General features: G+C 39.5%; 1 protein-coding gene across 1 annotated transcript; it reads left to right on the top strand.

The window, feature by feature from the left end:
* Positions 1-17,221: 17,221 nt before the first annotated feature.
* ZNF527 (zinc finger protein 527) lies at positions 17,222-42,951 on the top strand. The gene is made up of 5 exons (XM_080828054.1): positions 17,222-17,405; positions 20,450-20,524; positions 26,666-26,792; positions 27,389-27,484; positions 40,774-42,951. The coding sequence occupies exons 2-5, from the start codon at positions 20,492-20,494 to the stop codon at positions 42,342-42,344; spliced, it is 1,827 nt and encodes a 608-aa protein (XP_080684180.1). The 5' UTR covers positions 17,222-17,405; positions 20,450-20,491; the 3' UTR covers positions 42,345-42,951.
* The last annotated feature ends 29,138 nt before the right edge of the window (positions 42,952-72,089 follow it).

Genomic DNA, 72,089 nt, shown 5'->3' with positions numbered 1-72,089 from the left:
CAATTTTATCTATTTGACAGAGAGAGAGTAGGCAGAGAGGCAGGCAGAGAGAGGGGGGGGGAAGCAGGCTCCCCACTGAGCAGAGAGCCCTACTTGGGGCTTGATCCCAGGATCCTGGGATCATGACCTGAGCAGAAGGCAGAAGCTTTAACCCACTGAGCCACCCAGGTGCCCCTGATCTGCTAATATTTTGTTGAGGGTTTTTGCATATATGTTCATCAGAGATACTGACCTATAGTTCTCTTTTTGGGGGGTGTCTTTATCTGGTTTTGGTATCAGGGTAATGCTGGCCTCATAGAATGTATTTGGGTGTTTTTCTTTCTCTTCTTTCATTTTGAATATTTTGAGAATAGACACTAAAACTTCTTTAAATGTTTTGTAGAGTTCTCCTGTGAAGCCGTCTGGTCCTGGAACTTTGTTTGTTGGGAGATTTTTGATTACTGAGTCAATTTCTTGACTGGTAATTGGTTTATTCAAAATTTCAATTTCTTCCTGCTTCAGTTTTGGTAGGTTATATGTTTCTTCTAGTTTGTCCAACTTGTTGCCATATAGTTTTTCATAACATTCTCTTACATTTCTTACTTTCTTACATTCTCTTATATTTCTGTGGTATTGGTTGTTATTTCTCCTCTTTCATTAATGATTTTGTTTATTTGAGTCTGGCTACAGGTTTACCAATTTTGTTGATCTATTTGAATAACCAGTTCCTGGTTCATTGATCTGCTCTTTTTGTTTGTTTGTTTGTTTCTGTATCATTTCTTTTTTTCTTTCTTTTTTTAAGATTTTATTTATTTATTTGACAGAGAGAGACACAGTGAGAGAGGGAACACAGGCAGGGGGAGTGGAAGAGGGAGAAGCAGTCTTCCCGCCGAGTAGGGAGCCCGAAGCAGGAGTTGTTGCGGGGATTGATCCCAGGACCCTGGGATCATGATCTAAGCTGAAGGCAGACACTTAATGACTGAGCCCCCCAGGTGCTCCAGGTTCCCTACCATTATTATATTACTATCATTTATCCCTCATGTTTGTTATTAACTGTTCTATGTATTTGGGTGCTCCCATGTTGGATGCATAAACATTTACAGTTGTTATATCTCATTGTCCCCCTTATTATTGTATGGTGTCCTTCTTTGTTTCTTGTTACAGTCTTTGTGTTAAAGTTTATTTTGTCCAATACAGGTAATGCTACCCTAGCTTTCTTTTGACATCCATTTGCATAATAAATGTTTCTCCATCTCCTCACTTTCAATTTGCTTGTGTCTTTCAGTCTGAAGTGAGTTTTTTGGAGGCAATATATAGATGGGTCTTTTTAAAAAATTTTATTTTTTAAAATTGTATTTAATTTAAATTCAGTTAATGAACATATAGCATATTATTAGTTTCAGAGGTAGAGTTCAGTGATTTATCAGTTGTATATAACACCCAGGGCTCATTATATCATGTGTGCTCCTTAACACCCATCACCCAGTTACCCCATCCTCCTCCCCCTTCTCTCCACAACTCTCAGTTTGTTTCCTATGAATAAGAGTCTCTTATGGTTTGTCTCCCTTTCTGATTTCATCTTATTTTATTTGTCCCTCCCTTCCCCTGTGCTCCTTTGTTTTGTTTCCTAAATTCCACATATGAGTGAAACCGTATGATAATTGTCTTTCTCTGATTGACTTATGTTTCTTAGCAGCATAAAACCCTCTAGTTATATCCACATGATTGAAAATGATAAGATTTCATTTTTTGATTGCTAAGTAATATTTAATTGCATACACACATGCACCACATCTTTGTACATTTTTATTAGGGTTGTGTGATTTTTTAGTTATAGGAATTTATTATATATTCTGGTTACAGGTCCTTGGTAAAAATGTGTATTTTGAATACTTTCTCCCATCTTGTGGTTTGCCTAATCATTTCATTAATGGCATCATTGGAAGTTTTTAATCTAATTAAATCTAATATATCACATTTTTCTTTTATTGTTTCGGCTTTTTCTGTCTTTGCCTAACCCCAAGTCATAAATATATTCTCCTATATTTTCACCTAGATATGTTATATATCTCAAGTTAATTTTTGTGAAAGGTGTGATGTAGGGGTTGACTATTTTCTTCTCTTTGGACTCTCCAGTTTTTCTAGCACAGTCTTTAAAATATTATCCTTTATCCATTGCATGCTTTTGTTGCAGTTAATGGGTGAAATTTTTCCACCCACTTCTCCTTGACTTTCCAACCTTATTGGGATAGGTAGCTAAATAGACAAAAATAGTATAGCATCCCTGGGCACCTGGGTGGCTCAGAGGGGCACATGGGTAGCTCAGATGGTTAAGCGTCTGCCTTTGGCTCAGGTCATGATCTCCATGTCCTGGGATCGAGCCTCAAGTCGGGCTTCCAGCTTAGCAGGGAGTCTGCTTCTTCCTCTCCCTATTCCTCTCCCCCTGCTTGTGCTCTCTCTTTCTCTAATGAATAAATAAAAATTTTAAAAAAATAGTATAGCATCCCAAGTGAGCTCTCTAATACTTTTTGTGTCTTGATTTTACTACAGACTTTATTCATCATGTAACTACATTGGATTACTGCATAAAATTTTATTTCCCTTGCTTTAGATAAAGTGAAATGTACAATATAAATAAGTATCAGGAAGTCATGTTTGTAGAGTGCTTTGGATAGATATTTGTTAATCAGTGCAACTTCAGCCATCATAGAGCTTGGAATATAGTAAGACAATATTAAGCATATAATGTTTTGAGAGAGAATAGCTCCTCCGAATCAAATTTAAGGCCTTCATTGGTATAAATTAGGACTGAAACATTTTTTAGGCAGAATTGAAGAGATTTTATTAAAATAAGCTTTAGATGACATCTTGGAGGACTTAACAGGTCTCAGGTAATACTGGGGAATGAGGCAGCACAGCAGGGAGGGGAAAATGAGATATAAGGAAGGCAAGACAAGAGACTGTATGGATGACTGACATATAATGAAAGACACAAAGAACACCTAGAGAAAAGGATAGAGAGTGAACAAGGGACAGAGAATGGCCAAGGGATTCACAAAGGGAAAAAGAGAAACAGGAATCCAGAGAGAGGTAGAGTAGACAGAGGTATAAATGGGGGAAACACAGAGAGAGGAAGATAGAGATGTGGATCAGGGAGGGTGGGACAGAGGGAAGAAGAAAATGGAAAAAGTAAAGAAGCAGTCATAGGGGCCACTGAGAGAGGAAACAGAGTGAAGGACAGAGGAGTGGGGTGAGAGCAACGAGGGGGCAAAGAGAAGGACAATGGAACAGACACACACACACATATGGGGACTTAGAGACACACAAAGAGATTTTGTGTGTCTATCATATTATCATAAAATTCATCATATTTAAGTATACAATTCAATGCTTTTTACTTTACAAATGATGTAACCATTACCATAAGTCAATTTTAGAACATTTTCATCACCCTAACAAAATCCTTCATGCCTACATACAGTTAGTGCCCATTCCACCCCTATCTCTAGGCAACATGTATGTATAAGACTTTGATCATGTTTTCATTTTCTTGGGAATGGAATTAATGGATTATATGGTAATTTTATGTTTAATTACTTATGTTTAACTGTTTTCCAAGGGGGCTTCATGATTTTACTTTCCCATATACGAGGGTTCCCATTTATCCACATCCCTGCCAACATTTATTATTTTCTCTCATTTTTGATATCAATTTAGTGGGTATAAAACAGTTTTAATTTGCATTTTTATAATGACTAATGATGTTGAATATCTCCTCATGTATTTAAGACCCATTGGTACATATTCTTTGGGAAAATGTCTGTTCATATCCATTGCCCATTTTTTACATTTTACATAAACATGAGATGTTGGTTTCTCACTGAGTTGAAAGAATTCTTAATAAATTCTGGATATAGTCCTTTATCAGATATGTGTTTTGAAAATATTTTCTCCCTGTCAGTTGCTTTTCATTGTTGGGTAGGGTCTTTGGACACATGAGAGTTTCTAATTTTGTTGAAGCCCAATTTTTCATCTGCGGACTGTGCTTTTGGCATAGCATCTAAGAAATATTGCCTAACTCAAGATCTTGATGATAATATCTTATATTTTCTTCTAAAAGAATAAAAATTTTAGGTTTTTCATTTTAGTCTGTGATCCATTTTTAGTTAATGTATGTTTTGTTTTGTGTGTGTGTGAGATATGGGTCTAAATTCATCTTTTTGCTTGTAGATAGACCATTGTCCCAGCACCATTTGTTGAAAAGACAACCTTTCCCCCAATGAATTGTGCTAGCAACTTTGTTGAAAATAAATTAGCTATAAATACAATGATTTATTTCCAGACTCTAAGTTCTATTTCATCAATATATACGTGTGTCTGTCTGAGGACAGCTTTTAGGCTTCACCAGTCCATCTTCCCCTGTTGGCTAACATTTAGGCCTGCTGACAAGAAAGCCTGGATGCTTCTTCCTCTCACACCAGTGAGAAGTACAAACTATGCCCAGGATCCCTAGCTCAACCTCACCTCCAACCATGAAAACCCCAAGCCAGTCTCCTTTCCTTGCTGCCCACAAGCATTTTAGCACTTGCTTGAGATCCATAGTAAGCCTCATTATGTGATTAATAAGCTTTTTTATACCCTGTCAGTGGGTGTCTATTGTCATCAGTCTTTTTTTTTAAAGATTTTATTTATTTATTTGTCAGAGAGAGGGTACACACAAGCAGGCAGAGGCAGCGAGAAAAGCAGGCTCCCTGCCGAGCAAGGAGCCCGATGTGGGACTCGATCTCAGGACCCTGGGATCATGACCTGAGCCGAAGGCAGTGGCCTAACCAACTGAGCCACCCAGGCATCCCTGTCATCAGTCTTGATATCCAAAATAAATATTACGTGGGTGTCCAAATCATCTCTTCAGGATGATCAAATTTCCTAGCTAATGACCACCATCACCAAAGGTCTTCCTTCTGTTGCTTTGGCTTCCTACTTGGCGTTGCTGCCTACGGGCGTTGCTGCCTACTGGGCGAGCACATACTTTGGACTGCTGCTACTGGCTCGTATGCTACTTGATCTGTGCTGCTTTGCACTACATTTGCTAAGTTATACCAAGCCTGTCTTATAGATATAACTGACCTAAGTTTGAAGTTTGGATTACTGGTATTTAGGAACAAGAGTGTGGGATTCAGGGCATCTCTAAAGTGACCCTGGGTAGTGTGTCTCAGCACAGACCTATCTGTGTGCCTCTGTGAATCATGTGTCTGCATTCTAGCATAAGTTGTGACTGATACTGGCCTTTGGGGACTTAGAGACACACAAAGGATAAATGTGGATAAATGGCCTTGGGGAAATGACTCTTAGCCTGTGATTATTCTTTGTGTGTCTCAACCAGGCATTTAAAAAATTTTTTTATTGTGTTATGTGAGTTACTATAAAATATATCATTAGTTTTTGATGCAGTGTTCCATGATTCATTGTTTATGTACAACAGCCAGTGCTCCATGTAATACGTGCCCTCCTTAATACCCAGCACCAGGGTCACCCATCCCTCCACCCCCTCCCCTCTAAAACCCTCCGTTTGTTTCTGAGAGTCCACAGTCTTTCATGGTTCATCTCCCCCTCTGATTCCCCACCTTCACTTTTCCTTTCCTTCTCCTAACGTCCTCCATGTTATTCCTTATGTTTCGCAAGTAAGTGGAACTATGTGATAATTGACTTTCTCTGCTTCAGTTATTTCACTCAGCATAATCTCCTCCAATCCCACCCATGTTGATGCAAAAGTTGGGTTTCATCCTTTCTGATGGATGTGTAATATTCCATTGTATATATGGACCATATCTTCTTTATCCACTTGTCTGTTGAAGGGCATCTTGGCTCTTACCACAGTTTGGCGACTGTGGACATTATTGCTATGAACATTGGGGTACTCGTGGCCCTTCTTTTCACTATATCTGTTATCTGTGGGGTAAATGCCCTGTAGTGTAATGCCAGATCATAGGGTAGCTCTATTTTTAATTTCTTGAGGAATTTCCACACTATTTTCCAAAGTGGCCACACCAACTTGCATTCCCACCAACAGTGTAAAGAGGGTTCCCCTTTCTCCACATCCTCTCCAACATTTATCGTTTCCTGCCTTGTTAATCTTTGCCATTTTAACTGCAACCAGGCATTTGTTTCCATTCTGTAGAGTGCTCCAGGGGAAGACTGATAGCCTACACATTGGGTGGTCACTCATGCAGACAAGAACAATTATTATGCGGCATGCTGAGGTCACACTCATAAAAAAAAAAAATGCTCACAAGAACCCTACAAAATGTCTCTGGTGCTGCCCGTGCCTCTGTTGCCAAATGTATTTTGATCTTCAGGGTTATAGTGAAAAATACCCATCTTATCCCTGTGGCACAGTCAAGGGGTCAATTCAACAATTACTCTGGGGGAGGTCCTGAACCCTGGTGATACTGATTTGAGGTCCTCTAGAAGAAGAAACTTATAAATATGAGCAGGCTAGAAAGGGCCTCCCTGAACATGAGTGAATATATCCACTATTCCAACCCACCCACCCACCCAGTAAAAAAAAAAAAATAATAATAATAATAAAGGAAAGAAAGAAGGAAGGAAGGAAGGAAGGAAGCACAGATAGAAGGAAAGAAGGGAGGGAGGGAGGAAGGAAGACAAACTTGGATACAAGAGAGGAAACAAAAAAACTGAGACGTTTAGAATCTGAACCAATTGGAAATCCAGACTTTAGTAAAACAGCTTATATTTTAGAAAGACAAAAGGTGAAAGCTGGCTTTTGCTCTCCTACCTAAGTGCTGAACTAACTTTAGCATCTGCTGAAATGAATGATTTGACCAGTGTTCATGGAGTTACTCAATACTGGGGCTCGAATTAGAGTTACACCTGGGGATCACACTAAATTTAAAAAAACTTCCTTCTATAAACTTAGAGCTGAGTTACTGAACATAAAATAGAGGACACTTATTTCTCACCTTAATCATTTATTGCCTTGCATAAACTCCCATGGTTATAGCACCCATTGCATTAAAATACACCATCGTGGGCATGCACATTATAACCCAATGAGTAATAAATTAAAATTGAGCCGTTGGTGCTTACAAATTGGCTTGAAAGAATGGGATCCAATTGGCATTACCTTTTAGTTAAAATAATTAATATGACTTAATGTAAACTACAATAGGACATTCAAGGATTGAGACAGGTTATACAATTCTATTTAGAGAATAAGTTATAAGGTTATACAAAATAAGGTTATACAAAACCTATTAGAGAATAATCCCCACTCTTTCTCCATTTAACTATTAAATGAGTTCTCTACTTAACAGCCAAACTTGGCCTGCTCTTAAGCTTAGAAAGAATACAAGTTGCCTCAGAGCAGATTAAAAAACAAATGAAGGGACGCCTGGGTGGCTCAGTTGGTTAAGCAGCTGCCTTCGGCTCAGGTCATGATCCCAGCGTCCTGGGATCGAGTCCCGCATCGGGCTCCTTGCTCGGCAGGGAGCCTGCTTCTCCCTCTGACTCTGCCTGCCACTCTGTCTCCCTGTGCTCTCTCGCTCTTTCTCTCTCTGACAAATAAATAAATAAAATCTTTAAAAAAAAAAATAAAAAATAAAAAACAAATGAAAACACTAACTATGGCGTAAAATGTAAAATGACTTTAAAAATAAAATTTAAAAAAATTTTTTTTTTATTTGACAGAGATCACAAGTAGGCAGAGAGGCAGGCAGAGAGAGAGAGGGAAGCAGGCTACCCGCTGAGCAGAAAGCCTGATGCGGGGCTCGATCCCAGGACCCTGAGATCACGACCTGAGCTGAAGGCAGGGGCTTAACCCACTGAGCCACCCAGGTGCCCCCAAAAATAAAATTTAAAATGACTGTTGTCCCCCTCACTAAAGCCCTCATACACAATAACATGTACAGTTAGGTGGCATTAATTATTTTCACAACATTGTACAACAATCACCACCATGTTTTTCCAAAACTTTTCATCACCTCAAACAGAAACTGTAACCATTAAGCAATAACTCCCACTCCCTGCTCTCCCTAACCCCTAGAAACATCTAATCCACTTTCTTTCTCTATGAATTTGACTAATTTAGATGTTTCAGATAAATGGAATTGTACAGTATTTGTCCTTTTGTGTCTGGCTTACTTCACTTAGCACAGTGTTCTCAAGGTTCATCCATGTTGTATTGTGTATTGGTACTTCATTTTTTTTTATGGCTGAATAAATTCCCTTATATAGATACACCACATATGTATGCATTCACCTGCTGATGGATACTTGGGTTGTTTCCAGCTTTTGGAACCCTCATATACTTCTGTGCATGTATACACACATATCTGTCTATACCTGGGGAAAATAATCTGTTCGTATGGATACTTCCAATTTCAATTCAACATCACAACATTCATTCTAATCTTCCTTCCCACATCTATGATCCCTTTTCTTATAGTGAGAAACCTGGCTCCCATTACCCATATTTGCTTATTTGCTCAGTCTTAGAATGCACACTAAGTAGTTTCAGAATTGCTAATGCATACAACTGTGATAAGCAAACGCACTCACTGGAGTTTATTATTTTTGTAGATCTTTTTGTCTTTGGCCCGAGGACAAATTACTGCATTTGAGAGTTACTTGAGTTAGTTCCATTTTCCCTGCCTTCAGTATGGTTATGTTATTCATTTGAAATAGAATTAATTTGTTTGTATTTAATTTGGGGATTCCCTCCATCTTTGCTGTTGTGAACACATCTTAGGGTATCTCCTATGATTCTCACTCCTAATACCACACTGTTGGGTAATACCCTCCCATCGTGTGTGTGAGCAGCCTCTAACCAACAGAATACGGTAAAGGTTATGTGATATCACATCTTGTTTTTATGTTAAATTGTATGGCGAATGTGAAGGGATTTTGCAAATGTAATGAAGGTTCCTTAATCAGTTGATTTTGAGTTAATGGAAAGGTGAATTATCCTAAGTGGGTCCAACTTAATTCAGTAAATCTTTAAAAGAAGGCCTCAGTCTTCCCTAAAGTCAGAGGCTCTGAGAAGCAAAGATTTTCTCTTTATTGCTGGCTTTGAAGAAACAAACTGCCCTGAATTCTGTAGCCACCAAGAAACCATTTCTGCCCACTATGAAAAAGAGCTTGGAGGTTAACCCTTTCTTTGTCAAGCCTATGAAAAAGAGCTTGGAGGTTAACCCTTTCTTTGTCAAGCCTATGAAAAAGAGCTTGGAGGTTAACCCTTTCTTTGTCAAGCCTACCAATGAGACTGCAGCCCAGCTCACACCTTGATCTCAGCTTTCTAAGAGCCTGACAGAGAACCTAGCTAAACCGTGCCCTGATTCCTGACCCACAGAAATTACAAGATAATAAATGGGTCTGTGGTCATTTGTTACATAGCAATAAAAAACTATATTCATTAATTTTATCCTTTTTAAAAATATGTGAAATGCTAACATTTCTGAGTCTAAACTACACAAAATAGTTTGCTCAAGGAAGTGTAACTCCCTCAACCACTTTTATTCCCTCCCCTCCCCATATGCTCTTCTTCTGGATTTGAACTCAAGGCATCAAAATGATGTCTAGCTGTAATGTAATGTAATGTAATTTGGCTGATATGCCAAAGTCAGGAGTAAATAGGTGCTTCAAGAATTAGGTTCTATCCATCAACATGCAGAAGCAGCAATGAAAATTAGGTAAAGAAAAGCTGGATGTGGGATGCCTGGGTGGCTCAGTGGGTTAAAGCCTCTGCCTTCAGCTCAGGTCATGATCCCAGGATCCTGGGATCGAGTCCTGATTCGGGCTCTCTGCTCGGCAGGGAGCCTGCTTCCTCCTCTCTCTCTCTCTCCCTGCCTCTCTGCTGACTTGTGATCTCTGTCAAACAAATAAACAAAATCTTTAAAAAAAAATCTGGATGAAAAAAAAAGCTGGATGGTGCTTGAGAGAAGCAAGAAAGTCATAAATGAATATGCATTTAAAGATTTTAGGATAAAACTTAAATGTTTTTAGTATGTATCATTTTTCATGATTTCCCACTAAAACCATTTTTCATGATTTCCCACTGTGTAACACTTCCAATTAATCAACCAATTGCATTTGCTAAAAGGTATCAACTATGAAAATAAATAATATAAAATTCTTTCGATATAATTGTTCAGCTGTTAGCCAACTGATCTTCTTGCCAAGTGGAGAAATAAATACCTTTATTGTAAAAGCCACTTCTACCTGGGCATTATGCAACTTCCAGCTAAAAGTACCTTAATTGAAAAATCCCAAATTGTTACTTTACTACCAACCCTTCCACTGAGGTATACATACATCTAAGTGCCTACTTGATATCACCTCTTTAACATTCAACAAGTACCTCCAACTTAACATGACCCCACCCTACCCTAGATACCTGCTACATATCATTGTTTACTATTTTAGTAAAGGAGACTATCATTCATATAAATGATCAGGACAAAAATTTAAGTATTATATTTAGTATTGGTTTTTCCTTCATATTCACATCCAAGTGTCAGCCACTCTTGTTACTTCTACACTCAAATTGTATCATTTTGACCATTTCTTTTTTTTTTAAGATTTTATTTGTTTACTTGACAGAGATCACAAGTGGGCAGAGAGGCAGGCAGAGAGAGAGAGAGAGAGAGAGAGGAGGAAGTAGGCTGTCCACTGAGCAGAGAACCCGATGTGGGACTTGATCCCAGGACCCTGAGATCATGACCTGAGCAGAAGGCAGAGGATTTAACCCACTGAGCCACCCAGGCACCCCATTTTGACCATTTCTTATTGCCTGTAACATTTAGTACCCTAATTCGAAGCCCCCTATCTTAACAAGGTCAGTGGTTTCTAAATAGATTAGATACCAGCAAACCTGCTACTGATATTTAGAGACCTGGGTCAGTAGTACAAATGGAGGTCCCCATCCAGCTCCCTTCCCTTAATCATCTCCACCTTTGTCCACAACAAAAGGGGCCTCATGTCCACACATGGACACCCCAACTTGTATGTCTAAACTGTCTAGTCTCACCATGTAGCTACCACTTGACCATCTTGTGCACATAGGCAGCATGTTTGCCTTTTGGAGGACAGATGAAGAGAGAGCTTAAGACACAGAAGAGGCACAGGCTCTGGAAGCAGGCTTGAGGCTACTTAAGTGGAAAATTCTCAGATACCTAGAGCACGGTCTAAAGGAGGTTGTGGGCTCTAGACATGTAGGTATCTTTGCATATCAATTTCTCACCAGGAAGAAAAGGGGCTTGGCCAAAGGAGGGCCAAAAGTGAACTTTTGTATGTTTGATAATTATTAAAATATGAAATATATTTGTTATTTTGATCATCTGGATACCAAAATTATGACTGAATCTTTTTAAATCTTATTTAAATTCAATTAATTAACTTATAGTATGTTATTAGTTTCAGATGTAGAGTTTAATGATTCATCAGTTACATATAACACCCAGTGCGCATTACACCATGTGCCAGTCTTTTTTTTTTAAATAATTTTTTAAAAAGATTTTATTTGTTTGAGAGAGAGAGAGTGAGTGAGCACAAGAAGGGGGAGATGCACAATTATCCCATCCCACCATCCACCTCCCCTCCAGCAACCCTCAGTTTGTTTCCTGATTAAGAGTCTCTTATGGTTTGTCTCCGTCTCTGATTTTGTCTTATCTTATTTTCCCCTCCCTTCCCTTATGATCCTCTGCTTTGTTTCTTAAATTACACATGTGAGTGAAACCATATGATAATTGCCTCTCTCTGATTGACTTATTTTGCTTAGCATGATACCCTCCAATTCCATCCATGTTGTTGTGAATGGTAAGATTTCATCCTTTTGATGGCTAAGTAATATTCCATTGTGTATATACCTATATATCACATCTTCTTTATATGAATGGACAAACAACTGAATCTTTAAAAAGCTTTTTGACACTTATAGAGTGTTTAGGTCACAGGGAAAAATTAAAATTTCATTTTTGTTGCTGAGAAGTTAAACAAGGTAGCTAGTAAGATTTTTAAGGCTAGGCAATTATTACATTAAGATAAAATTCAGTGATGAAAGTGGAATAGAAACGATTTCAAGAAAAGGACCCAGTGCAAGATTTCTAAATTTTAAAAAAGCTTATGTATGTTTAATGATGCTATAGAAAATATGCTAGAATGGTATTTTGCATCATTTAAACTTATGAAGAATATCTTGTAGATGTCAATTTAAAAATGTAAATGGGGAGGGGCGCCTGGGTGGTTTAGTTGGTTAAGCATCTGACTTGGTCTCAGCTCATGTCTTGATTTTAGGGTCATGAGTTCAAGTCCTGCTTTGGGCTCCATGCTGGGCATGGAGCCTACTTAAGAAAAAAAAAGTAATTTTTTTGAAATTGTTTCAAGAGGAATGTAGCAAAACCTTTGAAACACCATTGCTCTGATAAAGGAAGATCAGGTTTAGTAAATGTTGTATCAAGTATACCATCACAAACATGTGATCCTAAAGAGAAATAAGTAAGTTTGACTTCTATCTCATCTGAATATTTATAAATTGTCACACTTCTGAGTCCCCCAACTGTAAATTGGATAGGAATATTATTTGTAGTATTGTGAAGAACAAATGAAATGACATATACAAAGGAAATTACACAGTTCTGGGATCGTGTAAGTTACCCATTAAATGTAAATTTTCTTCCCCAGAAATTAGCCATTGGTTTTTAATTTATCTGGATTGGACATTCATGAATTACAGTGTGAGGAGGTTCTTTACTAGCACTAATAGTAGGGTACGGACTCTTTCCAAATACCTCAGGAAGCAGTGCTAAGTAAGGCCTGGTAAACTTGTGCTTTATCCTTCCCTAGGCAGTTATAAAAAACATTCTAGTGTAAAGAATATGGGTGACCAATCAAAATAACTAAGACAAGAAATAATTCTTGGTTTTTTCATTCTCAATTTTATTTATTCCTAAATATTTTATTTATTTTAGAGAGAGAGCGAGCGAGCACACAAGTGGGGAGAGAGGCTGAGGGAAAGGGAAAGAATCCTCACGAAGACTCTGCACTGAGCACAGAGCCTGATGTGGGGCTCGATCCCACGACCTTGAGATCATGATCTTAGCCAAAACCAAGAGTCAGACTCAACTGACTGAGCCACCCATGCGTCCCCTCAATTTTATTTTATTCTCAATTCAGAATAACTGCCTTCAAATAAGAAGAAACTTAAAAAAAAAAAATATCAAAGAGGGGCACCTAGCTGGCCCAGTCAGTAGAGCATGTGATGCTTGGGGTCGTGAGTTCAAGCCCCACATTGGGCTTACTTCGAAAAAAATTTTTCTTAAAAATTAAAATGTTAAAAAAAAAAACACATATCAGGGACGCCTGGGTGGCTCAGTGGTTTAAGCCACTGCCTTTGGCTCAGGTCATGATCTCAGGGTCCTGGGATTGAGGCCCGCATTGGGCTCTCTGTTCAGCGGGAAGCCTGCTTCCCCCTCTCTCTCTGCCTGCCTCTCTGCCTACTTGTGATCTCTCTCTCTGTCAAATAAATAAAATCTTTAAACACACACACACACACACACACACACACACATCAAAGATACAGAACAGATTGGTGGTTGCCAGATATGGGGTAGGGGTGTAGGTGAAATGGGTGAGGGGCGTCGGTGAAATGGGTGAGGGGCGTCTAAAGGTACAAGCTTCCAATTATAGAATAAACGAATCATGGGGATGTAATGTACAGCATAGTGACTACAGTTAATAAAACTATATTGTATATTTGAAAGTTGCTAAGAGTTAAAAGTTCCCATCAAAAGAAAAAAACTTTTGTAACTATGTATAGTGATGGATGTTAACTAGACTTATTGTGGTGATCATTTCACAATATATACAAGTACTGAATCATTATGTTGTACAACTGAAAATAACATATTATATTTCAGTTATATCTCAGTTAAAAAAATAGATGATTAATATACCTAATGGTTTATTTTTTAAAAATCACATACTGTGATTCTCACACTTGTTAGGATATTGAGAACTGTTTGTTTATTTATTTGAAAGAGCACAAGCAGGAGTAGGGGCTGAGGGAGAGAGAGAAGCAGTCTCCCCGCTGAGCTAGGACCCCTCCCCTCAATGTGGGACTCAACCCCAGAATCCCAGGATTGTGACCTGAGCCAAAGGCAGAGACTTAACCGACTGAGCCACCCAGGCACCCCAGGATATTGAGAACTGTTAAGTGATGGGTGCAATTAGTGGTTCACCATGAAATATTTATATTAGATAACACAAAGTTAGAAAACATATAAATCTATATTATTAAAATTACAGCAAAATATGTAAAAACATGAGTTCATCCATATAACCACATATTAAACTAGACAATAGCTATTTCAGAATTTATGTTTAACAAAAGAATTGTTTAACAAAGAATTTGCTTTGTTATGAAGATGTTTTGTTACTAAACATGCACCATTTTTTGTCATGTAGTAGGATTCCTTTATAAGGAGTTAGTAACATTGTTAAGAAATGTTTCTGGGAAGAAAAAGAAACTTGGAAAATTGTATGAATTAATTTATCTTCCAGCAAATTAAAAAAGTGTCATATACTAATCATTTCCCTGTCATCATTTCAGCTTCAAACATGCCCTTCTCTATTCTGTGATACTGGAGGTGGAACTCTGACAAAGCCATTTCCCAGTCTCCCTTGCTTACTGCTGTAGTTTGCCAATGGAGGCATTTAAGGGAGATTGAAAAGGGGAAAGGGAGAAGGAACTCACTTCCTATTTTCTGGTTCTTTCAGTATCTCTAGCAGCAGAAGAGGGCTAGCGCTTGCCTGCAAATTCTTTTTGCTTTCCCAGTTAACAGCCAGGCTGACTCTCCTCTTCAGAGCTCTTAGGATCTGGTAAACCCATCCCTTCCCCTTTGCTCCTCAAGCTCTACAGTGTTAGCTGTTTCTTGAGGTTACAAAACTATCCCCTTTTTGGTCTTTCAGTCATTCAACATTGCATAATAAATTTCCTGCAATTAAATATTGTTTGAAATTGTCAGTGTAGGTCTGCTTTTTGGACTACATCTTGATGGACATCATCCTACCACAATTTGTTTTAGCAGTGCAACCACTAATTTGGTTGTCATACTTTGAGTACTACTGTCCTGCTCTACTGGAGATGACTAGACTCAAACTAGTGTTGGACTTGGTGGTATGAGATAAGAAAAATAAATAAAAGACAAAAAGTCTTCCTATGATCAATTACTGACAGGTGAAGAGGTAGTTATACACATTCCAAGTTTCTCTGAAGGTATACTGTGCCAGTCAAGAAAGGAGTGTCTTACATTTCTAGCACTTTAGTATGAAATGTCCAAGATGATCTCTAGTACTAGCTTCAGCAGCACATATGCAAGATGATCTCTAACCTGCACTGATAATCAAATCCAGGAAAGAGCTGTTCCATGTACTGGTCAAGTAGCAAACCAGAATTATCATCCAAAGAACACTAACCTAGTACATTTCCCCATTAAAGTGACCCAACTTTATAAAATATAATATAAAAACATTTATTAAATGTTTTTATAGAGTCTTTAAAAAAAAGTGCTTGCCTTATTTTGTAAGTAACAATGACCAATTTCACAGAATAAACAGCAAATCACTCCAGCCCTATTAGCCAGACTCCTTTTGTTCAAGACTCTCTGGCTTTAGCTATTAGAGGTGTGTGTGTGTGTGTGTGTGTGTGTGTGTGTGTGTGTAGGGGGAGACTGGAGGGATTATTCTCCAGAGATTGGTTGTCATTCAAGAACTTCCTCCTTGTTTCCACATACCCCTACTTACCAAGATCTTGACTTCAGTACACCTTCCACATCTTCCAGGGTCTGGGGATTGGGATGAATGTTGCTTTGTTCAGAATTTTAACCATCAAATACTTTCTCCTTGATCAAATTTTAGTTAGGCTCCTCTGGACCCTCTTCTCAACTATGAGGCTCCAACCTTTGGGTTTCGATGTTTGTCTTTCCATTACCCAGTTTTAGCAAGAATTCTGTCAACTCAGTTTAGCCAGAGCCCTTAATACCTGACTACTTTTAATATCTAATTAAATCCCGCATCCACCCAGGCAATATCTGATTACCCTGGACTGCCCTCAGCAAGAATTCTGTTTGTCAGTCTAGCAAGAATTTCCCCCTACCCTTGATGTCTCCTCTTAATTTTCCATCCAGACTGCCCCAACCCCCATAAACTTGTTCCTTGCACATTTTAAACCCTACTTGTTCTTGCTGTATTGGAATTGAGCCCAGTTCTATGCTGAAGTTTCTTCTCCCCTATTACAATTGTTCTTGAATAAAAGTTTTTTTAAAAACCTCTTTTACTACCATTCAGCTGTGGCTTTCTTTAACTTCACTCAGAGGCTCACATTCTTGTCGTGACTGACAAATTTTCTTGAAGTTGGGCCCTGAATGAAGTTGTCAAGTGAAAACGTGGAAGCAGTACCAAGAGAACCCCCCCCCCCCTCCCGAGATCCGGCTGTCACATCATAAAGGGCTCTGGAGCAAATGGGTGTTTTCCTAACGGAATCTAATTACCCTTCTGTGGTACCACATGAGGTCCAAGTAGAGAAAGGGTATAAAAATGAAGGTAACAGTGACGCGGCCCATGGCCGGAGGTGAGGGACGGCACAGGAGCGGGCGAACAGTTAGATCTGGAGACAGTCATACACAAAGGTACACAAAGAAACCTCCCCCACCGGCTCCACACTAAAGGCAAGCCCAGAAACAAAAAAAGCCCCAACAAAAAAAGCCCCAACACGTAAACTCCTTTGATCTCCGGGGTAAGAACAGAAAGAATGGTCGCCCAAAGTCAGCCACAGTCCCTCTCTCAAATCCACAAACACTCTCACATTCTCGGCGTCACACAACGACCCACAATCACGGGACATGATTTTAAATGCAGAAGCTTACTGCACGGACAGAAAACTTTGTCCCGCGGTGCGCAGGCACAAAAGTGTGCAACGACGGTCACACAAAGATCGCCACACCTGAGCATTCAATAACAGTCACGCACGCGCGGAGCTTCACGGTTTCCTCACACTGCTGTGCCCAGGGGCCCTTGAGTGCCCGAGCTCGACTCCAGCGGTACACACCTCTCCACTTACACACCCTCGGCCGCGGCAGCCTGCGCAGGCGCGGAGTAGAGGCGGGCCTTGGGTTCCTCTGGGAAATGTAGTTCAGCAAAGAAGGCCGCGGCGCAAAGCGTTCTGGGACTCGTGGTTCGCGGGGGTCGTAAGGAAAAGCTGAGCAGCGTCCAGTTCAGCTGGATGTTTCCCCAGCCGAGCTCGGGGTCCCGCGCGCCTCAGTCCCTGCTCACCTTCACCCCGCGGGAGATTCTGGGAGGGGACGTCGCGGGTCCCGAGTCGCTGGGCGGGTTTCCAGAGCCCGTCGCGCTGGGAGGTGAGTTGGGCCTGGCTGCGAGCGGGAGCCGGAGGTCAGGGCCGGGCTTGGGGTAGAACACCAGCTACAGGGATGGGACCAGGGTGGGTGCCTTTGGGGTTACTGTCCAACTAGCTATGTGAGAGGCCGCTGTGTGACAGAATGTGATCTTGTCTGTCACCGCATGTGTGCTTATGTGCGACTCTATGTTTCAGGTATAAAACTGTGTGTGCGTGTCTGTTTCTGCAGGTACAACTATGTGTTACTGAATATGGGTTTGTGAGAGACTGCGGGTGTGACACTGTGTGTCGCCGATGAATTTGTGAGATTATGTTTGACTGCTTGTCAAAGCAGTTGTATCTCTGTGGATATAACAGTGTTTGAATATGTATGACAGCAGGTGTGATTGTGTACCTGTGTCCATCTTCTCTCTGCAGGTATAGATTTGTATGAGTAATGATGACAGGTTGAGTGACCTAGTGTGGTATGCCACTGTGTGTGAGATTGCGTGGGACTGTCTCTTTGTTGGGGTCATTGTGTCATCTGTCTTTGCATTAATGCCACTGCATAGGTGTTTGACATTACAAGTGAGCTTGCGTGACCATGGATAGTGTATGTGTGTGACTGGGTGAGAAATTCTGTATGTTTGTGAGACAGAAAGCTTTATTGTGTGGGACCTAGTGTGTGATAGTGGGCACAGAAATATTAAAATTACTTGCCCAAGTTCAGACAGTTTTTTAGTGACAGAACGGGGTCTTGAACCTAGGCATTTTGGCTCCAGAGTCCTTGCTTTTAATCACTAAACTCTCTTGATCTTTCCCATATTGTGAGAATGAAAAATTTTGGACCCTGGGTTCTAAGAGTTTTGGAGAGGATTGTCCCTGACCTTGGACTAGGAACCTCTAGAATATGGGTTTCTTCCTTCATTCCCCTTGTGAGTCACAAGACCTAGTCTAAAGACATTGTAGTGAGACCATCCCCAAACTGACTGCCTCTGGGGGAGGAAAGCTTAATCTGAAAGCCTAGTTTTTCTCTCCTTAGGTCATGGAGTTTGAGATTTTAGGTTTGTCTTTGTCAAAACTCTTCTGTGTTTGGTGCTCAGGCCAATCCATGGCTCTTTTCCTTATGTACCAAGTGAGCTAAATTTTAGTTCTGACTTTCTCAGTTAATAAGAAAAATGTCCTCATTTCCTTTGCAAATGTGTGTATAGAATGTAGGCAGGAACAAGGGTAGCACTTCTTTATGCCAGGAATTGGCTCATGCTGTCTTGACAGTGAGGAAAGAAACGTTCTGAGAGATGGAGTAATGTGCCCAAGGTCATGTAGCCAGTGAGTGAAGAATTGGAGAGTCAGCATGTGCCTGGGGGTTATATAAAACCCAAGTCTTTAAATTCAGCTTCAGAGACTGATGTTCATCTCAAACTTGGAGAATATTACCCAAGCGGTACACAGCTACTTGCAAACAGAAATTTAAAACACATTGCTTTTTTGCAGCTGCTAGATAGGGCTCCCAGATGCAGAGAATACTTCATTGATTCCTCTCAGATTGCAATAGCGTTTATGGACAATTTGAAGCTGTATTGCGCTAATGAAATAAATTTCTTAAACAGTGAGTTGGCTAGTGCCGACTAGAATTAGGGGGGTTAGTGCCCCCAGAATTAGGGGGTTGTGTATCCTACATTCTAGGTCAAACACAACTATTCTCATTTTCAGAATGAAGAAATGTTGGCTCTGAGGGGACTGTGCACTTTGTTATTGGTTTGTATTAAAAATGAGCAATGCCTGCCTCAGGCTTTATTCCTGTGAAGTAATAAAGGTAATATCTGCCTGCTCTGAAGAGGTTTCTCTAGTAGATGTGTAGCAATGATTCCCTGGGTTATGTTAAATATTTTGTTCAGACGTTGTAGGCTCTTGAAGGAGGACCAGCTTTTGAGTCTCGTTGCAGTTTTACCCTTAGGACTGAGTTAGTTGTCTAAGTTTTTTTTTTTTTTTAAAGATTTATTTATTTATTTATTTGACAGACAGAGATCACAAGTAGGCAGAGAGGCAGGCAGGGGGGTCGGGAAGCAGGTTGCCTGCTGAGCAGAGAGCCCGATGCGGGGCTCGATCCCAGGACCCTGGGATCATGACCTGAGCCGAAGGCATGAGGCTTTAACCCACTGAGCCACCCAGGCGCCCCTGTTGTTTAAGCTTTTGAACCTCAATTTTACTTGTTGGTAAGATGGGGTTAATAATACTTATCTTTGCAGTTTTGTGAAGATTAAGTAACATAACGACATACACATGTGTAACATTGCTATTAATATTACAGGAGGCACAGCAAGATTTATTTACTCATTTAGCAGATATTTTTTGAGTGCCCACGAAGGTATTACAAAAATAATATATAAATATATATATTTTATATATATAATATAAAAATAACAAATATTTTTGAGCACCTGGTATTATTCTAAATAATACACCAGAGATACACCAGTGAACAAAATGAATCATAGTTCTGTTAGATCCTACACCATTGTTTGGGGAGACAACAATAAAGAGAAAAAAATATGTCCAATGGTGTCAGATGCTAAGAAGAAAATGTATCAGGATAAGGGAAAAGAGAAGGGAGGTTCTCTTTAGATAGAATTTTCAGGAAGGTTCCTCTGATATGGTGACAATTGAGCACAAATAGGAATGAAGAGAGGGAGTGAGCCATGTCCAGGAAGAAGGAAAAGCAAAGGCAACAGCCTTGAAGAAGGAGTGTGCACAGCGTTCGAAGAACTGTAAGGAAACCTGTGTGCCTGGAGTGGGATGAGCCAAGGGGGATGAAGGTAGGAAATGGAGTCTAAGGGGCAGCCAGGGGTCAGATCATAAACCGCCATTGTTGGCCATTTAGATTTTGTTGAGTTTAGGCTACATGTTCTTAATATCAGGAATTTAGGGCTTAAATTCAGCTCTGGTCTTTTTCTGAGATCTTGGAAGGAGGCTGTGGAGACCTTAAAGGGACCAGAGTTCTATCTTTGTGAATCCTCAGGGGGGCTGGTCTGCCATTTTTTTCCCCCTTTAATTCTCTCTTCTCAGGACTCTGTTCTCCAAAAGAGAAGACTGAAGAAGGAAAGAAGGATGGCTGTTGGGCTTTGTAAAGCCATGTCCCAGGTAAGTTGATGTTTTCACTTTGTCAGCAGAAATTCCCCTTCATTTTTTGGGACTTTGGGACCTCAGAGAGTCAGAAATAGCCCTGTGAGCACTCTCATCTCTTCTGTCTCTTTACTTATGATCTCTCCACAGATCATTTACTATCTTTTTCACTCAGTGCTGTGCTGAAATATGTGATGGAAAACAACTGTCCTCTTTAGATGGATCATGATTTGTTGTGCTGCCATTCAGTACAAATGAAATAAAGGACAGAGGTGGGATTATTGAGTGTCCTATTAAATAAAGAGGTCCAGGATGGCCTCTCTGAGGAAGTGACATTTAAGCAAAGAAAACCCTCAGTGAAAGTAGGGGGGAGGTTTTGTGAAGATCTGGAAAAGAGCTTTAGAGGGAGAAGGAAGGGGGTACCTGGGTGACTGAGTCGTTAAGCTTCTGCCTTCAGCTGGGTCATGATTTAGAAGAAGAAGGAAGGGGGCACCTGGGTGGCTGAGTCGTTAAGCATCTCCCTTCGGCTCAAGTCATGATCTCAGGGTCCTGGGATCGAGCCCCACATCAGGCTCTCTGCTCAGTGGGGAGCCTGTTTTCCCCCAACTCCCCCGCCTGCTGCTCTGTCTACTTGTGATCTCTCTCTCTCTGTCAAACAAATAAATAAAATATATTTTTTTTAAAAAAGGAGAAGGAAGGGGCGCCTGGGTGGCGCAGTCTGTAAAGTATCTGCCTTCGGCTCAGGTCACGATCCCGGGGTCCTGCTCAGCAGGGAGCCTGCTTCTCCCTCTCCCTCTGCCTTTCCCCCTGCTTGTGCTCTCTCTGTCAAATAGATAAATAAATAAAATCTTTTAATTAATTAATTAATTTATTTGACAGAAAGAGACAGCAAGAGAGGGAACCCAAGCAGGGGGAGTGGGAAAGGAAGAAACAGGCTTCCCTTTGAGCAGGGAGCCTGATGCAGGGCTTGATCCCAGGACCCTGGGATCATGATCTGAGCCAAAGGCAGATGCTTCACTGACTGAGCCACCCAGGTGCCCCAAATAAATAAAATCTTTTTTTTTTTTTTTTAATATTTTATTTATTTATCTGACAGACAGAGGTCACAAGTAGGCAGAGAGGCAGGCAGAGAGAGAGAAGGAGGAAGCAGGCTCCCCGCGGAGCAGAGAACCCGATGCGGGACTCGATCCCAGGACCCCGGGATCATGACCTGAGCCGAAGGCAGCGGCTTAACCCACTGAGCCACCCAGGCGTCCCTAAAATCTTTTTTTTAAAAAAAGGAAGAAGGAATAGCAAATATGAAGTTACTGTGGTGGGAAGACATCTCATATATTCTAGGAATATCATTGAGCCAGTATCCTCAGAGGGAAGTGAGCACTGTGAGAGCAGAGGAGTAGCTGGGGAACAAGTTATGTGGACCCTTGAAACTCATGACCAGAACTTTGAGTTTTGTTCTGAGGGTCAAGGAGAGTCATTGGAGTGTTTGCGATTTAATTTGATTTCTATTTTAAAAGGAAAATAGAAAGGAAGTAAAAGGGTGGAGCAGGGAGATCAGTCAGGAGACTACTGCAGTAATCCACCTGGAAGGTGATAGCTACCTGGGCCATGGTGGTGGCATTGGAGCTGGTGGGGTTTGGGGCATATGTTGGAGATAGAAAATATGGGATTTGGCCAGGGACTGGTTTGAGACTGTGAAAGAAAGTCAAGGATATATACAAAAATTTTTGACCTGGGTAGCTGTACAAATGACCTTACCATTTACTGAGGTGGAAAGACAGGGAAGAATGATGAGATGGGAACAAAAATTGAGTTCTTCATCTAGTAAGTTTGAGAGACCTGTTGGATATCCAAGTGCAATAGTGATTATATACCTGGAGTCAGGATTGGAGATTTGAGAATTTGAGAATCATTAGTGTATTTAAAGCCATAGGACAGGATAGGATTATCTTGAGGGTAGGATTGTGAGTGTAGATAGGAAAGATGTAGATAGGACTGAGTTTTGAGTATTCAGTATCTAGAGGCTGAAAAGAAGAGAAGGAACCAGCAAAAGAGACTGAGAAGGACTGATGTAAAAGGAAAACCAGAAGAGTATGGGTCCTGGTAGTCAGGAGTACAGTGTGTTTCATAGAGGGTATGATCAACTAAATTAAATTCTTCTGAGAGACAGTGAGGAAGATGAACTGACCATTAGGTTTGGTAACATGGAAGCTACTGATATTCTTGACAAAAGCTACTTGATAGAGTGGTTGGGATGAAAGCGTTGCAGTGGGGTCACAAGGGAATAGTGGGCCTAAAAGGTAAGAATAGAGATGAGTCAAGACCTGTGCTGTCCAATAATGTACCCAGTAGCCACATAAGACTGCCCTGAATTAAGATGTACTATAAGTATAAAATATTTACCAGATTTTGAAGATTCAGTACAAAAAAGAATGTAAAACATCTCATTAATAATTTTTACATTGAGTACCTGTTGAAATAACATTTTAGATATAATGGGTTGCATATGTTATTAAATTTACTTCTTTTTTGTTTTTAAAGATTTTATTTATTTAGAGAGAGAGAGAGAGCAAGAACACAAGATCAGGGAGAGGGAGAAGCAGACTCCCGGCAGAGCAGGGAGCCTGACTCATGGCCCGATCCCAGAACACTGTGATCATGACCTGAGCTGAAGGCAGAGACTTAACTGATTGAGCCACCCAGGTGCCCCTAAATTTACTTATTTCTGCTTACCTTCTTTTTTCTTTTTGCAATATAAATTAGTGATTTAGCTTGACATTTGGTCTTAAACCTATGTAAAATGGGGTTCATAATTTTTTCTTATTTTTTTAAACAAGTTTTACAATGAGATTTAAGATAATATCAGTAAAATGCTCATTAGCATGTCTTATACCACTTACTGGTATGTAGTAATTGGTCAATAAATATAGCAGTTATTCTTATTTGTTTCCATCATTAAATATATTTACTTTTTTAATGTAACTACTGAAAAATTTTAATATGAGGTTTACTTTGTTTTTCTAATTTAAACAACTCTTTGGAAGAATTTTGTTTTTAAGAGGAGTAGAGATATTGGACAATAACTACAGTGAATTACGGAAGGGAATTTATCTGTCTATAAGATGAAAGATACTGTATCAGTTTGTATACTGATAAAAATCATTTAGGAAAGTGGAAAATACTGATAATATAAGAGGGATATCTGTTATCTCCCTGATACAAGGAAGAGAGGTGACAATGTCTTTGTGTGGACAGTGGAGGGAATGGTCATAGACGGGAGCCTAGAGTTTCATGCCTAGTAACAGGGAAGACAGAATATATGAGTATAGATACAGTTTAGCAAGGACCTGTGGTAAGCAAGAAGATGAGGAAGTTCAGAGTGAAAACAGGGAAGGAATTGGTATTTTGAGAGAGAGGCAGAATCTATTAAATAGTCATAGGAAAACGGGAAAGTGAATTTATTAGGGAAGTGTAGTGGTGCTTTTGTGGACTCTCTGGTCATATCCTAGAAGTACATTGGATCAGCGTGTTTATCAGTCAGGGCTCCAGCAAGAAACTCAAAAGGGAAGTGTTTCCAAGTTATGAATCAGTGTATAGAGAACTGTAAAGGATAGTGCTATACCCTCGGACTCCTAACAGTAAAACTTGGACCTGAACCCAGAGATAGAGAGATCTGAGTGGCGAGGGCCTCTGACAGGCATTGTGACCTAGGATCTAAGGACAGAGACCACACAGGGTGATGCTGTAAGGAGGGTGCCAGGGGAGTAAATATTGTGCTTCACTTGCCTCCCTCCCATCTCTTGCATGTGGCCCAACCCAACTGAAAATGGGGTCAGGTCGGGGAGTCTCTTAATGCAGTCAATACAGGTCAGCCTCCCAGGACACAGAGAAGTGTAGAGGGACACACGAAAGTTATGTAACAGTATGTAGTTGTATGTAGCCACGTTCATCTGTATTTCTGCTATGTAGAAAAACCATATTCGTCTTTTTTTTTTTTTTTTTGCAATTTGACAAACAGCAGTATACTTTTAATTTGAAAGCACAAGCAACAGAGATTATTTTCTAGGTAAATATGAAATACAAAAACTAGCTCAAAAAGTAGAAAACTAAATAGAGCAATGCTCAAAAAAGACTTAACACAACAGATGCTTTGTTTAGAAGAACCCACTTCCTGGTTGGCTTTTGACTGGCATCGGAGATCTTGGCATTAGATCCATTCTCTGCACTGATAGATACTTCATGATTTTTGATAAAAAATGAGACCATACTCTGCAAAATGGAACTCTGCCATTTTAAGCTTTGAGTACTCTTCCTTCCTATGGATGTATTACAGGAAAGTTTACCATTTATTCACTGAGTGGCAAATATTTACTGTTTACAATGTGACAGGTTTTATAAACACCAGATATTCAAGAGCTTGTAAAACAGATATCCTTCCCCTCATACAGCTCATAGTCCAATGGTGTAGGCTAACCTGTTTATTTTGTTTATTGACTTATTTTTTAAAAAGATTTTATGTGGGGCGCCTGGGTGGCTCAGTGGGTTAAAGCCTCTGCCTTCAGCTCAGGTCATGATCTCAGGGTTCTGGGATCAAGCCCCACCTCGGACTCTCTGCTCGGCAGGGAGCCTGCTTCCTCCTCTCTCTCTCTGCCTGCCTCTCTGCCTACTTGTGATCTCTGTCTGTCAAATAAATACATAAAATCCTAAAAAAAAAAAAAAAGATTTTATGTATTTATTTGACAGAGAGAGAGTGAGAGGAAGAGAGCACACAAGCAGGACTGGCAGAGTGGGAGGGAGAAGTAGGTTCCTGAGCGGGGCTTGATCCCAGGACTCTGGGATCATGAACTGGGCTGAAGGCAGACGGTTAACCGACTGAGGCACCCAGGTGCCCCTTTATTTTATTTTTAAAAAGATTTTATTTTATTTATTTTAGAGAGAGAGAGCACATGAGCAGGGAGAGGGAGAGTAGCAGACTCCCCACTGAGTGTGGAGCCCTATGTGGGGCTCCATCCCATGACCCTGAGATCATGACCTCAGCTGAAATCAAGAGTCGGATGTTTAACCCATTGAGCCACTCAGGTGCCCCTAAACTTATTTTTTGACATTAAAGTTTTTTTTCCAGATTTTTCATACAACTTTCCAATGAAAATTTTATCTAAATTACTTCACATACGGGGCGCCTGGGTGGCTTCAGTGGGTTAAAGCCTCTGCCTTCAGCTCAGGTCATGGCCCCGGGGTCCTGGGATCAAGCCCCTGGGCTCTCTGCTCGGCGGGGAGCCTGCTTCTTCCTCTCTGTCTCTCTGCCTGCCTCTCTGCCTACTTGTGATCTCTGTCAAGTAAATAAATGAAATCTTTAGAAAAAATAAAATAAAATAAAATAAATAAATTACTTCATATACTTCATTGTTTCTTCAGAACACATTTTTTTTTTTCCAGCTTTTAAAATTTCATTTATTTTGCAAACTCAAGGAAGGCCCAGTGACATTCAGGAACAATCTGATCATTCACTGGACTGCTGAAACACACACCACATAATTTCAAGTATTTTATTTAAAAATCTTAATGTTGTTTTTTTACATCTACATACATTCCAAAACACTGGTTAATAGCAGTAACTAGAGAAAGGATTTTACCATCTTTCTGGAGTACTGATAGACCATCGTCAACAAAGGTCCTGCGGTTTTCAGAACACATTTTTACAAGTTTCTTTTCATATATCAAATCTAAGTTTCAAACCATACCCTATTGTTAAACCCCAATTCAAGGTCTTTCCTCACTACTCTGACCCATTAGGTATCTCAGTTTGAGGAGTATAAAAGAATCATCACTATCAGAATTTCTTGATACATAGTATATGTAATATAAAATAGCCTTGGTGACATACTTTCATGTTATAAACTCATGTTTCATGTTGTAAGGTAATTTTTTTCCTGTGTGTACATCTCTTTTTATTCACAAGTGTGAAATTTTCAAGGAGTAAGTCTGTTTCTAATATTTCTCTTTCTCTCAAAATTTTTGACAAACCTGGGCATGTATTTGCTCCCCAGTAATTATTTTCCTCAGGCCACCTAGAGCTTTGAACTCTGGCAAAATTTCATCTTTTCTGCTAGGACCATATGGGAGTACTTGGCGACGAGATCTTTTTTTTTTTTTTAATTTCAGGGTCTGGTGACCTTCAGAGATGTGGCTCTAGATTTTTCCCAAGAGGAATGGGAATGGCTGGACCCATCTCAGAAGGATTTGTACAGAGATGTCATGTTGGAAAACTACAGGAACTTGGTATGGCTTGGTAAGGATGTCTCCCCCATAATTCAGAATCTTCCCTCTGGGGTGTTTTTGCTTCCTCCACTGGGAATATCTAGGTCATCTTAAGTGCTTAGCTGAATTTCTACTTCCTGTTCCCAGGGAATAATTTGAAGTAGTTTCAAAGAATTAGAAATGAGTAGTTCCCATTGTTGTAGAATGAGGTAGAAATTTGTTAAATTGCAAATTATGGGGTCCCACTCTAGACCTCCAAAATCAGAAACTCAGGAAATAGGCCCAGTAGTCTGGGTTTTAATGAGCCCTCCAAATGATTCTGATGCCCATAAAAGTTCGAGAACCACCGTGGTTTCTGACTTAGTAGGTCTGGGTTGGGGCTTAAGACTTTGCATTTCTAGTAAGTTCCTAGGTGGTGGTGCTTGAGCACTTTGAGAACCACTACTGCGGAAGAAGCTTCATCTTCATCCTTCATACAAGCATCATTCCATTCTCTGGCCCTTCCTCTAATTTCTTTTCTTGCCTAATGAACAAAAGATTGAGATTGAGTCCTAGAAAGGCGATAGCAAGTTGATTGTCTGCCTGTTTGTCTCTTTCTTGCTCTCATTTTTCTTCTCCTGTAAACAGGACTCTCCATTTCTAAGCCCAACATGATCTCCTTATTGGAGCAAGGGAAGGAACCTTGGATGGTGGAGAAAGAGATGTCAGATGGTCAGTATGCTGGTGAGTGACAGGGAGCTGGGCAAGGAGGGCTGTTGTAGGGTGGCAAGCCAAGAGGTCATGAGAAGGTTACCCTGCACTTGAGGAGGTTGCCCTGGGCTTGGCGGGGGTGGGTTTCTCCCTACTGCGATCAAATTATACACTTGTGATTCTTCTGCATATAACCCGAATCTCAGTCCTTCCCGCCTCTTCTTTCCCTCTTAGGGTCAGAAATGTATACATTTCCAGATTACGTTTTAGAGTTTTTATTTTTATCAAAGTTATCAGGGTTATGCATGCACATTGTTTAAAGAGTCAAGTAGTTTTACAAGACTTACTCCCTTAATATATGTGCTGCCAAAGCGAGCACAAGAATTATTCCCTTAAAATAGGCAGTCTCTTGTCTTCTTCCTCAATTTCCCTCTCCTTAGAAGGATTGATCTTGCTTTTGCAGCTTTTTTTGGATGTTTCCTTCAGATCTTTTTTAATATGTTTATGTTGCTGTTTCTTAATTGTTTTTCCAGGTTTAGACCTCATCCAATATTTTTTAAGAAAATAAGAATTTAGTACTTTCTTTTTTTTTTTTTTAAAGACTTTATTTATTTATTTGACAGGCAGAGATCACAAGTAGGCAGAGAGGCAGGCAGAGAGAGGTGGAAGCAGGCTCCCCGGTGAGCAGAGAGCCCGATGCGGGGCTCGATGAGGGGCTCGATCCCAGGTCCCTGGGATCAGGACCTGAGCCGAAGGCAGAGGCTCAACGCACTGAGCCACCCAGGCACCCGCCCCCATCCATTCTTAAGCACTTCCTTCTTTCCTGGTTCCAGGTATTCTAGGTTCATCTTGTTTTCCTTGCCTTAGCCTTGAATCAGCTGTTTCTCCTGGGAGCTCTGTTTCCCTTTATTGGGAAATGATGCTTAGAAACCAAGGTCTGGGTGCTATGTGTGCTCTTTGCTACCAGGATGTCATTGTTCCGAGGCCCTCCCAGCAGATTAGCTGGAAAATATATGCGTGTGTATACCAATACACACAGGTATACTCACATTTCTATATTTATATCTGCCTCTGTCTTTTTATATATTAAAATTCTCAGTTTATTTTTATATCCTTCTTAAAAAGATTTTATTTATTTATTTGAGAGAGAGAGCAAGTAAAAGAGAACATGAGAGGGGAGAAGGTCAGAGGGAGAAGCAGATTCCCCTTGGAGCTGGGAGCCCGATGTGGGACTCGATCCTGGGACTCCAGAACCATGACCTGAGCTGAAGGCAGTTGCTTAACCAACTGAGTCACCCAGGCACCCCTATTTTGATACCTTGATTCTAGTCCTACTCCACAGGGTTTATTTTAGCCTTTCTCCTTTACTTATCTATACTTTCTTTTTCTGACAATGAGAAACAATGTATTTACTTATTTGTTCCATTTTAGTATACACGTTAAGTAGTTTCAGAATTTCTAAGCTATTCTTCTGTGAGAAACAAATTTACTAACTAGATTACATTATTTGTATATGGTTGTTTCTGTCTGTAGTCTTACAGTATTCAGTCAAAATACTCTTTTCCAAAGTAATCTAGGTTAGCTCTTTTAGATTCATTTGTTACTACTTGTATTCTGTTTGGGTTCCTGCCACACTTGGTTGGTTTTAATTATATATTTATTTTTGTATCTGAAACATTACTATGCTTTTAAGGATCAGAGCTATAGAAAAATATATCCTCAGTAATACGTTAGTTTCTTTTCATACCCACTATCCTAATTCTGTTCTCTAATGTCTTCCTACCCCTTTCTTACCCACTACTTATAGATTACAGATCTCTTTATTTTCAGATTTGTCCTTTTTATGTTTCTTTTGTACAAATGAGCCAACGTATATGTAGTTTCTTGTATCTCCTCGTATGCTACATAAAGGGTAGCATACTGGGGCGCCTGGGTGGCTCAGTGGGTTAAAGCCTCTGCATTCAACTCAGGTCATGATCCCAGGGTCCTGGAATCGAGCCCCGCATTGGGCTCTCTGCTCAGCAGGGAGTCTGCTTCCTCCTCTCCCTGCCTGCCTCTCTGCCTACTTGTGATCTCTGTCAAATAAGTAAATAAAATCTTAAAAAAAAAAAAGGGGGTAGCATACTGTACATACTCTTTGCATCTTGCTGTTTTCACTTAACTATAAATACACTCCATTAGTCATGGACATCTTCCTCATTTTAACAGCTACAAAATACTCCATTATCTGGATGTTATGGTAATTTATTTAACTACTCATTGATGTGTGGACTTCTGGGATGTTTGCACTATTTTACAGTTGGGACCAGGACTTCAGTAATAACCTTGTATGTATGTTTTCTCATATTGTCGAGGCTGTATTTTCAGGATAGATGCTTGGATATAGGATTGCTGAGTGTGTATGTAGTTTTGTTAGGAATTGCCAAATGCCCTTCCAGAAAGGTTGTAGCAGACTGCTTTCTGTATTAGGTTTTTATTGCTGCTGTAACAAGTTACCACAAATTTACTGGCTGAAAACAACAAGAATTTACCATTTTATAGCTCTAGAGGTCAACAATTGAAAAATGGGTCTTATAGGACTATAATCAAGATGTTAGCAGCCTGTCTTACTTATGAATACTGTAGAAGAGAAACTGTTTCTTGCTTTTTTATGCTGTTTTGGGATCTTTCCTCATCCTTTTATTTTCAGTTTTTAAAAATCACTTTAAGTATGACATTTATATACAGCATAGAATTGAGTTTTTCTGTGTGCCAATCTGAATATCATTTTTCAATTTTATAGGTGAAAGTCCAGTACATTTCTTATATGTTTGGGCTTAATTCTGTGTATTGTTTTATATGACATTTTCTGGTTTTTACAGGTTTTTTTAAAAAAGATTTTATTTATTTATTTGACAGAGAGAGAGATCACAAGTAGGCAGAGGCAGGCAGACGGCGGTTGGGGGGGGGGGAGCTGGATCCCTGCTGAGCAGAGAGCCCGATGTGGGGCTCAATCTCAGGACCCTGGGATCATTACCTGAGCCGAAGGCAGAGGCTTTAATGCCACCCAGGCACCTCATGGTTTTTACAGTTTTTAAAAAGACATTTACTTATCTATTTTTCTAGCCTTTTATTTTGGTCACTTAATACTATAGTTTTGTAACAAGTAGGAATTTTTTTCTTTTGTTCCAGTGTTATAGTGCTCTGTTTCTGTAGACAATATTTATTTCTTCTATTACTTTAAGAACTAGCCTTTGAGGTTTTTTTTTACCTAATACAGATGAGTCAGTTAGTAGGCTTGTTTTACTTCCCACTTCCTCTTCCTAAATTTTGTTAGTTGTACACTTTTTATATTGTCAAGGCATATTATATTTACATGCTTTCTGTCACATTTGTCCCAACCTTTCATTTCATCTTTGTTCTACAGTTAAATATATTCAGTGTTTTCCATGAGGTCCTTTTGCTGAGATTTCTCTAGATATCTCTTGGTTGCCTGAAGTTTGTCCTCTAGAAGTTTCCTTACAAAGAGTTCACACAAATAAAGCTCCCCAGGTTCTACCTCATTCACAATTAGCCGTTCTTTCTTTAAGTTTATTATAGTATAATATTAATGTTGAATAGTGTTATGAAAAAGTCTGATACCAACTTGATATTTTCCTTTATGTATTATTAGCTTTATATTTTGTTTTGGTCTCCTAGTAGTTCTTTCTTTAATTTTAAAGTTATTTTGTTAGAGTACGTCTCAGTCTTGACCATTTTTGGTTACCTTTTCCTGCCTTTTCTTATTTTCATTTCTACTTTATCAACTATAGTTTCCATATCTATGTTGAATAATTGCTATAACTTTTTTTCTTTCTGATATCACAAGACATTTTCAGGTGTTTCACATTAAATGTGCCTATTTTTTCTGTTCCTAGCTCTATGGGTGTATATATTTTAAGCATGAAAAGCTTTTGGATTTTATATATTTTCAGCATCTTTTAAGGCAATTATTTTTTTTCTCCTCCTTTACATTTTTTTCTTCCATAGAATTTATAGAAGAAAAATTCTGTAAGAATTTATAGTGAAGATTTCCTATTGCTGAACTATTTTTGTATTTCTGAATTGCAATCATGGTCCTGTGTATTATTCATTAAATATACTGCTTGATTTAATTTTTAATATTAAAGAATGTAGCCTGTTATCCATGGGGGAGATCGGTCTGATATAAGGGTAGTGAAGGAGATCAGTGGAACAATAGAGAAAGCACAGAAATATATACGAGAACTTAATATTTGATAACAAGGTGGCTTTTTATTTTTTCATTTTTGTTCTTTTTAAAAGATTTTATTTATTTATTTGACAGAGAGAGACACAGCGAGAGAGGGAACACAAGCAGGGGTAGTGGGAGAGGGAAAAGCAGGCTTCCCACTGAGCAGGGAGCTTGTTACAGGGCTTGATCCAACCCTCGGATCAGGACTTGAGCCGAAGGCAAACACTTAATGACTGAACCACCTAGGCGCCCCAACAAGGTGGCTGAATTTTAAATCAGTGGTGTAAAGAGATTTTCTTAAAAGTTAAGGATAGTATTTGTATAATACTGGATTTTAGAAAGTCTTTCTTAAAATGTATATCAAGGCCAGACAGCATAATGGAAAAATGGGAGATTTGACTTCATGTTTTCAAAAATTTTAATTGAAAGCACTGTAAATGAAGATGACATGCGACAATAAAAAGTGATGACTTGAAAAAAAAAGTGATGATCAAGGGGAAAAAAAGTACTATAAAGCCTTAATGCCCTAAATTTATAAAGGACATCTATAAACTACTTAAAAGAAAATGCTAGTGCAATTAAAACATGTGTAAAAATACAAATAAAGAATTCACCAAAGAAGAAACCACAAAGTGCAAAGCCGGTACACATACACATTTATGAAAATGCTCTATTTTACAATCAGAAAATTGCAAGTTATAAAATAATGAGGTACTCTTTACTTATAGGGACAAAAATTTTAGAATGATACTAGTCAGTGTAGATTAGTCTGAAGACATGTACTTTAGTCTGAAGACATGTACATACACACATATATTCCTGGTAGGAATGCAAACTGATAAAAATTACCTTGGAGGGCAGTTTGACAATGGGTATTAAAATTTTAAATATGTACATTTATAGTTTTATTTAACACTTCCTTTAGAAATATATCTTATAGAAATATAAAATTATGGGCACCTGGATGACTCAGTTAGTTGAGTGTCTAGCTCTTGGTGTTGGCTCAGGTCATGATCTCAGGGTTCTGAGATTGAGCCCCATGTGGAGCTCCTTGCTCAGCATGGAGTCTGCTTGAGATTCTCTCTCTGCCCCTCCCCTCCCCCCTTCTCATCTGTGCGCATGTATGCTCGTTCTCAAATAAATAAATAAAATCTTTTTAAAAAAGAAACATAAAAGTATGCAAAAACATACTGTAGAAGCTGCTTACTTGATTTATAAGTGATCACTCTTTTTAAAAGATTGTCATGAGGGATCATAAAATATATACACACATGAGACATTTTATTTTAAATATCCTTATGATTGTTGCTTTACATTCTTCTTCAGGCATACTACTTATATCTGTTTGATTAGATCTCTGGCCATGACCTTTTCTTGTTCTTTCTTTTGGGATGAATTCCTTTCCTTTTTAAATCCATTTTAAATCTGTCGTCTTCTATATTAGAAAAACCTGTTGTGTTTCCTACTCCTGAGAGTAATGTCTTTATGAAGGAGAGTGTCTGGGGCCTGGAGCTTCAAGGAGTGTCTCTGGTGTGTGCTACACTCACTCTGCTGTTGTGTTTTGGCTGCTCTATCCTTCAGGCCAGCTGTCTGCAGAGGCTCTCCTTGCCTGCAGTGGACAGTATTTAGTCCTTGGCCAGAAGTGGCAAGTTTTAACTAGGTGTGTTCTGGTGTGCCCCCGAGACTAATGTAAAATTGTCAACTATATTCAAAAGAAATTTTTAAAATCTCTCTTCAGCACGCATTTTATTAACTAAATATTAAAGTATGTGGTTATAAACACCAATTGAACTAATGAGGTTGAGAACACAACTGAATTTTGGCAAGCAAGTAACTCAGCTTTTGGGATAGGAGTGCAAAAATATATTAAGATGCCTAGTTACCAAAATTATGGTTCATCCATTCTGTGAATAGAGTAGCTTTATTTGTATTGACGTGGGAAAATGTCTATAGTATTTTAAGTTTTTAAAAAATTTTTTAAAAGATTTTGTCTATTTATTTGAGGGGGAGAGAGAGAGAGAGAAAGCATAAGTAAGGGGTAGGGGCAGAGGGAGAGAGAGAGGCAGACTCCCCACTGAGCCAGGAGCCTGACACAGGGCTCGATCCCAGGACCCCAAAATGATGACCTAAGCCAAAAGCATATGCTCAACTGACTGAGCCACCCTGGTGGCCCTAAGGTGTTTTTTAAATAATTTTTTAAAAAATTTTGAGTAAACTCCATCATCCTGAACACACCTAGTTGAAGGGAATCTCATGGGAAAAACACATGGAGGGATTTCCATATCATTCTAGATGCAGATTGTTATGAAAAGGTACAGTTAAGGACCAGCATTAGGGCTGCTCTATAACATTTTTCCTTTTTTTTTTTTTAAGATTTTATTTATTTATTCATGAGAGACACAGAGAGAGAGAAGGAGAGGGAGAAGCAGGCTTCCCACTGAGCAGGGAGCCAGATATGGGACTTGATTCCACGACCCCGGGATCATGACCCAAGCATAAGGCAGATGTTTAACCATCTGAGCCACCCAGGTGCCCTCTTTTTTCCTTTTTTAAAGTAATCTCTATACCCAGTGTGGGGCTTGAACTCATAACCCTGAGATCAAGAGTCTCATGCTCTACTGACTGAGCCAGCCAGGTACCCCTTTCCTTTTTCCTTTGGATAGAAATAATATTTATTAGAAAATATTCAAGTGATTAAAAAACATATAAAGTAAGGGCTCCTGGGTGGCTCATTCATTAAGTGTCTACCTTTGGCTCAGGTCATGATCCTGGAGTCTTGGGATCAAGCCCCATATTGGGCTCCCTGCTCAGCAGAAGGCCTGCTTCTCCCTCTCCCACTCCCCCTGCTTGTGTTCCCTTTCTTGCTGTGTTTCTCCCTGTCAAATAAATAAATAAAATCTTTTTAAAAAATGTATAAAGTAGGAAGTATACTCTTCTCTTGAGATATCATCCAAAGACCTCTACTGTTCATGGCTGGATCTATATCTTTCTAGAATTTCCCTTGGACAGATAACACACGCACACACACACACAATTTTTATATGCATCTGTTTATAAATTGCTTTTTTTAAAAAAAGATTTTATTTATTTGACAGACAGAGATCACAAGTAGGCAGAGAGGCAGGCAGAGAGAGAGTGTGGGAGGTGGGAAGCAGGCTCCCTGCTGAGCAGAGAGCCCAATGTGGGGCTCAATCCCAGGACCCTGGGATCATGACCTGAGCTGAAGGCAGAGCCTTTAACCCACTGAGCCGCCCAGGCGCCCCTACAACTTGCTTTTTCAAAAAAATTTTTAACTTAAAACATTGTATTGGTTAGGATGTGGAGGAAAAAGAACTGTAGTGTGCTGCCATTGGGAATGTAAACTGGTGCAGATATTACAGAAAACAGTATAGAGATGCCTAAAAAATTAAAAATAGAAATACCATATGATCCAGTAGTTCTATCAGTGAGTATATACCTGAAGAAAACAAAAACACTAATTAAAAAGATGTATGCACCCATACGTTTATTGCAGCATTATTTATAATAGCCAAGATCTGGAAGCAACCTAAGTATCCATTGATAGACAAATAGAGAAGTAAGATGTGTATGTATACACAATGGAATATTACACAGCCATAAAAAGATGAGATTTTGCCATTTGTGACAACATTGATGGACCTCTAGAGGGTACTATGCTAAGTGAAATAAGACTGAGAAAGACAAATACCATATGATTTTACTCACGTGGAATCTAAATTTTGAAAAATGAATAAGCGAAATGCAGAATCAGACTTGTAAATATGGAGAACAAACTGATGGCTATGAGAAGGAAAGGGGTAGAGGATGAAGCTCTTTATTCTCCACTGGATCCCATAAATTTGTGTGTTTCAGGTGTGTTTCTTTTGACATTTCCCTATAGTTAAAGAAAATTTTACAAATTGCCTTGGTTGAGTCCTTTCATAGAGATTTTAATGAAAGGAGGGTATAAAATGCAATGCTTAGGTTGTTTTACTGATCCTAGAAACTTTTTTCTTTAGAATTTTCTTTTATATTATTGCTCTTTTACCATGCATCCTTTAAAATAATTTCATAAGTTCAGAGGTAAAATCCTTGTGGAATTCTGATTGAAATTGACCTGATACAAATTAAGTTTGGGTAAGCAAGCATGTGTATGTATTTTTTTTCTTTTTATACAGTTATATCTTACATTTTTATCTACTTAAATCTTCTTTGAAAAAAACTCCTTTGAAGTAATTTCATACCATTTCATAGGACCTTTTCAGTGTTTCTGTACACCATACTACCTTTTCTCTTCCAACTACTTATATACCAATTGTAATCTCCACTCATTGCCTTTACTTCAGATTCTCTTACATGTCTTACCACTTGCAGTCTGGCTTCTGCTCCCTCTAATTTGGCTAAATCCAGGTGCCTTTCCTTATTTTCCTATTCATCAGCTTACTGAGATTTATAAGATAGTTCTGACCACTATTCATTTTCTCTGTTCAAAGCTCTATTCTGTTTCTCTCCCCCTTTAACTGACTCGTGCCCCTATTTTTCTGTATTTTCCTCATTCAACCATAAGATTTTTGTCATGTTACTTTGGATCTTTGTCCAGTGACATCTAGTAGAACATTCTGTGATGATGGATATATTCTATATCTGTGCTTTGTAGCCACTAGCCACATTTGGCTGTTGAGCACTTGGAATATGGCTAGGTATTATTGAGAAACTGAATTAAATGTTTTTAAATTTTAATGAATTTAAATTGCCATATGTGGTTAGTGGCTACTATATTGGACAGCATAGCTCTATACAGCTTTTTAAAGATAGGGATCCAATCTGTAAATCTGTGGATCATTGGTCAGGCTATTCATGGAAACGTGTTTTCTGGGCTTTGGCAGTAATCTTTCTTCTTCTTAAGGTTTCTCTTTAGGTCCTGTCCTTTTTTCCTAGACTTCCTAATAAAATCTTCTAGGTTTCATGCCAGGAGATTATTTACTTCATCAGGAAATCTTCCAGTTTGTGAACTGCTCATCAGTTCAACATGTGGGAGATTCTACAGTCTAGTAAGACTTTTTCTTCTGCCAAGTTATATTTACTATGCTTACTACTTTCTGTGAAGTTCTGATTGGATTCCAAAGTTGATCAGACTTTGATTTTTAACTTCCATCCATTTATAGATTATAATCAGTTGGAAATTACACATCTTTAATTGCCTGGAGATAGATAGATTTTAAAGATTTTATAGATTTTATTTATTTGTTTGACAGAGAGAGAGATAGTGAGAATGGAAACACAAGTAGGGGGAGTGGGAGAGGGAGAAGCAGGCTTCCTGCTGAGCAGGGAGACTGAGGTGGGGCTTGATTCTGGGACCCTGTGATCATGACCTGAGCCAAAGGCAGACATTTAACAACTGAGCCACCCAGGCACCCCAGCCTGGATATATTTTAACCCCAAAGGGTTTACTTCTCCCATTCTTTGTCTTGTCATTTGACCATCAGTCTATTTCATAATCCCCCCCCCCTTTTTTAAGATTTTATTTATTTATTTGACAGAGAGAGAGAGAGCACAAGTAGGCAGAGTAGCAGGCTGAGGGAGAGGGAGAAGCAGGCTCTCCACTGAGCAGGGAGCCCATGTGGGGCTTGATCCCAGGACCCTGGGGTCATGACCTGAGCTGAAGGCAGCCACTTAACTGACTGAGCCACACAAATGGCCCTCGTAATCCTTTTTTGAACATAAATGTAACTTCTGAGACTACTAATGGTGTAGGTGTAATGATAACGAATCCCTATTAATTTGCTACATTTTATGATAAGTGTCACTGAATACATATAACGAACCCCTGTTTCCTAAATGTATGCTTTTTTCTTATACCACCCTTGTAAGGTCATCTCATTTTGCCTACTAAGAAACTGAGGCTCAAGAGATGGCTTAATCAATTTGTTAATTTGTTAAAGTGAGAATAACTAGCTACCTAGATGAAGAAGTAGGATTTAAACTCACCTATGACCCCAAACCCTGTGTTGTTTCCAGTGTGACCCATGGATGCCTATTTAACTCTTTTCCACTTTGCCTGAATCTGTAACTTCCCTTTTCCCCTCAATCACTGATAAGGATGAATTGTCTCTCTTCTTTTTTGCTGAGTGCCACCGTAATGCCTTAATACCATTGACTTTAGGTGTTTCTGGACTCCAATCACTATAAATATGTCTACCACATATACCGTACTTCCTGCTCTGTACTTTCCCAGGCTGTACTCTATACTGTCCCCTGGAATACCCTATATGGAATTCCTTCCCCGATAGTATTCATTTGCCTAAGTACAGAGTATCTTTTTTTTTTTTTTTACCCCCAAAGAGTTGTTGGAGCTCCAGGCATCTCAGAATACCTGATGTTGTAAAATGTCTGTAGTTTTCTCCCATCAGTTTTTTTTTTTTTACTCAGCATTACAGTAGGAACTTTATAAAGCTGCCATTTGCCTGGAATAGAGAAAAGATTTATTCTTGGTAAGAGGAAACACAGTGGCCCTGGGTGCTGAATATAGGAAAGAAGATTCTAGAAGAGTTGGTGAGGGAACAATGAATTTCTACCAAAAAAAAAAACAACAACAAAAAAAACCCCAAAAACAACAAAAAGAACAACAGTGTAGACCTAACAGAATAAGTGAACAAATCCCTCTCAGGCCTTGGTTGAGGTGGAGCCCAAAGTAAGAGAAAATCCATGGCTATGCATAGGAAGGGTAGGTAGGGATGAGGCTTTCCTTGGGTGGAGGGTGTATTGGAAAGAGGAAAGATACAGATGCATAATGTATTCTTTGCTATTCAACTTGTGCTGACCTGGCCTGCAGGTGGCTTTTCTTTCAACAGATGGGATGCTGTTATGGAAAAGACTATGTTATGTATGTATGTAAGACTATGTATGTAATGCTAACATGTGCAATTCTAAAATAATCTCCATTCATATCAGAACGTGAAAATGAGGAGTGCCTGGATGGCTCGGTCGGTTAAGTGTCCCACTCTTGATCTCGGGGTCATGAGATTGAGCCCCCGCTCAGGCCCCATGCTGGACATGGAGCCTACTTAAGATTTTCCCTCTCCGTCTCCCCCTCACAACACCTCATGCTCTCTCTCTATCATTCTCTCTCTAAAAAACAAAACAAAACATGAAAATGACTGTTACTGGAGTAACCACTGCATTTTGGAAGCATGATCATAGCCTTGACAATCAAACTCAGATTCTCCAGGAATTTATTCCTTAACTAAATTAGTGAGTTTTGATTTCTGTTTTCCTGACACTTATACTGCTAATAATCTGTATCATATTAACCAGTTCTTCATTATGTGTCATACTGAATTTTTATATGTATAAGTTTTATCTCCTTAGAGTTTAAAAAAGAGAGAAGGGTAGCACCTGGGTGGCTCATCAGTTAAGCATCTGACTCTTGATCTCATCTCAAGTCTTGATCTCGGTTGTTAGTTGAGCCCTGTATTGGGTTTCATGTTGGGTGTGGAGCCTACTTAAAATTGTTTTTAAGATTTTAAAAATTTATTTGACAGAAATAGACAGTACAAACAGGGAGAGGGGCAGGGAGGGAAAGGCAGAAGCAGGCTCCCTGCTAAGCAACGAGCCTGATGCGGGACTTGATCCCAGGACCCTAGGATTATGACCTGAGCTGAAGGCAGATGCTTAACTGACTGAGCCGCCCAGGGACCCCCCAATTTTTTTTTTTCATCTAAAAAAGGAGAGACAATGGTGCCTGAGTGGCTCAAACAGTTAAATGTCTGCCTTCGGCTCAGGTCACGATCCCAGAGTCCTGGGATTGAGCCACGCATGGGGCTCCCTGCTCAACGGGGAGTCTACTTCTCCCTTTGCCCCTCACCCTGTTTGTGCTCTCTCTCTCTCTCTCAAATAAATAAAATCTTTCAAAAAAAAAAGAGAAAAAGACCCATGTCTCCGACTTTTTTCCCCTCTACTAAATGCTGGGTGAATAGTAGTCGATTCTGTATAATTGAATATTGGCTGATTGTTGTATGTGACATGAAAAGGACTTTCTCATTTTCCTCTTTTTTTTTTTTTAAAGATTCTTTTCAGTGACTCTATACCCAATGTAGGGCTCAAACCTATAGCCCCAAGATCAAGAGTTGCATGTTCCACCAACTGAATCAGCCTGGAGTCCCTCATTTTCCTCTTTTTGAGATCATCTTTTTTTTTTTTTTTTTTAAGATTTTTTATTTGAGAGAGAGAATGTGGGGAGAGGCAGAGGGGGAGAGAGAGGGATAAGCAGACTCTGTACGGAACCCAACACAGGGTTTGAGCCCAGGACCTTGAGATTATGGCCTGAGCCAAAAAGTCAAGAGCCAGCCACTTAACTGACTGAGCCACCCAGATGCCCCTTTGAGATCATATTTTAAAAAATTGTTTTCTTTCCATCTGATCTCAACCAGTACCCTCTCCTGAAAGTATCAAGTTTCTATTTTGTAGGCAGCATTTTTCTCTCAATGATGAGCAAAGCTGACCTTCAGATTTCTTCTAGACACTTAACAACAACAAGAACAACCGAAAAAACCACAGTACTTTTTTCTGGTCCCTGATAAAATCTTAAAAGTTGTTGTGCTTTCTGGCAGCATTCATTCACTTAACAAAATGCTACCATTGTCCTAGGCACTAAATACAATAGTAAGAAGAAAAAGAAGTAAAGCATTAATCCCTGCCTTCATGGAGCTTTTAGTCTTAAGAATAGGACTGGATAGTGCAGAGTGGATTCGAGACTTGAAAGACTAGAGGCAGGGAAACTGTGATTATGATCTAGTCAGTTTTTCTCAATTCCTTATCTTTTCAGCATTGGGCTTTGTCTGCATCTTGATCCCCTACATTTCCCCTATCACCTTCTCCCCATCCCCAACACGTATATCTTCCTTTATCAGCTTTCTTCATTTCTTTGTTCTCCCTTTGTATGTTTTTCATATTTGCTTGGCCATATTTGAAAAGTGTCAAAACCATGTACTTTCTCCCCTCATCCCCCCAATTAAATTCTTTAGTTTCTTCTAGAACAGTGTTCTCCTTGCAGAGGCAAAAAGGACACATTTGCTTTCTTGATATTTTTCAGACTGGGAGTCTTGGTATGAAATCAAGGAATTATCTCCAAAATGGTACATTGGTGAAGAGGAAATATCCCAGGGGATGGTAATGGAAAGACTTACAAGTTATGACGTTGAATATTCCAGTTTCAGAGAAGCCTGGAAATATGAGGGTGAATTTGCGCGGCATCAACAAAAGGAGAGGCGTTTCAGGCAAGTGACAGCTCTTAAGGAAATCTCTGCTGTGAAAATGGACAATAAATATAATAATTCTGAGAGAGGTGTTCTCCTGAAATCAGTACTTTCAACACAAGAGAGAGTTCCCACAGTAGAGCAAGTACATAAATTTGGTATTTATGATAAAATGTTTCCCCCAAATTCTGTACTAATTGAACGTAAAAGATTACCTGCTGAGAAGGAATCTTTGATAGATAATGAATGTGAAGAATTCAACCAGAGTACGTATCTTAGTAAAGATATAGGAATTCGTCCTGGGGAGAAACCTTATGACAGTAGTGATTTTTCAAATCTCTTAAGTTTCCACTCATTACTTACTCAGCATCAAACCACTCATTTTGGAAAATTACCGCATGGATTCAGTGAATGTGATGATGCCTTTAGCTGTTACTCATTCTTTACTCAGCCTCAGAGAATTCACACTGGAGAGAAACCGTTTGTATGCAATGACTGTGGAAAAGCCTTTAGTCATGACTTCTTTCTCAGTGAACATCAAAGAACTCACATTGGAGAGAAACCATATGAATGTAAGGAATGTAACAAAGCTTTCAGACAGAGCGCACACCTGGCTCAACATCAAAAAATCCACACTGGAGAGAAACCTTTTGCATGCAATGAATGTGGGAAGGCCTTTAGCCGTTATGCCTTCCTTGTTGAACATCAGAGAATTCACACAGGAGAGAAACCATATGAATGTAAGGAATGTAACAAAGCCTTCAGACAGAGCGCACACCTCAATCAGCATCAGAGAATTCACACTGGAGAGAAGCCCTATGAATGTAATCAATGTGGAAAAGCCTTTAGCAGACGCATCGCCCTTACTCTGCATCAAAGGATTCATACAGGAGAGAAACCCTTTAAATGTAATGAATGTGGGAAGACTTTTGGCTATCGCTCACACCTTAATCAACATCAGAGAATTCATACAGGTGAAAAGCCTTATGAATGCATCAAATGTGGGAAGTTTTTTAGGACTGACTCGCAACTTAATCGACATCATAGAATACATACTGGAGAGAGACCTTTTGAATGCAGTAAATGTGGGAAAGCCTTCAGTGATGCTTTAGTTCTAATTCATCATAAGAGAAGTCATGCGGGAGAGAAACCCTATGAATGTAACAAATGTGGAAAGGCCTTCAGTTGTGGCTCATACCTTAATCAACATCAAAGAATTCATACTGGAGAGAAACCTTATGAATGTAATGAATGTGGGAAGGCTTTCCATCAGATCTTGTCCCTTAGGCTACACCAGAGAATTCATGCTGGAGACAAACCCTATCACTGTAATGAGTGTGGGAATAATTTTAGCTGTGCCTCAGCCCTTAGACGACATCAGAAAATTCATAATAGAGAAACTCTCTGATTGTAACAAGTGTATGAAAGAAAACATTTAGTCACCACTCAGTCCTTATTAAATAAATATCAATGAATTCTTTGGTTAATGATTCTATGAATGTAGTAAATATGGAGAAGCCTTCAGTTTATGAGCATCCCTTATTTGAAATAGCCTGAATAGTAGACCTCTTTTACTTTTGGATCTATTCTGTGCCCCCATTTAAAACTTACCTCGCCCTTAGTGCATATCATTCTGATGAAACTATTAGGGAGAGCAGTGGATTGGTCATAGGCTGGCCCCAGTCTGGTTAATAAGGGATTGGCAGATGGCCCTGTTTGCACCACTAGAACACTAGGGGGGTATTGTTACAGATATAAGAAAAGATCATTTTTTCCCCTGGAATTGCAAGTTTCATGGGTTTAAAGGATTTTTAAGGTTAAAAACTCAACGTAGCTTTTTTTTGTCACCGCGTGAGGAAAGCCTTCCCAAGATCAGTCTAACAAAGAGGAAAATGGAGATAAGAGACAAATCTGATGACATTGTTTGATCTTCTGAATTCAGTCATGCCTGAAGTCTATACCATCTTTTACCTTTTAATTTTTGTGGTCCAATAAATTTCTTCCCTTTTTTTTTTTTGCTTAATTTGAGTTGGATTTCTGCCTCTTGGAATTACAATCCTGATTCATACACCCTATGTTTGCTGTGCATTTGAAAAAGCCTTAATTTTTTATGGCACAGTTATCCTGAGAGATTCTTTGTAAAACAAATATTTGGAAGTTGAATACACAGCCTTCATGAAGCTGAGAGAATTATTATGTTTTACTTGTTGATAAAAATTAATTTGGTATTTGTTAGACTCATTATAAGGATAATTTTTTTAAAATTCATCTAGTAAAACTCCTTAACAGGCTTTCCCATAAGGAATTAAAATCATTTGTGGTGGCGACTCACTATAGGCCTTTAAAGAAAGAGTGGCAGGCTAAGAGAATAACGGATTTGTCGCATTAATGAATGGCTCCTCATCTTAAAGGAATTATTTGATTTTCTGTTTTCAGAATGGGTTTAAGCATACTGTGTAATAGAATATAATAGAGTTGTAAATGAGGTTTTCTTTTGTGGGGAGATTGTAAGCTTGGCTTAAGAAGTTTATGGATAATTTCGTTGAACTAGAGATTCAGACAAAGATATTACCAGCAGACAGAAAGGATGGGACATTTCCAACTCATAGTAAAAGTAAAACAGTTAGAGCCTAGAATTCTTAGGCTATAAGTTATTACCATTCTTCAGAGTAATGAGGAATATGAGGGCATAGGGCAGTATATTCCTATTGTAAATGAATGGGTATAGAGAGGTAAACTGATGACATGGTAATGGGGCCACCTTACAAAATTAGAACTGTTAGAGTCTAGGACATTGTCTGGAAAGCATTTGTAAAAACAACAGAACAAATGAATTAAGAAAGAGTAAAAGATTTATATGTGTGCGTGGAGTGAAGCAATGACTACTACTCTTAAAATTTCTTTATTAGTCAATTTATATTTTATCTAATACAAATTTGAAAGTTTCCTGAATATTAAGACAGATTCCCTTGAGAGTGAAACCGTGGATTTAATATGACTTAATACTTCAAACCTTGAACAGAAAAAAATACGATTATAAAACACTGCCAAACGTATTATATTTAACTAAAATGTCACTTGATATGCTGAAAATCCATGTCATTTCTTTATTCTTTCTTATATTACCTAGAGGTCTAGAAATACTTATTTTATTATTTTATTTTTATTGTGTTATGTTAGTCACCATACAGTACATCATTAGTTTTTGATGTAGTGTTCCATGATTCATTGTTTGCATATAACACCCAGTGCTCATTGCAATACGTTCCCTCCTTAATACCCATCACCGGGCTAACCCATCCCTCCAGTTAATTCTCTTTAGGACGTGGACTAATTCATTTAGAACACATGGGCAAAACCGTTTCTACTTGTTTATTGAGTATGACCAGTGATGGTGGAACTGTTGGATTCCTTTTTTAATCTGGTTCTTATGTTGCTGAACATATCTTTCTGCCATGTCAGTTTGTGCAATTTTTGCTTGTCATATTTAAATTTTTCTTTTATATACTCTTGATTAAGCAGGAGGTGTGTATTTGTGTGTTTTACTGAAACGTTTTGTACAGAGTGCTTACTGTGTGCCAGGCTTTGTTCTAATGTAGGCATTGGAGATATAGTAGGGAACTACATAGACAGAAATCACGGCTTTGCTTTTCTTTTCTTTTTAAAGATTTTATTTATTTATTTGACAGACAGAGATTGCAAGTAGGTAGAGAGGCAGGTGGGGGGGTTGGGAGCAGGCTCCATGCTGAGCAGAGACCTGATGCAGGGCTTGATCCCAGGACCCCGGGATCATGACCCGAGCTGAAGGCTGAGGCTTTAACCCACTGAGCCACCCAGGCGCTTTTCTTTTTTTTTTTTTTTTTTAATTTTATTTATTTATTTGGTGCAGAGAGAGACAGAGACCACAAGTAGTCAGAGAGACAGGCAGAGAGAGGGGGGAAGCAGGCTCCCCGCCGAGCAGAGAGCCCGATGTGGGGCTCGATCCCAGGACCCCGAGATCATGACCTGAGCCGAAGGCAGAGGCTTTAACCCACTGAGCCACTCAGGCGCCCCACGCTTTTCTTTTTTTTAATAGAGCTAATTTCTACTGAGGAAAACCAACAAATATCTATATATGTATGAAAAAATATGTAAGAGAGTAAATTCTAAGGAGAAGATGATGAAGGAAGAGGTAGGAAACAATGTTCATATTTTAAATTGTATGGCCAGGGAAGGAAGTCTCTTTTGAATTTGACTTTTTATTAAGGAGATGAAAAACCTGGGAAAAGTAAGAGATCTATAAATAAGAGATCTATCTATACTGTGTATACACACACACACACACACACACACACACACACACATTTGTATGCCTTATATGCCTATTGGAAAGGTAATCCATAGGTATGTGAATTATGTATGTGTATATATATGTAATCCATACATGTAAATATTAACTTTGTACTTACTAAATTCATTCTCATATGTATCATTCATTCTGTATGTGTGTACTGCATTTTAACATTTTTCTTTTTAGTCTCATGAATTCATGACCTTTTATAATCTTAACATATTCCAGTTAATTATTATAATGTATATATTGTGATGCTCAGATTGTCAGAATGAGCCACCGGGGATCAATTCAGACTGACCCTTTGCTCCCTTCAGCACTGCTCTGACATTTTTGCAAGCATCCTTACTTTCTGACAATAATAGAATGTTCCAGACCCATCCTCAGTGTTTTTTGCCCAAATCATGAAGTTAGCTACCATGCAAGGAATTTAGGGAGGGAGAAAACAGGCATATGTATTCAAAAGGGGATATGAAATCAGAAATAGAAATTTCCCTCTTAAGAAAGGAAATAATTTTTCTCAGTTAAAGGTCTTGCTAGCCAGATTTGGGGTTCTAAGAAAGAGTCTAAGTAAAATTGGGTTGTCCATATACACTGTATTTTTTATTTTCTATCATTTCTCTTGCTCAGGAGGAAAAAGATAGCTCAACTCCATGGTAGAGCTTACTTTGATAAGTATATATTAAGCTCACCCTAATAAGAACTATATGTTAATTATTTATAAAACGAAGTTGTTTCAGGATTTTTGAAACACTGTTTTAATAAGTTAAAAGTGGCCATTTGAAAGTTAATGATAATTTAAAATTGCCTCACCTGATATAAATGAGTCAAAAGGAAATGTCATGAAGCTTCTCTAGATGCCTTAGGATTCCACTTGTTTTCTTCTGGCTACAGAAGGTTTTCTTTTTAAAAGTTTTTCCGATCTCTCTTCCTGAGAAAACACAATACAAAGCTTTGCGTGAAACATAAATAAATTTCCCACAGAGTTCTGTGCCCTTTTAGTAGTTACCATATTTGGATGCTAGGACTTTGCATGAATTTGGGGCAAAATTGCTGCCATTTATGATTGGGCTCCTTTTAGAGACAGCTGGGAAAAATGTTCCTTTTTTGAATATGATTTCACGTTCCTACTTAGCATATTAATTTGCTGTACCCTACTAAGATTTTCTTCTTTGTCCACAAAACTCAAGACAGACAATGGGTTATGTAGAGAAAAGCAGATTCTTTGAAGCCATGAGGTGAGGATACTTTAGTGACAGAGAAATGACTCACCTTCCTGGCCAGCTAGCTTTCTTGCTTTCTTTCCTTCTTTTCTTTTCTCTTTTTTCCTTTCCTTTCCTTTCCTTTCCTTTCCTTTCCTTTCCTTTCCTTTCCTTTTCTTTCTTTCTTTCTTTCTTTCTTTCTTTTTTGTCTTTCTTTCTTTTTTGAGGATTTTTAAAATTTATTTGACACAGAGTGGGAGAGACAGCGAGAGAGGGAACTCAAACAGGGAGTGGGAGAGGAAGAAGCAGGCTTCCTGCTGAGCTCGGGGTCAGATGGGGGCTCCATCCCAGGACCCTGGGACCATGACCTGAGCTGGAGGCAGACACTTAATGACAGCCACCCAAGCGCCCCCCACCCCCACCCCGGTCAGCTTTCTTAAAGCCATTCACATGGTAATTCATCACATATTCTAACCAGAAAAAGTAGCGAAAGTATCTGCTATTTTGATTATTGGCACAAGTAGAGGTGTTGGAGTCAGACAATCATACGGATATCAGCTCTTTTAGGAGAGACTGAGAAGTGATTATACTTCTTTTGAGCTTAGTTTAGTTATCTATAAAACTGAAGCAATAGTTCCAGCCTTTTGTTTTGATAAGGAATACTTGGAAGAATGTAATATATGTAACATTTAACATGGCGTTGATTAATCATGAAATCAAGCCGGAATTTGAATTGCATGCCCCAAGCCAGCTGTTCATGTAAGACAGAGTTGTACATCCCGCCCCTGTGAGTCTGCAGCTTCGGAGTCTCAGAGGCCACCTGGCTATTTGAGGCTGTTTGGACTCTGTCTTCTATTAAGACAGAGGCCAGGAAGTTATGGCTCTTGGTTTTTTAGATCTCCATTTATATTTTTGGACTTCAGCTCATATACATTATCAAAACTGTTTAGTCCAACACTCATTTCTTGGTTTATTTTTTCCCAAATAATCCCCAATTCCTACTCTCCCCCATAGGCATGCACACATATGCATCCTTAAATATATAGATATCCCATATAAAATCAGTCATATGTTGTATGTTTGAAATTTATATCAATGGTATTGTGCTATGAAAGTGTCATTTTTTTCTTACTCAGCTCTCTCTTCTTTTGTGTTTCTTTTAAAGTTTTTTATTTTAATTCCAGTATAGTTACCAGGCAGTATCGTATTGGTTTCAGGTGTCCAATACGGGGATTCAGCAATTCTATACATGACTCAGTGCTCATCATGATGAGTATACATACTCTTTAATGCCCATCACCTATTTCACTCATTCCTTGCCCCTCATCTCCCCTCTGGTAATCATCAATTTGTTCTCTATAGTTAAGAGTCTGTCTCTTGGGGCACCTGGATGGCTCAGTTGTTAAGCATCTGCCTTCAGCTCAGGTCATGATCTCAGGGTCCTGGGATCGAATCCCGAGTTGGGCTCTCTGCTCAGCAGGAAACCTGCTTCTCCCTCTCCCTTTCCCACTCCCCTTGCTTGTGTTCTCTCTCTCTGTCTAATAAATAAATAAACTTTTTTTTAAAAAAGAGTCTGTCTCTTGGTTTGTCTCTCTCTTTTTCTTTTGCTCATTTGTTTTGTTTCTTAATTTCCACATTTGAGTGAAATCATGGTATTTATCTTTCTCTGACATATTTCACTTAGCATTATACTCCCTAGCTCTATTCATGTTGTTGCAAATAGCAATAATTCTTTCTTTTTATGGCTGAATAATATTCCATTGTGTGTGTATATTCATCTCTCAGTGGACACTTGGACTGCTTCCATATTTTGGTTATTGTAAATAATGCTGCAATAAACATAGGGGTGCATGTATCCCTTTAAATTAGTGTTTCTGGGGGCACCTGGGTGGCTCAGTGGGTTAAGCCTCTGCCTTCAGCTCAGGTCATGATCTCAGGGTCCTGGGATCGAACCCCGAGTCAGGCTCTCTGCTCAGCAAGGAGCCTGCTTCCCCCTCTATCTCTGCCTACTTGTGATCTCTCTTTCTGTCTGTCAAATAAATAAATAAAATCTTTAAAAAAAGATTTTATAAATTAGTGTTTGTGTATTTTGGGGTAAGTACCTATTAGTGTGATTTCTGGATCATAAGGAAGGTAGTTTTACCATATTGTTTTCTGCAGTGGCTGCACCGGTTTACATTCCCACTGAGTGCAGGAAGGTTCCTTTTTCTCCACATCTGCCAACACTTGTTATTTTTTGTTATTTTATTTTTGTTATTTTTGTTATTCTGACAGGTGTGAGGTGATGTCTCATTGTAGTTTTGATGTGCATTTCCCTGTTGATGAGTAATGTTGAGTATATTTTCATGTGTCTGTTTTCGGTGTCTTCATCTGCATATCTTTGGAGAAATGTCTGTTCATGTCTTCTGCCCATTTTTTGATTGGACTATTTGCCTTTTGGGTGTTGAGTTATATTAGTTCTTTATATATTTTGGATGCTAACCGTTTATCGGACAGTCATTTGCAAATATCTTTTTCTGGTTTTTCTTTCTTTTCTTTTTTTTTTAAAGATTTTATTTATTTATTTGACAGAGAGAGATCACAAGGAGGCAGAGAGGCAGGCAGAGAGAGAGGAGGGAGCAGGCTCCTTGCGGAGCAGGGAGCCCGATGTGGGGCTCCATCCCAGGACCCTGAGATCATGACCTAAGCCGAAGGCAGAGGCTTAACCCACTGAACCACCCAGGCGCCCCATGGTTTTTCTTTTTTTTAACTTTAAGTAGGCACCATGCCCAGTATGGGGCTTGAACTCATGGCCCTGAGATCAAGGATCACATACTCTACCAAGTGAGGAAGCCAGGTGCCCCTCATATTCCCCCACTTAGTAGGTTGCCTTTTGGTTTTGTTGATTTTTCCCCCCCGGGGAGAAGCTTTTTATTTTGATGTAATCCCAGTAGTTTATCTTTGCTTTTATTTCCCTTGCCTCAGGAGACCCATCTAGAAAAATGCTATGGCTGGGGCACCTGGGTGGCTCAGTCATTAAGCATCTGCCTTCAGCTCAGGTCATGATCCCAGGGTCCTGAGATTGAGCCCCGCATTGAGCCCCGCATTGGGCTTCCTCCTCAGCAGGGAGCCTGCTTCTCCCTCTCCCTCTGCTGCTCCCCTGCTTGTGTTCCCTCTCTCTGTGTGTCTCTCTGTCAAATAAATAAATAAAATCTTTTTAAAAAATGCTATGGCTCGGGGCGCCTGGGTGGCTCAGTGGGTTAAGCCGCTGCCTTCGGCTCGGGTCATGATCTCAGGGTCCTGGGATCGAGTCCTGCATCGGACTCTCTGCTCAGCGGAGAGCCTGCTCCCCTCTCCCTCTCTCTGCCTGCCTCTCTGCCTACTTGTGATCTCTCTCTGTCAAATAAATAAATAAAATCTTTAAAAAAAAATGCTATGGCTGATGTCAGGGAAATTACTGCCTGTGCTCTCTTAGAGGATTTTTATTGTTTCAGTTTCAAGCCTTGCATTTCAGTCTTTAATCCATCTTGAGTTTATTTTTGTGTATGGTGTAAGAAGCAGGTCCAGTTTCATTCTTTTGCATTAGCTGTCCAGTTTTACTAGCACCATTCATTGAAGAGACTTTTTCCCCTTGCATATCATATTCTTGCTTCCTTTGTTGAAGATTGACCATGTAATTGTGGATTTATTTCTGCGTTTTCTATTCTGTTCTATTGATTTGTGTCTACTTTTATGACAGTGCCATACTGTTGTGGTTACTACAGATTTGTAATATAACTTGGAGTCTGGAATCGCGGTACTTCCTACTTTGTTCTTTTTCAGGATTGTTTTGGCTCTTTCGGGTCTTTTGTGGTGTCATACACATTTATGGATGGTTTGTTCTAGCTCTGTGAAAAAGGCTGTTGGTATTTTGACAGGGATTGCATTAAATCTGTAGATTGCCTTGGGTAGTGTAGACATTTTAACAATATTTGTTCTTCAATCCATGAGCATGGAGTGTCTTTCTGTTTCTTTGTGTCATCATCAGTTTCTTTCCTCAGTGTTTTATTGTTTTGAGAGTATAGGTCTTTCACTTCTTTGATTAAGTTTATTCCTAGCTATTTTATGATTTTTGGTGCACTTGTTAATGGGATTGTTTTCTTAATTTCTCTTTCTGCTGCTTCATTATTAGTGTATAGAAATGCAACAGATTTCCTTTTTTTTTTTTTTTTAAGATTTCTTTATTTGTTTGAGAGAGAGTGGGGCAGGAGGGGCAGAAGGAGAGAAACCAAGCAGACCCTGTGCTGAGCATAGAGCCCTATGCAGGGCTTGATCTCATGACCCTGAGATCATGACCTGAGCTAAAATGAAAAGTCAGATGCTTAACCTACTTAGCCATCCAGGTGCCCCGGAAATGTAACAGATTTCTATACATTGATTTTGTATCCTACGACTTTACTAAATTCATTTTTCAGTTCTAGTAGGTTTTCTTTGGTAGGCTTATTAGAGTTTTCTATATGTAGTATCTTATTATCTGAAAATAGTGAAAGTTTTACTTCTTCCTTACCAACTTGGATGCCTTTTATTCCTTTTTGTTGTATGATTGCTGTGGCTATGACTTCCAGTACTATGTTGAATAAAAGTGGTGAGAGAGGATATCCTCGTCTTGCTCTTGACTTTAGGGGAAAGGCTCTCAGTTTTCCCCCCATTGAGTATGATGTTCACCATGGGATTTTCATATAAGGCCCTTATTATGTTGAGGTACCTAAACCTACTTTGTGGTGAGGGGTTTTATCATGAATGATGTTGTACTTTGTCAAAGGCTTTTTCTGCATCTGTTGATATTATCATATTTTTTTTTATCCTTCTTACTGATGTGAGGTATCATGTTGATTGATTTGCAAGTATTAAACCATCCTTGTATCCTGGGAATAAATCCCACTTAATTGTGGCAAATGATGTTTTTGATGTATTGTTGGATTCAGTTTGCTGGTATTTTGTTAAGAATTTTTTCATCTGTGTTCATTGAGATATTGGCATGTAGTGCTCTTTTTTGTGGTGTCTTTATCTGGTTTTGGAATCAGAGTAATGCTAGCCTCATAGAATGAATTTGGAAGGTTTTCTTTCTCTTTTCCTTTTAGAATATTTTGAGACTACATATTAACTGTTTTTTAAATGTTTGGTAGAATTCACCTGTGAACCCAGCTGGTTCTAGACTTCTATTTGTTGGAACTTTTTGATTACTGAGTCAATTTCTTTGCTGGTAATTGATCTGTTCAAAATATCAGTTGCCTACTTGTGATCTCTGTCAAATGAATAAATAAAATCTTTAAAAAAGAAAGAAAGAAAGAAAGAAAAACTATGTGCCAACAAAGTGGGCAACCTAGAAGAAATGGATGAAGTCCCAGAAACATATAACCTACCAAAACTGAAGCAGGAAGAAACTGAAATTTTTTTAAAGATCTTATTTATTTATTTGACAGACAGAGATCACAAGTAGGCATAGAGGTAGGCAGAGAGAGAGGGGGAAGCAGGCTCCCCACTGAGCAGAGAGCCCGGGGCTCGATCCCAGGACCCTGAGATCATGACCTGAGCCGAAGGCAGAGGCTTTAACCCACTGAGCCACCCAGGCGCCCCGGCACATAGTTTTTCACAATCTTATAATTGCTTGTATTTCTGTAGTGTCAGTTATTATTTCTCCTCTTTCATTAATGATTTTGTTTATTTTCATCCTCTCATTGTGTGTTTGTTTTTTGGTTTTTGGTTTTTGGTTTTTTTGATGAGTCTGGCTAGAGGTTTATCAATTTTGTCGATCTTTTCAAAGAACCAGCTTCTAGTTTCAGTGATCTGTTCTATTGTTTTTTTAAGTTTTAGACCATTTATTTCTGCTTTAATCTTTATTTTCTTCCTTCTGCTAGTTTTGGGTTTTGTTCTTTTCTAGCTCCTTTAGGTATAAGATTAGGTTGTTTTGAGATTTTTCTTTCTTCTAGAGGCAGGCCTGTGTTGCTATGAACTTCAACTTAGAACCACTTTTACTGAACTCCAAATATTTTGGACCGTTGTATTTTCATTTTCATTTGTTTCCATGTAATTTTTTATCTCTTCTTTGATTTCCGCGTTGACCCATTTATTGTTTAGTAGCATGTTATTTAGTTTCCATGTATTTGTGCTCTTTCCACATTTTTTCTTGTGGGTCGTTTCTAGTTTCATAGCATTGTGGTCAGAAAAGGTGCATGAGGGACGCCTGGGTGGCTCAGTCAGTTAAGCTGTTGCCTTCGGCTCAGGTCCTGATCTCAGGGTCCTGGGATTGAGCCTCCCATAGGGCTTCTTGCTTAGCAGGGAGCCTGCTTCTCCCTCTGCCTGCTCTGTCTGCCACTCCCCTGCTTGTGCTCTCTGACAAATAAATAAAATCTTAAAAAAAAAAAAAAAGATAAAAAGATGCATGGTGTGTGACTTCAATCTTCTTGAATTTTTTGAGGATGTTTTGTGGCCTAATATGTAATCTATTTCTGGAGAGTGTTCCATATGCATTGGAAAAGAATGTGTATTCTGCTGTTTTAGGATGGAATCTTCTGAATATATCTGTTAAATCCATCTGGTCCAGTATGTCATTCAAAGTCACTATTTCCTTTTTGATTTTCTGTTTGGATGATCTGCTCATCTGTATAAGTGGGGTGTTAAAGTCCCTTACTATTATTTTATTACTATCAGTTATTTCCTTTATGTTTGTTATTGTTTTATGTATTTGGGTGCTCCCATGTTGGGTTTATAAATATTTACAATTGTTATGTCTTCTTGTTGGATTGTCCCCTTTATGACGATATAGTGTCCTTGTCTCTTGTTATGTATAGTCTTTGTTTTAAAGTCTATCTTGTCTGATATAAGTAATGCTATCCTGGCTTTCTCTGGACATCCATTTACTCTGCATGGTTTTTAGATCCATCATGTTCCTCTGTGCATGGTCATCTAATGCTATTCATCACTTCTAACACTTGCATAGTAACTAATAGTATATACTTACTGTGTTTTATTTATTCTTTCCCCCCTAAAGTGATGGATACAACTCCTGGCTTTCACAAAGAACATCCTAGTATGTATCTCCTTGTAGACATGGACTAGATTAGAATACTTACCCTGGAATATTGCACCTGTTTTTTTGAACAGTTTTACTAGGTACAACCAGATTACTTTCTAGAGTGGCTGCCTCTGTTTACATTCTCACCAACAGCACCTCTTTCTATGTGCTGGTAAACACTTGATATTATCTTCCTTGGATGTTTTTGGTTTGCATTGTTATTATTGACTTCTGGTGAGCTGGAGCGTATCTCCATATACTTCTTAGTCATTTGGATTCCATCAAGTGTTTTTTTATTACCTTGTTTGTCTCCTATCAAATATGTCATCAAATCCATTCATAAAAGTTTGGTTAAAATTTACTTGTAGGGGCGCCTGGGTGGCTCAGTTGTTAAGCATCTGCCTTTGGCTCAGGTCATTATCCTGGGACCCTGGGATGGAGTCCCGCATTGGGCTCCCTGCTCTGCAAGGAGCCTGCTTCTCCCTCTCCCACTCCCCCTGCTTGTGTTCCCTCTCTTGCTGTGTATATCTCTGTCAAATAAATACAATATTTTAAAAAACTTACTTGTAAATCCATCTGGGCTCTAAGCATTTTCTTCTGAGATGGTTCTATACCATTTCAAATTATTGAGTTTATTAAATTTTTGTTTCTGAAATAAAAAAAAATTTTTCTGTTTCTTTTTTTTTTTAAGATTTTTTTTTTTAATTTGACAGAGAGAGAGAGATCACAAGTAGGCAGAGAGAGGGGGGAAGCAGGCTCCCCGCTGAGCAGAGAGCCCGACGCGGGGCTCGATCCCAGGACCCTGGGATCATGACCCAAGCCGAAGGCAGAGGCTCAACCCACTGAGCCACCCAGGTGCCCCTTTTTTTCCGTTTCTTAAGCCAATTTTGGTATTTTTTTAAAGAAATGTGGTCATATATCTAGGTTGTCAAATTTGTTTGCAAATAGTCATTCATAAGATTCTTTTATTACTCTTCTAACTTCGTTTGGTTTCTTACTCGTTTTCTTATTTGCATCTTTGTACTTTTTGTCAGGCGTAACAAAGGTTGTTATAACTTATTGATCATGGATTAAAAAAAAAACATCCTATATTTTGGTTTTGCTATCCTTTTATCTCTCCTGTCCTATACTGATTACTGCCTTTTATGTTTATCATTTAATTTGAGTGTGCTCTGTCCCTACACTTTTGAGTTGAGAATTTAGTTTTTTGTTTTTCTTGATAAATGTACTTGAAGCTGCACATTTCCCTCTACTATGCGGGCTGTATCTTACAATGTTGGCAGTTGGTGTTTTCATTGTTATTCATTTCCACGTTTTGTTAAATTACTTTAGGTGTTTTTTTTTTTTTAACAGCAAGCTTAGGTTTATTTGGGAATAATAGAGAATTGCAATTCAGGACAAGCAAGCTATGGCAAAACCATAGGCAAGTCCTAGGTGTTCCTCTTTAACCCAGAAGTCTTGGCTATCTTTTTCGTATTTGTTTCTGATGCTACTACATTATAGGCAGACATTTATATTGATTCTTTGGAATTGAGTGATTCAATGGAATTGAATGAAACTCCATTTTTATAACTGTTACAGGTATTCAAAAAGTATATCCTTTCTGAGCTTTTGGGGGTATAAACTTCAAGTCTTTTAGGTCAAGCTATGAATCTATTGGATTTTTAAAATTATTTAGTTTTTAATTTTTTATTTTATTAACATATAATGTATTATTTGTTTCAGGGGTACAGGTCTGTGATTCATCAGTCTTACACAATTCACAGCGCTCACCATAGCACATGCCCTCCCCAATGTCCATCACCCAGCCACCCCATCCCTCCCACTCCTTCCACTCCAGCAACCCTCAGTTTGTTTCCTGAGATTGAGTCTTTTATGGTTTGTCTAATCTATTGGATCTTTATCAATCTGATAGGTGAAAAATGTAACCAACTGTAGTTTTAATTTGCTTTTTTCTTATTGTAAGTTTGGGTTTCTTTTCTGTGAACTGTATCTTTTCCTCAATATTCATAAAAATCTTTATTTTTAAAAAAGATTTTATTTATTTGAGAGAGAGAGTGAGCATGAGAGGAGAGAGGGTCAGAGGGAGAAGCAGACTTCTGCCGAGCAGGGAGCGGGACTCGATCCTGGGACTCCAGGACCATGACCCGAGCGAAGGCAGCCACCCAACCAACCAAGCCACCCAGGCGCCCCTCTTTTGCTCAATATTCAATTGCAAAGTAAACTTTTACTTATATAATAAGGAAATCACCTGTGATTCACAATTATTTTTTCCAACTTACCATTTTTTTAAAATTTGTTTAGGGTTCTCTTTTGCCCTGCCAAATGATTTTTGTTACCTAATTAACAAGTATTTCCTTTTAAACCTTCTGAGTTTTTATTCATGTTTAAAAGGCCCTCTGTATCTTCAGATAATTTTTAAATGGCCCCATGATTTCTCCTATTACTTTTGTTTTCATTTTTTTACATTACAGGTTTTTGTGTGTGTGTGTGTGCAAGAATCTAATCTTACCATTATGTTATATACTCCATTTCTCAGCACCATTTACAAATAATCCATCTTTTCCTACTTACTTGAAATGTCACCTTTAGCATATACCAAATTACCACATGTATTTGGGTACATTCATGTAATTCCTATTCTGTTGCATTAATTTGTCAAGTCTATCATCTCTAGTTGTTTTGATATTGCTGGGTATAATTGTGAATTTGTCCATTTCTCTTCTCTTTTTTGGTTCTAGCAGTTTTTGCTTTATGTGTTTTGAAGCTCTTACAGGAAATGCAAACATTTGGGATTGTTACATACTCTTTTTTTTCTTCCTTAATTACATCGCTATCACTATCTATCTGTTATCTATCTATTATGACCAAATAGGGTTTGTTACAAGAATGCAAGCCTAGATCAATCAATATCTGGGAATCTGTCAACATTTAGCAATATAATTCATAATAATGGGAGCTCATAAACATAAAGTAAAAGAGAAACCCTACAGGATTATGTAAATAGGAACCAAAATTTTGATAAATTTGGTATCTCTTTCTAATACACTTAAAAAAATTTTTTTTTAAAAAGTAGTCTCCCTGCCCAACATGGGCTTGAACTCATGACCCCAAGATCAAGAGTTGCATGTTCCACTGACAGCCAGCCAGGCACCCCTAATACACTTCCTTTTTTAAAAAAATATTTTTTTAAAATTTTGTTTATTTGACAGACAGAGATCACAAGTAGGCAGAGAGGCAGGCAGAGAGAAACGGGGAAGCAGGCTCCCCACTGAGCAGAGAGCCCGATGCAGAGCTCCATCCCAGGACCCTGGGATCATGACCTGAGCTGAAGGCGGAGGCTTTAATCCACTGAGCCACCCAGGTGTCCCCAATACACTTCCTTTCTAAAATCTGTGTGTGTGTGTGTGTGTGTGTGTGTGTGTGTGTTTGTGTGTGTGGTTGTTTTGTTTTGTTTTGGTTTTTTTTTTGCTGGAGGCATGGTTGACACAATATTACATTAATTTAACATGTACAACATAGTGATTCAAAGGGTTTATACATATTATGCTAAATTTACTACAAGTGTAGTTACCATCTGTCTCCATACATTACAGTGTCATTGACTATATTCCTTATGCTGTGTCTTTTTTCTTGGGATTTATTCATTCCTTGCTGGAAGCCTGTATCTCCTACTCCCCTTTACCCATATTTCCTACCCCCCACCCCCGCCCAATCTGGTAACTATCAATTCTCTGTATTTATGGGTCTGATTCTGCTTTTTGCTTGTTTATTCATTTGTTGTTGTTGATTGTTATGTACTCTTAGTTGATCCTCTTATCATTATAAAAGAACCTTCTTTGTCCCTGATAACATTTTTGTTCCCAAATCTTTTTTGTCTGATATTAATATACCCACTTTAGCTTTCTTTTAATTTGTATTAGTATAGCATATCTTTCCCCATATTTTTACTTTTAACTTGTTTGTGTCTTTCTATTTGTTTCTTTTTTTCAAGTAAGCTCTACACCCAAAATGGGGCTTGAACTTACACTCTAGGACCACGAATCACATGGTTCCCCCCCTTTTAAAAATCAACATATAATGTATTATTTGCCCCAGGGGTACAGGTCTGTGAACCATCAGGCTTACGCATTTCACAGCACTCACCATAACACATATCTTTCCCAATGTCCATAACCCAGCCACCCCATCCCTACCTCTCCACCTCCCAGCAGCCGTCAGTTTGTTTTATGAGATTAAGAGTCTCTTATTGTTTATCTCCCTCCTGATCTCATCTTCTTCCATTTTTTCCTTCCCTCCCCACCTCAACCTCCCCACCATGTCTCTCAAGAGAATCAAATGCTTTACCAACTGAGCCAACCAGGCATCCCTGTGTCTTTCTGTTTAAACTGGGTTTCATAGGCAGCATATAATTGGTTTTTAAAAATTGTTTTAAAAATTCAGTATGAAAATCCCTGCTGTTTAATTGGGGTGTTTAGACCATTCACATTTTAAGAATAATTTACTGAGGTGAAATTCACATAATATGAAACTAGCCATTTTTAAGTAAACACTTGGCAGCATTTCCTACATTCACAATGTTGTGCAACCACCATTTCTCTGTAGGTCCAAAACATTTCCATCATTCCAAAGAAATTCCTTACACATTCAGCAGTTTCTCCCCATTCTCCTCTCCCTTCATAACCTGTTAACCACTAAATTGCATTCTATCTCTATTGATTTATCTATTTTGGATATTCTATATAGATGGAACCATACATTATATGACTTTTTGTATCTGGTTTCTTTAGTGTAATGGTTTGCAGGTACATCATGTAAGCATTATCTGTACTTCATTCCTTTTTATGGTTGAATAATATTCCACTGTATGTAAATACCACATTTTGTTTATCTGTTAGTATGTTGGTGGAGATTTGGGATAGTTACACTTTTAGGCCATTGTGAATGGTGCTATTTAGAACATGCATACACTTCTTTTCAGTTCTTTGGGGCATATGCTAGGAAAATTGTTGAATCATATGATTATTTTGTGCTTAACTTTTTGAGGAACTGCCAACTGTTTTCTACAGGGCTGAAGTATTTTAGATTCCCAGCAGCACAGTACAAAGTTTCCAGCTTCTCCACACCCTCACTAATGCTTACATTTCTTTTTTAAATTAAGCCATCCGAATGGATGTGAAGTGGTACCTCATGTGGTTTTGATTTGCATTTTCCTAATGACTGATGATGTTAAATATCTTTTCCTATATTTGTTGGCCATTTGTCTATCTTTTGTGGAGAAATGTCTATTCAAGTCTTTGCCCAAATTTTAACTGGGCTGTTTATCTTTTTGTTGTTGGGTCTTAAAGAGTTCTTTATATACATTTGATACCAGACCCTATTGTATACAAAATTTGCAAAGATTTTCTCCCATTCTGTAGGTTATCTTTTCATTTTCTTGATAATGTCCTTTAATGCAAAGAAGTTATTAATTTTTATCAAGTCCAATTTATTTGACCAATGAGATGAAAGAAATAGGGATGATTATCATTTCTGTGCCTGCTTTCTCTGACCTACTGGCTGGGAGATCATGAGAATTTTAACATCTCCCTTTTCCCCAAAGATGGAAATTACTTGTTCAGGAAAGCAGAGCTATCCCACCAGTCTTGGACTGCTCCTACCTAGACTCTCATTTGAGGGAGAAATAAATATATATTTAGATCACTGTGTTTTCAGGTCTTTATTATATCAGCTTAATCTACATCCTACCTTATACAAGCCCAGTGTGCCATACCAATGTTACCATTTTCTGTTTGTGCCATGATGAAGGTTGGAAATCACCATGATTTATACCACTTCTTCTTTGTCCCTTTTGCTAGCCCCTTCTCCTCAATGTCATCGAGGGGGAAATCCTTTCTCTCCTACCCATTCAGGTATGTAGCTTATTCTGGTCCCAAGATATAGACTGGCTACCCCCAATTCTTGCAGAAAAATTGGGCATATAGCGGGTGTCGGCCATAGGAAGTCATTGCCTTGCTTCGGGTGACACCTGGTTAGGTAAAGCCTAGTGACCCTCGCTGCTGGAAGTCTCCAGGATGCTCCCACCCACAACCCGCCAGGAGCCCAGCACCCATGAAAAACTGTACCTACATCGTGGGTTGCCCTGGCCTAGTGTTTCCTCGAGTGTTGCTTTTCTAGCTGGGAGACAGGAGTTTTGCCTCCTCTGAGACAGATGCTTTTTTCATTGTTTCTGCAGCTCTTACAAAACTTCATCCTGTTCTGCCTGGTCTGAGATGGACAGTGATACCAGGAAAACCGAGTCTCCCAAAGGTTACGTCCATGCCTCTGAGCTAGGTTATAAGGCAAAGGGCTGCCAAAATTAACGTGACCTGCAGGCTCCTTGGCTCACTGGTACCTTTGGACGAGCATCCCTAGAGCGCTTCTCTCCCGGGAGTAGCTCCCCACCCCCCACCCAGGGCTTCCACACAACAGCACCTCCGGGCTGCGCGGGTAGGGAGGGGTCCATAGAAACGCTCCTCTTAAACCCTTTGGAGCCTGTTCCTCTCCGCTTCTGATTTCGGTGCCCTTCATCCACCACCACCACCACCTACCACCCCCCCACCCCCACCCCTTCAGTACCCCTTCTCCCGTGCAAAAATACTTGAGGCCCCAGCCCTAGCTCGGCGGGCTGGAACCGGAAGTGGAGGGGATTTGGCCCTAGGGCTTACTCTGCCCGCCACCTGAGCGGGTTAGATAACTACGAGCACCTGCTTTGCCCTCCTGAACGAGGAGCCCCAGAGTCCTTCACACCGGATAGGCTCCAGCCTTTCCCCGCCCCCTCATTTCCCAGAGGCCACTGGGGCCCGATGGGGTCTTGTGACGCACATGGTAGCGTCAGCGCCGGCCTTTCTTAAGGTGGGAGGGGTGGGCGGGTGATTAGTGTTTCTGTCGGATTTCTGGGAGAGGTGTCGGCGCTGCTTCTCCCCCGCGGTGCCCGGGTGGTGCGGCGCTGTGCTCTTACCCCTTGTTCAGGAGAGAAAGCCGTGAACTCAATCTCCTAGAACCCAAGCCAAGTTCTGTGGAAAAATACAGCCATTTTGACCAGGGATGTAGGCTCTCTTTGGTGTCTGAGGGACTCAACCCCCTCCTTTTGGGGGTTTTGCGGGGACTGAAGACTCTTCTTTTGTGTCATGGCCAGAGAAGGAAGCAAGAATGAGTTTCAAATCATGTGTGTTTGGAAGCTGCAAGTCTTCTGTCTCGTTTTTCTTCCTCCAGACCGATAGAACTCTGTACTACTCACCACAGGAGCAGAGGGAAGTTTGCACCACTTAAGCCTTGAGGTCTTGGCCCAGGTGAATTGCTGTCTTCCGTCTTTCCTCAAACGCCATCTTGTTTTTCATGACTAAGCTCAATATTTTGTTTATAAAGTTTGCTATCCTAACAGGCTCTCTGGCATTTGGTCTTAAGTTCTTCCTACTGCGAGAACTAAGGGGCAAGAGGGTTAAAGAAATGCTCTCAAATAGCCCACTTCCCACTCTTTTATATTTATTTGACACAGCAAGAGAGGGAACATAAGCAGGGGCGGGTGGGAGAGGGAGAAGCAGGCTTCCCCCGGGAGCAGGGACCTGATCGGGGGCTCAGTTCCAGGTCCCTGGGATCATGAGCTGAGCCAAAGGAAAGACGCTTAATGAGGACTGAGCCACCCAGGGGCCCACCACTTCCCACTCTTATCATCTCTTTCCTCCCTGCTCTCTCTCCATTCTTTACTTGGAGGATGGTTGGTGTAGGAGCTGTTTACCAACCATTTTATCAATCTGTAAGGTTCTAAGACTGACACATTCATTTGCATCTTAACATTTCTGAAATTGGGATGTCTTTTTTTTTAACCAATGGTATATTCAACTTGATGAAATACGGTAACATTGCCTACATCATACATAGCAGCTTTTAAGGCCAGAAGGTGTTAGGTCTGTTATCAAAGGAAAGAGACTGAGACAAAGTGAAAGTTATGCAAAGCCTTATTCTATGCCAAGCATTAGAAGTCAGACTGACCGGCCAGAGCCGCCTCCGAAGAGAGCAACCCTCCTTGGTCTTACAGGCTAGTTTTTATAGGGCAGAACCGCAGACCTCTACGTATGTGGCTTTGGCTAATTGGATGTCTTTTACCTGTCTGGCCTTATTTTAGGTGTGTGTTTTAGCAATGGTTAGCCGGCACTGATATCACTAACTGCTGAGGCGTTTATTAAACAACAAAATGGCTACCTAGGCAACATGATAACAACAAAATGGTTACCTAGGCAACATGGAGTCACTCTGGCTAAGCAGGCCCAGGCAGGCCCTAGGGGTTTAGCAGGTTTTAACGTGGAATTGGCCCCAACAGAAGGGAGATCCTGATACCTGATAGGGGGCATCTGCTTCAGGAGGAATTTAAAAGGTTTGTGATTGAGGCCTTTAGCAGAGGTATGGGTCAACAGGATAGGAGTTTGGACAGGGAACTCCGGGGAGATGAAGCACAAGGTTCACTGTTATTCCTGAAGGGTCTGGTTTAAAGTTGAGCAGTTTGGGTAAGGAAGATGTATGTGCAATTCTGGGTCAGTCTTTCCAGCGGTCTCTTCCTCAGGGTGTGGTGTGGCCCAACGGACCGTTACAAGTCGCAAGTAAGGAGCTGATTTCCTTAACCTGAAGTTTGGGAACTCCCTGGATGAGTTCCTAGAGGTCCGTGAACTCAGTGTATGCACAGTGAGTTGTCTGTACAGTGTTGCATATTGGGGCCTAGCTGTATTTTTCTAGGGAACAGGTCAAAAATTTGGGTTAGATTCCAAAAGAGATATATATAACTCCTGTCTTAGCTCAGACTGCTGTAACAAAATACCATAAAGTGGGTGACTTATGGAAGTCTGAAAGTCTGGAAGCCAGATTCAGGGTGCTAGCGTGATTGGGTTCTGGTAAGGACCCTCTTTCCAGGCTGTAGACTGGCAACTTCTTTATTCTCACATAGCCCAAAGAGAGTGCTCTGGTCTGTTTGTTGTCTTATAAAAGTACCAGTGACGTTCATAAGGCCTAATTGCTTTACCCTCATGGCCTGATTGCCTCCCAAAGGCCCCACCTCCAAATACTATCGTATTGGGCTTTAAATTTCAACAAGTGAATTTTGGAAAGACAAAAACATTCAGTCCATAAAAACACCCGAAGTGTTAAGAACGCCTGTAATCTTGCCCTAAATTGGCATCCTACAGTGAAAGCATAGCTAAAATCATATTTAATTATTCACAATTACAGTTGAACACAGACTGGATATTAGATGATGTTAAGGACTTATGTTAATTTTGTTAAGTGTGGTATCATTTTGTGAGGTGCCATTCATTAGAGATGTAACCCGAACTACTTAGAGCTGAAATGTCATCATATCTAATTTAAAGTAGTTCAGCGATATACATAAATCAAATATGGTACTCACTAAATATGAATAGTCATTAAATATAGGTGATGATTATATGCTTGTTCATTGCTTTCCTTTGTATATTTGAAAACTTTCACAATAAAACATTTAAAAAATCCTAGGTATTAAAAAAAAAAGACCTAATTTTTTTAGAATAGTTTTAGGTACATAGCATAATTAAGAGGAAGGTACAGAGATTTCCTATATGTCCCCTGCCCCCACACATGCACAACTTCCCCTATTATCAACATCATCCACCAGAGTGGATGAACCTACATTGCCACATCATATCACCCAAAGTCCGCAGTTTGCATTAGAGTGCACTCTTTGTGTCTTACAGTTGTACAGGTTTTAGACAAGTGTATAGTGACATGTATCCATTATTACAGTATCATGTGGAGTATTTTCACTGACCTAAAAATCCTCTGTGCTCCACTTACTCATCCCTCCCCCACCCCCAACCCCTGGCAACCATTGATCTTTCTAATGTCTCCATGGTTTTGTTTGTTCCACAGTGTCATATGGTTGAAATTATACTGCATGTAGCCTTTTAAGATTGGCTTCTTTCATTTAGTAATATGCATTTAAGCTTCCTGCATGTCTGTTCATGGCTTGACAGTATATTTCTTTTTAGTGCTGAATGACATTCTGTTGTCTGGATGTACCTGTTTATTCATTTACCTACTGAAGGACATCTTGGTTATTCCTAAGTTTTGGCAGTTGTGAATAAAGCTGCTATTAATATCTGTGTACAGATTTTTGTGTGGACATAAGTTTTCAGCTAATTGGTAAATACCGAGGATTGTGATTGCTGGATTGAATAGTTAAGATATATTTGGTTTCATAAGAAACTGCCAAACTTACAAATGGCTGTACCATTTTGCATTACCACCATTAATGTATAGGAGATCCTATTCTAAATCCTCATCAGCATTTGTTAGTGTTTTGGATTTTGACCATTTTAATAGGTGTGTGGTGGTATTTTGCTTTAATTTCATTTCATTTCCCCGGAGACATATGGTGTGGAGCATCTTTTCATATGCTTATTTATCATCTAAATGTCTTTTATGGTGAGGTGTCTGTTCATATCTTTTGTCCATTTTTAAATCAGGTTGAGTTTTAAGAGGTCTTTGTATATTTTGGATAACTCCTTTATCATATATCTTTTGCAAATATTTTCTCATAGTCTATAGCTTGTTTTCTCATTCTCTCTCTCTCTTTTTTAAAAAGATTTTATTTATTTGACAGATAACAAGTAGGCAGAGAGGCAGGTAGAGAGAGAGGGTGAAGTAGACTCCCTGCTAAGCAGAGAGCCCAACTCGGGGCTTGGACCCAGGACCCTGAGACCATGACCTGAGCCACCCAGGCACCCCTTCTCATTCTCTTGACATAGATATTTAAAATTTTTTCTTATTTTTTGAAATCAATCGCAGAAAAATATTTTTAGAAACTCGTTAGGAAAAATATTAGATAATGTTCACAGTGATGAACCAGAATACTCCAGAAATTAACTTGTATTTAAATTGTATGGTAAATACAATACCAAATAATTTAAATTGTATGGTAAAAAGTATTTTAAAATATATTGTAAAACAAATATCTGCACATAGATATTATTTTTTACTTGGTGGTTTTTGTGGGGGAAAGGTCGGAGGAATTCACACTTATGAAGTACCTACAATGGCATGTCGCACCATGCCATCTGCTTTGTCTCTGCTGTTTCACAAGTTCTGGTGTAACATTTCATTTAAGGCCCATGTTTCTTTATTGATTTTCTGTCTGAATGATCTATCCATTGATGAAATAGTAGGGGTATAAATTCCCCTCCTATTATTGATTGATGTCTATTTCTCCCTTTAGGTCTGCTGACATTTGCTGTATGTATTTATGTGTTCTATTTTGGGTGTATAAATATTTACAAATGTTATATTCTCTTGCTTACTTGACCTCTTTATTGTTATATGGACCTTTTTGTCTCTTATTACTTTCTTTGTCTTAAAGTCTATTTTGTCTGATGTAAATATAACTACTTCAGCTTTCTCTTGGTTTCCCTTTGCATGGAATATCTTTTTCTATCCCTTCACTTTCAGTCTGTGTGTGTCCTTACATCTGAATTAAGTCTCTTGTGACAGATGAAACTTAATGTTCAACCATACCCTAGCTCTTAGTTGTCTCAAATTTTTGTGATTATCCAAGTAGCTTACTTTGTTCTTAGAGGCCCCTGTAACTGAACCCAAATTCGTCTGCCCAATGCAGAGCAAAAGACAATCAGTTAGGTATGGGATATGCAGTAAGGAAAGGGTTTATAAAAGAGGAAGTCAAATGAAGAAACAGGAGAGCAAGCCTTAAATCTGACTCCTGGAAGGGGGAGAGTCAAGGATTTTTTTAAAAAGATTTTATTTATTATTTTAGAGAAAGAGTGTGTTGGGGGGGGGGGAGGTGTAGATGGAGAAGGAGAAAGAGAATCCCTAGCGACCCCGCACTGAGCATGGAGTCTGACATGGGGCCCAATCTCATGACCCTGAGATCATGACCTGAGCCAAAATCAAGAGTTAATGCTTAATTGACTGAGCCACCCATGTGTCCTGGGAGAGTTAAGGATTTTTAAGGCAGTGGAAAAGGGTCTGGGTAAATGGTAGAGGAGTTATGTGACTCAAAGTCAGATAAAGATACTAAGTAGAAAATGAGGGGTGCCTGGGTGGCTAAGTGGGTAAAGCCTCTGCCTTCAGGTCATGATATCGGGGTCTTGGGATTGAGCCCCATATCAGGCTCCCTGCTTAGCAGAGAGCCTGTTTCCCCAGCCTCCCCTCTCTCTGCCTGTCTCTCTGCCTCCTTGTGATCTCTGTCAGTTAAATCAATAAATGAAATCTTAAAAAAGAAAATGAAATAGAGGAAGGTTAATTTCATTTTGTTGTGCTCAAAGAGAGGTCAGTGGTTCTCACCAGTTCTGTCTGGCTTGAATATTAATTGAGTCTCTGCGAAACAACTAAATCAACACTTGTTTATCATGGTATCAGGCAAGAATGTTCTCTTATAAAAACATGATGGCAGAGAGCATGCTGAGAACAAGCCGATTTGGATAAAAGAGACCTAGCTCTGCTCATTTGCCCTGTTAAATCTTTGGTTACCAGATTCACTCCCAGTAGTTGCGGGTGTGCCAACACTCATCAGAGATCCAAAGTGGAAGATTTTTGTCAGCAATTCAGGCTGATTGGAAGCCAGACCTTCAGGCAGTAGCTTTTAAAGTATGCAAATATTCCTCTTTCAGGGGAAGACTGGGAGATGGATATTTCTTTTTTTTTTTAAGGTTATATTTGTTTATTTGACAGAGACCACAAGTAGGCAGAGCAGCAGGCAGAGTGAGAGGGGGAAGCAGGCTCCCTGCTGAGCAGAGAGCCCGATGGGGAGCTCGATCCCAGGACCCTGAGATCATGACCCAAGCCAAAGGCAGAGGCTTACCCCATTGAGCCACCCAGGCACCCCGAGATCGGTATTTCTGTCTGCTCTTCCTGCACTGAGCCCTGGGGGATGGCTGGTTAAGAACTGTTTGTTTGCTGCTATACTGTTGAACCCTTGAACACAAGCCCTACAGGCCACCAGAGCCAGGTGATAGAGGACAGCAGCCACAAAAGTCAGGGTGCCAGATATGTTCACTAGCTTCTTTCCTGTAGACAGTGCTGACCTGGGGTAGAGCATGGAACTGACACCTACCAGCCTTCCTGATCCCTGGAGAGGTTTGGTGCCTAGGTGTGTATTTAATCAGAAGCCTGGCCTTTAGGTCACAGCTATGAAGATCAGCTGTTAGGCCTCTTTCACAGAAAATCTGGGAGGTGTAGTCTGTTGCCTATCTGGATGTGCCCTGGTTGGGGGATAGCTCCGTAAGATCTTTTTCTCTATTTGTTACAGTTCTGGGACCCCTGGATGTAAGCCTCACTGGCCACCAGAGCCCTGGTATTCCCTGGTGGCACCCACAGAAACTGGGATTTTAAAGGTGTGCCCAGGCTGCTTTCCAGGAGACCGCAGAGACCCTGATCAAGGCAGAGGGAACAGCATGAAGATGGTACCTGCTGGGCTCCACAATCTTTGTGTTTCTGAACGATCTGTCACAGCCACTGATTCAGGAAATGAATGGTAAGTCTTGGTGCACTGCTGTGGCCAACTGCTCCATCCTGGAGAATTCCGAAGGGGATGGACCAATCCCAGCATAGCTCCTGGCTGGGTTTGCTGACACTGTTGCTGAACAAGCTTGGATAAAGTCATTGCAAGAGCAGCCAATAACTCCAGAGACGAGGGTTTGGCAAAGAGAAAGGGAGAAATTTTGTTGGAGTGCCAGCAGCTGGGGGAGGTGGCGGGTTCAGGCCTCAGCAACCAAACTGTGCCTGCAAGATTGACACCTAGATTTTTACAAGGCGAGATTGGGAGGGTATGTGCAAGAGAGCAGATTGTGATTATGTGTGTGGGTGGCCTGGTGGTGGGAATGTTCCAGCCATTGTCAATGCCTCAAGAAAGTGCCATATGAAATAACTGTTGAGGTCTAGTTGAGCAAGCGGGTTTACTGACATTTGGAGTGTAATGTAGGCCTCTAAACATGGGTAAAATACCTGCCCCACAGGCTAAAGCTTTAAGATAAACAGTTTTCTTTCATGGAAAGAATGGATGCAGTTAATAGTACATCTGACCAAGATCTCGAAGAACTTTGTTTGTTATAGCCTCAGGAGTCTCATGGACAAAAGCTTGGCTGGCTTTCAAAACTTTTGGGGTCTTGCCTCTTAGGTGCAGGTCTTAAAAGTTGGTGTTCCAGGGGTGCCTGGGTGGCTCAGTTGGTTAAGCAACTGCCTTCAGCTCAGGTTATGGTCCTGGAGTCCTGGGATTGAGTCCCACATCGGGCTCCCTGCTCGGTGGGGAGCCTGCTTCTCCCTCTGACCCTCGCCTTCTCATCCTCTCTCTCTCTCTCTCAAATAAATAAATAAAATCTTAAAAAAAAAAGTTGGTGTTCCAGATGTGGGGTTAAAATCCTTTGCTTGGGGCGCCTGGGTGGCTCAGTCAGTTACGTGTCTGCCTTTGGATTGAGCCCCCGCTTGGGGCTCCCTGCTCAGTGGGGAATCTGCTTCTCCTTCTCCCTCCGCTGCTCTCCCTGCTTGTGCTCTCTCTCTCTCTTAAATAAATAAAATCTTTATAAAAAATAAAATCCTTTGCTCCTTAGGAAGAAGCTTAGAGTTGTAGGTTCCCTCCTTATTTTGGTTGCTGTGCCAGGGGTGAGGTTTATGGTAAGATTGTGTCGTAGCTCTCCTACCTGGTCCTGTGTGGGTTCTTTCTTTTTCATCCAATGTGTGGGGGTTGCTTAGCTATATTTTGAGTTTCTTTCAAAGGGAATTGTTTCATTGTAGTTGTAAATGTAAGGTTACCATCCGGAACTGGAACCTCATTCTTTTTTCTTTAAGGGTAATATATATTCAAAGCCAGATGGCTCTATTGCCTTGTCCTATAGAATCTCAGAAGTCCAGCAGATTTTCTTCATCCCATTCCTTTTTCTACCCAACTGGTAGTGTGTCTGCTGATGTAATCCCATCTCTATTCCTGACTTCAACTGAGTTGCCTGATGAAAGCCATTAGTAATCTCTCTAATTGTTGAGCCACACTCTCGGTCTTCTCTCCAGAACACACATTCTCACTTTTTTGCAATATGGATAGGCTGAGGATTTTCCAGATCTTCAAGTTCTGTACATTTTTGCTTAACAATTTCAGTTTGTCTCTCTCTCCTCTTGCAGTTTACAATTAGCAATATGAAACTAGGCTGCACTGCACCTTTAATACTTTGCTTAGAAATCTCCTTAGCTAAATACCCAAGGTTGTCAGTCACAAATTCTGCCTTCCACAGGGCACTAGAACACAGTTCAACCAAGTTCTTTGTCACTTCCTAACAAGGATCACTGTTCTTCCAGTTTCCTAGAGCACCACTTTCAATGTGTATCTTTCTACCAATAGTTTCTTTAATGCATTGAGGCTTTTTCTAACATGCGCCTCAAGACTCTTCTAGCCTCTTGCCCATCACCCAGTTTTAGGTGTTTGTTATAGAAGCACTCCCACTTCACAGTACAAAAACTTGTCCCTAACAGTCAGTGTCCTGTGTAATCTGTTATCATTTCCCATTGCTTACTGGATGATGCCTGAACTTCTCTGTGTGATATACCAACTGTTTCATCATCTGGCTGCTGACTACTTAAGCTTACCTCTCCGGACTCCATATGATGTCCTTGGTCTGCACAGTCCCTATTCATTCTGCCACTTCTATGATAGTGTACATAAGTTTCCTTTTGCTCAAAATTAAAATGTCTGTTACTCTATTCCAAGTTCATATGGGGTTTAGTCTGTCTGTATTTACTCAGAGAAGGCTTCATGCCCTCTCCAGAGCTAGGACAGGTACTTTTTTTTTTTTTTCTCTCAAAGACTTCTGCTGCATTAAAAATATTTATCATAGTAGCTTTTGGCCTTGAAAATAATTTCGTTGAGATTATACATGCTGTTTGTAACATATTTGAAAATGAAGAGACATGAGACCCCCCCAGGTGGCTCAGTCAGTTAAGCATCTGACTCTTGCTTTCAGCTTGGGTCCTGGTTTCAGGGTCATGGGATCAAGCCCACATTGGGCTCAGAGAGAAGTCAGCCTGAGATTACCAATCCCTACCCCCCACTTTTCCTCCAGCTCATGGGCACAGGCACACATGCTCACACACACTCTCTCAAAGTCTTAAAGAAATACAGAGATGTAATTTTTATCAAAACTCAGGTCCAGGGGCACCTGGGTGGCTCAGTGGGTTAAGCCTCTGCCTTCGGCTCAGGTCATGATCTTAGGGTCCTGAGATCGAGCCCCGCATCGGTCTCTCTGCTCAGCAGGGAGCCTACTTCCCCCCTCTCTCTGCCTGCCTCTCTGCCTACTTGTGATCTCTGTCTGTCAAATAAATAAATAAAATCTTAAAAAAAAAAAAAACCCTCAGGTCCACAGAATTCCCTTTTATCCCATCTCTAATCCCTTCAAACTCACTGTGTCCTTAAATTTAAGTGTCTCCTTGTAAAAAATAAAAAATATCTCGGTTTTTGTTGCTTTCACTTTACACAAGAATACTGCTTAATAGACATTTTAAACTTTTTAAAAATTTTTATTTTTATTCATCTAAGTGTTTTTGCATATATAAAATTTTTATTTTTATTCATCTAAGTGTTTTTGCATATATCCTGTCTCTCTACTTAGATTATTAGCTCTTGGCCAGCATAAATTCTTGCACATAATAATATTACTGTTGGGTCCATTATCAAAGGAGCAAGGCTGAGACAGAGTGAAAGTTATGCAAAGCCTTATTCTATGCCAAACATTGGAAGTTAGACTGACCGGCCAGGGGAACGAGGCTGAGACAAAGTGAAAGTTATGTAAAGCTTTATTCTATGCCAAGCATTAGAAGTCAGACTGACCGGCCAGGGCCGCCTCCAAAGAGAGCGACGACCCCTTGGTCTTACAGGCTAGTTTTATAGGGCACAACCGCAGACATCTACATATGTGGCTTTGGCTGATTGGATGTCTCCTACCTGTGTGTTTTAGTAACTGTTACCTGGAACCAATACTAGTAACTGCTGAGGCGTTTATTAAACAACAAAATGGCCTTGTTTTAGGTATGTGTTTTAGTAACAGTTACCTGGAACTGATATCAGTAACTGCTGAGGCATTTATTAAACAACAAAATGTCTACCTAGGCAACATGGAGTCACTATGGCTAAGTAGGCCCAGGCAGGCCCTAGGGGTTTAACAGGTTTTAATGTGGAATTGACCCCAACATTGCTACTGATGACCAATATAATATTTTATTGAAACTAAGATGCCATCGACAGCATGATTCACCATTTGTTTTTGTACCTTTGAGAAAGAAAAATCATGAAGAAACATCACTGCCACTTAAACTATGACATACCATTGGCTTTAAATGAATCCTAATTTCAGATATCTTTAAATGTGAAAAAAAAGTGTCTTTAAATACGTGAATCACAATAGATATGAAGTAAGTGCTGGTTTAGTTTGTTTCACTGTGTGTATATTTGTGTTATGTGAAAGATGAAAAAGTTTATAAATGTTACAGAAAACATTTTTTTCATAAAAATTTTTTTAAATTTTAATTTAAAAATTTTTTTTGGAAAATTCCTTATTAAATTCTCATTGCTTCTCTTCTTGACAATGTGAATCACATGAGTTTCCTCTTGGAATTTAGCACTGTGTGCTTTGTATTTCTTTTAGTTGAAGTGTAGTTGATACACTTCATTAGTTTCATTAGATACATTAGTTTCAGATGTACAACATAGTGATTTGACAATATACATTATGAAACATCACAATAAGTGGTTACCATCTGTTGCCATACAAACTTACTATAATATGATTGACTATGTTCTCTATGCTGTACTTTTTCATTTTCATGACTTATTTATTTTATAACTGGAAGTTTGTACCTCTTAATCTACTTTACCTATTTTGCCTATCCATCCCCGCTTCCCCCTCTGGCAGTTGCCAAATAGTTTGTTTTCTGTATTTATTTATGAGTTCTACTTCTATTTTTTGTTTGTTTCATTTTTAGATTCCACAGATTAGTCAAGTTATATGGTATTTCTTTTTCTCTGTCTGCCTTATTTCACTTAACCTGATGTTGTTGAGTTTCATCCATGTTGTTGCAAATGGCAAGATTTTGTTCTTTTTTATGGCTGAGTAAAATTCCATTGTGTATATACCATATCTTTTTTTTTTAAAGTTTTTATTTAAATTCCAGTTTGTGGGACGCCTGGGTGGCTCAGTTGGCTGGGCAGCTGCCTTCGGCTCAGGTCATGATCCCAGGGTCCTGGGATCGAGTCCCATATCGGGCTCCTTGCTCAGCGGGGAGCCTGCTTCTCCCTCTGCCTCTGCCTGCCTCTGTCTGCCTGTGCTCACTCTCTCCGACAAATAAATAAATAAAATCTTTAAAAAAAAATAAAATAAATTCCAGTTTGTTAAAATACAGTGTAACATTAGTTTCAGATGTACAGTTTAGTGATTCAGCACTTAACATGCGACAGTTGGTGCTCACCATAAGTGCACTTCTTAGTCCCCATCACCTATTTAACCCATCCCCCTAACCTTCTCCATTCTTGTAACC

Source organism: Martes martes (genome assembly GCF_963455335.1).
Source record: "Martes martes genome assembly, chromosome: 17".
Lineage (NCBI taxonomy): Eukaryota > Metazoa > Chordata > Mammalia > Carnivora > Mustelidae > Martes > Martes martes.
This window is presented reverse-complemented; position numbering and strand designations above follow the sequence as displayed.

Bases quoted from the DNA above. Each gene is read 5' to 3' on its own strand.
- ZNF527 (XM_080828054.1), top strand. From the start codon at position 20,492: ATGGCTGTTGGGCTTTGTAAAGCCATGTCCCAG. The intron at 20,525-26,665 runs GTAAGTTGATGT...TTTTAATTTCAG, and splicing joins TTTGTAAAGCCATGTCCCAG to GGTCTGGTGACCTTCAGAGA. The intron at 26,793-27,388 runs GTAAGGATGTCT...TCCTGTAAACAG, and splicing joins CAGGAACTTGGTATGGCTTG to GACTCTCCATTTCTAAGCCC.